General features: G+C 37.2%; 1 protein-coding gene across 7 annotated transcripts; it reads left to right on the forward strand.

The window, feature by feature from the left end:
* The first annotated feature begins 449 nt into the window (after positions 1-449).
* On the forward strand, positions 450-38,957 carry RBBP6 (RB binding protein 6, ubiquitin ligase). Of its 7 annotated transcripts, none has more exons than XM_069106317.1 (19): positions 450-1,728; positions 9,348-9,447; positions 10,965-11,003; positions 11,896-11,932; positions 16,261-16,305; positions 18,484-18,572; positions 18,743-18,839; positions 20,066-20,224; positions 21,844-21,983; positions 25,061-25,233; positions 27,758-27,861; positions 27,976-28,316; positions 30,279-30,375; positions 30,505-30,583; positions 30,673-30,727; positions 31,853-32,215; positions 32,499-32,600; positions 33,494-35,248; positions 36,954-38,957. In XM_069106317.1, the coding sequence occupies exons 1-19, from the start codon at positions 1,563-1,565 to the stop codon at positions 38,533-38,535; spliced, it is 5,523 nt and encodes a 1,840-aa protein (XP_068962418.1). In that variant the 5' UTR covers positions 450-1,562; the 3' UTR covers positions 38,536-38,957. The 7 variants fall into 7 exon arrangements, with proteins under 7 accessions (XP_068962418.1, XP_068962426.1, XP_068962434.1 ...); XM_069106325.1 differs by having other exon boundaries at positions 30,514-30,583; XM_069106333.1 differs by lacking the exon at positions 32,499-32,600.
* Positions 38,958-72,089: the final 33,132 nt, after the last annotated feature.

Genomic DNA, 72,089 nt, shown 5'->3' on the forward strand with positions numbered 1-72,089 from the left:
TCGGTTTGCCTTAATCTACTGCAGAAGTAAAAGGTAAACCACTCCCGCGATCTTGGCCAAGACCACCCCACGGATAGCATGACCCACGGACTCAAGGAGGCTGCCACCACTTCTATGCTTGTGCATTGACTGCGCAGCCGTAAACGCAGTCAGTCATTTCCTCCCCGGGGGGCCGCTAGAAGCCCCTCGGGTTTGGTTTCTGTTCACCAATGAGCTTCTCTTTCTCTTTCACTTCTCCCCACCACCCCCGGCCCCTCCAATAAGCCCCTCTCCTTTGCTTCTTTCCCACCCCACTCCGAGACAGATGGTCTCTTCCTTTTTCCAAACAGGTTCTGCCCTCGCTTGTCATAATGCGCCGGGTCACGTGGCAGGGGACAGCGAGCTTTGTGACGTGCCGAAAGCCCGCCCCCTTTCCCTGTCCCCGCCTTCCGCACGGAGCCCGTGCAGCCCCTGCTTAAGAGACCCCGCACTGGGGCGCTCTGGCTGAGTAGAGCAGCGGCCGCCATAGTGACTGGCCGGACTTGTCGCTGCTGAAGGGCTAACCGGCTGAAGAAGGAGACGTCGCCATCGTCGATTTCGGAGCCCGAGGTTTCTGGCGTTCCCGGCCCAGGGAAGCGGAAGAGGAAGAGGAGGAAGGTGGCCGCGGCGGCCGGGGGCCCGCACAGCGTCCCTGTGCTGGCTCGGGGCTGGGGTGAGGCGAGGCCCCGGGCCTAGTGCGGCCTAGTCCCAGCTTTGTCTGTGAGGAGGAGGAGGCGGCGGCGGTCTCCGCGGCCGAGGGGGAGAAGGAGCCGGAGGCGGCGGCGACCCCGTCGGGGAGGCCTCTCTGCCCCGCTTCCCCTAGGTTTGCGGGGTGCTCGTGTCTCCTCCCAGCGGGACTCCGTGTACGGGGAGGAGGAGGAGGAGGGGGGAAGGGGGCCGGGGCGGGGGCCCGGGCCCGGGAGCTGACGCCGATCGGAAAGAAAGCTGCAGTCGCCGGGAGCCGAGCTCGGCCAGGCGGCCGCCCCTGGAGGAGACAGACAGACAGGCAGGCAAACAGGCCTGTGGCCTTGGCGGACTCTGCCCCGTCCTCCCCTCCTCCCGGGGCCTGGGGTCGCCCTCGTTGCCGGAAAGAGACAGAGGGGAGGTGGCGGCGCGATGGACCCCTGATCCCTCTGGGGGGGAACTCGAACTGTTTCCCTGGACTGCTGCTGATTGCGCCGCCCGCTTGCCTGTCTCCTGCAATCCCTTAGCATGAGCGAGGGGGGCCCCGCTGGGTGACATTGTACGGCTTATACCCGTTGGATCCCTTTCCTCCTTTTCCTCCTCTCCCTCCTCCCCACCCAGCCCCTCCCTCCAAACTCCCTTCCTCCACACCCTCCCGCTCCCATCTCTCCATGAAGTGATTTGAGTATTGGGGGGGGTTCTTGGTTCAGAACCCCGCTCGTGGTGGGGGGGCAATAAGGCCTAAGGTTCCCTCAGTTTCTGAGTGTTTTTGTGTGTGTACATATCTCTTAAGTTTATAAATATACATATAATTCAGAGTGTCACGTCTCATCGCTGAGCCTTAGGGAACTTTTGGCACCATGTCCTGTGTGCATTATAAATTTTCCTCCAAACTCAACTATGATACCGTTACCTTTGATGGACTGCACATCTCCCTGTGTGATTTGAAGAAGCAAATCATGGGGAGAGAGAAGCTCAAGGCTGCTGACTGCGACCTACAGATCACCAACGCACAAACGAAAGAAGGTATGAGCCCTGCAGGCGCCGGATACATGCTTGTTTTCAGTCTGGGAGCTTTACTTGTAATTTTGCTTCGCAGAGGGTATATGTGTTGTGAGTTATTTTTTGTAAGCCTTAAACTCTTAAAGCAACTTAAAGTAAGAAAACCCCAGAAGATGTGAGGTGTTTAATCCAGCTCTAGATCTCTCATTTCCTCTTCCTTTGCAGATTAACTGAAATAGATGAACGATAGGTTAGTTTTTGTAGCTACACAACTTATGGCCTTTTGAATCTTCACTTTCAGGCTTTCTGCTGCCCCTTGGCCATTTGGCTCCTTATTAACCCTTGCAGGAAATAGAAAGGGAGGGGAAAAGACCTTAGTCTTGTGGAAGCTGCTTCCACGGCAAGTCATGTTAAGGATTTTTTTTTTTTGATTACCAATTGCTTGGGTTTCCCCCATGTATAATAAAATGATAGGTTTCCTCAGTATTTTTTCTTTTCACTGCCCTTTATCTCCTCTCCCATCCCCAAAATAAGTTATGTGCTATGCTAAGGTAATAAGGTTCTTATTAACTGACCTTTAGGAATTTCTTCCATCCATTCTTCGATGCTGGAATTGAAAATATTTGGGGTTTTGTGTTTTTAGAGTCCCTAATCAGTGGCGATCCTAAGAGGTGCTCAATTTTTTAAAATTCTCCTAGTTAGAATTTTGAGTGCTGATTTTGAAATTAATACTCAGGAAACTTTTAGTGATTTTTGAACCTGCTGCAAAGAAGCCAGAAGTTTCCATATTGGCACAGTATTAAGGAAAGCTTCCTTTTTGAAAGCTATTAGCTTGAATGGACAATTTGAAAATTTTAAAGTAATCATTAACTTAAAAGATAAAGAGTTGTGATAGAGTCAAAGGAATTCAAATAGTTGTCTTGTTTTAAAATCACAGTTTGTGAGGGTTAAGATTTTTTTTTTAAGGGAGTAATGTTTCCTTTTGTACTTAGAGCATTTTAGATTTTGAGTTCCTAAAAGTCTTACTATATCAAAGTAATCTTCTCTTTGGTGGGATTCTCTAGATAGAGATGCCAAGTAAATTTTTAATGTTCATTTTTAAATACTGTACTAAATGTTGCCAAATTCGTTCCTTTAAAATATCTTTTCAGTTGATCTTAATTGTAAAATGGTAGGTTCCATTTCTCCAATTTCTCCATTGCTATCCTAGAGTTTGTTAGAGCGCTATTGGCTAGAGATTTGGGGGTTTGTTTGGAGTTTTTTTTTTTAAACACCAGTGACTTTTGTTAAGAAACTCAACATATTAAGATCTGAAGGTTTTAAGTACAGAAGAATTTTGTTCCTTTGCAAAACATAGGTACTTTTTATTCTATATTTAGAAGAAATAGTTTTACTTTTTTGCTTGTTTTAACCAAAATGATTTTGCTTTAAGGTTAAAAATATTTTTTTCCATTGGTTTCAATTTATAATATCATTTACCATATTCAACAAGATTTGGAGTATTCAATAGGAAAAGGAAAGGAGTTATGTCTTCCATCACTGTACTGATGTGAACAGTTGTATGGGGATTTATTGTAAAATTTTTGTAAAAATATTTGTGATTCCTTTATAAAATTAGAAGTTGCCAATCATTTATTAAGCACCTCCTGTGTGGCAGGCACTGTGGATATAACTATAATCAAATTAATTTTATTTTGGGTACTAGATACAGATAATTAAAGCTCACAGATCCAAAATCCTTATTCCAGCCATCAGTTTTAACATTCATAAAGAAGCAAATGAGATTACGGTTTGAAAGTGGTTTGTAATCTTAAGACTTTACAAATAGCCCTTGAGAACTTTTAAGTTTCCTAACTTAGCCTTTAAGTTTCATAACTTCCTTTATGTTCCTTTAAACTTTATAACAAGACTCCTCTTAAGTATTTTTTTCATCGGGATAAATAATACATTTGGATGTAGCGTGCTTAAATCAATGTTCACTAGGCAGGAAGATACATAGAAGATATTTGACAATTTCTTACATTGTACATTGGTAAGTGATAGCCTGTACTAGTATATAGTTTGCAAATATTCAAAACCTTTAGGTATAGATTTAATCTATTAATGCCCCAAATGATTTTAACAGCATGTTAACTTGCTTACAAAAATCTTAAGAAATTGGCTATTTTTGTGACCCTAATGAATGAGAATTCTGTCACTCAGTTTAATTTTGAGACTACAGTTAGGTTCTAAACACTGACTTTGTATAAAACCCAATACATTGATAACATCTCACCTCAAGTTAAAGAACTTGAGATGCAGAATTCCATTTTTAACTGGAACAGCCAAAACTGGTTTTAAAGCTAAGATATATAACTTCCAATGTGGAGAATCCATTAGGATGGTCATTTGTTCAAAATTCACACCTACTTTGCTTCAGAGTTAACACTGCATTACAATATGACCCTCCTAGTTTGGCATATTTGCTATGCTTCTAAGGGTTGGTGTTTCGTTGTTGTTTAATTTCGAGTAATACGTTTAATATATTTCTAAGCAATAATTCACCTAGACTAGTGCTATTGCTAAATGTCCTTTGGGAACCCATTTAAATGAGTGGTGATACTTGGCTATTAATAAGGTTTTTCTACAGCACTTAATCTGATTAAGAAAAAGTTGTTCAAACCATTTCCCATGCATTCTTTTTCTTTTTTATCTTGCATGTGTGTGTGTAAATTTCAGGCCAAGTTATATTTCAGCCCCATAAATTTGGACTTGGGTAGGTAATGAGTAAAAGTTACAGTGTCAAGATAATATGAGAATTAACATTAGGCAATGACTGTCAGTCTTTAACTTGTTAGTCATATCTTCTAGACTGCATCCTACCTTTTTATGTTTTAAGTTTTCAGTACTATGGTAAGTACCATGGTCTGTCATTTAGTGAAACTATAGTGTGCCATACATAATATGTATGGAGCATTTTATGCAAAATATCCATCTCTGGTTTATATGGAGACCAAGGAGGATACTTCACAGTGGATTTATAAAAGGTTTTTTTTTTATATATTCAAACATTGAGTGCTTTTGAAAGAATAAGAATAGTTCATAAGGCATGAGTAGGCCAGATCATACTGATTAGTCCAATTAATTCAAAAGTTAATGTAGAAAATTAAATTGTAATCTTGCAGGTAAACTTTTTCTTACTTGGGTTGTTAAAATGAGGCTTCCTTATTTATTTAGCCACCCATCACATATTTGAATTTACTTTCAGTAGATTTTGTTAAAGGTATTTGTGTAAGCAACACCGTAAGATAGCATTGAAAATAGCACACAATTTGAAGCAACTACTCTTGTCCAACAGACTGGATGCCCCTTGTTGTTCAGTCACATCTAACTCTTTGTGATCCCCTTGGACCTTGCTGTCCATGGGATTTTCTTAGCAAAGGTGCTAGAGTGGATTGCCATTTCCTGCACCATAGATTGAGGCAGAATTAAGTGACTTTCCCAGGGTCACACCTGGGAAAGTGTCTGAGATCACATTTGAACTCAGGTCTTCATGACTCCGGGCCGAGCACTCTATCCCCTGAGCCACATAGCTGCCTAATTGGTTTTCAGAAGCATTTTTTTTTAATATTAGTTAGCTTTATAAATAGCTCCTCATAACTTGCATTTTATTAGCACTTTAGTCTACAAGGTGCTTTCCTCACAACAGTGATGTAAGTATTTTTATCCACATTTTACAGATAAACTGAGGGGCCTGTTAACCTTTTTTTGAATCATGGACTCCTTTTCAGAATAATGTTTTTAAATGCATGAAACACATTGTTACCCATTCATCTAAAATAATTTGAAAAAAAAAGTTCACAAACTCCTAACTGGTATGATTTATCAACTTGGTCATATAGTATAGCAAGTCTGAGATGGACTTTGTTCAGTTTGTTTTCTACTTCATCTAGGCTACTTTTCCCAACATAAGAGATGGACCAGAATCATGTGGTAAAGGATATCCTGTGAAACAACTTAGTTTCTATTTTAAACTCAAGGGATAGAGAGCCCCCCTCATCTTGGAGAGAGTTCTTCTTAAGCTTATCTGTCCAGGAAAATGGAAAAATTGTGGTTTGGTTCCTTTTTCACTCTGTTTGTCAATAAGTGGGTATAATAAAGGCTTCAAAAGAAAATTTTGAGCCAGCACAACAAATGTTTTTAAAATGTTCGCTATTATTATTTTTGTTTTTTTAATTATGTTGTGCCTAATATCAATCATGTGTTCAAGGCAGTCTTAGAATTGTGGAACCTATCGCCCATTGAATGACAGTGTACAGATTAAAATGTTGTTTGCCTCAGTTAATGAGAAAATAACTCTGGAAGGGGTATATACCTTTTTGTTTGGAGATAATTGTCTAAGGATGTTCACAACATTAGAAGCCACCACATTTCTATAACACAATTGGAAAAACAAAATATAAGTGACCTTTAAAAGTCACTTAGTCCAAACCCCTTATTTTGAAAATTAGAAAATGAAAATTGAGGCAAACGGAAGAGGGATTACTTACATGACCAAGGTAATCCATGCTTCCTGTGGAATAACCTAGAAACCAAACAAAACTATTTTGAGAATTGTGACCTGAGGGGAGGGGGAAGAGGGAAGAGATATAAACAACATATATATTTGGGCACATTTGAAAATTCAGTTTTCCATACTATATCTTCACCACCACTCCTTAGAAAAAAAAACTATATGTTCTAAACTCATGAAATTGTCAAAATTTTTGCTTGGTTAAAGGAAACCTAACTGCTTCAATTTCTGTTCTTTTCTAGCACTGAAACAAAACTCAATTTTAATTTTGAAGTATAGATTCTTAGTTTTTTTCAATTGATCCTCATTACTGAAATATCAAGTGTGAAACCAATCTCTTAGTTACAAGCACAAAATAGTCATATAATGTTTAAAGATATATATATATATATATATATATAATCAAATCTTTGAAGTACTAGTAATTCAGAAACACAACTAGATATTTAATTTTGTTGTATGCTTGTATAGTCTATTACATAATACTATGCCATTCAAATTTACACTTTGGCTTGGACTTCAGTTAGGAGAATAACTGAGCAATGCAGGAGGCGTGCAGGAAGTTCCTGCCAGATGTGTGGATACCAAGGTCTATTTTTAGGATTCCTCTCTCCTCCCCAACCCTCCCCCCCCCCAAAAAAAAAAAAACACCTTAAATTAGATTTCAAGTTTGGCTTTACAGTGGTTTCAAACTTGAAACAACAGTTTTAAATCATAATGGAATTTAGTAATAATATGAGACTGAAAAATTCATAGAATATTAGTGTTTAGAAGAGACCTTAGATGTTCGATTCAGTCCTCATTTTAAAAATTAGAAAACCAAGGTTCAGTGAAGTTCTTTGATCAAAATAGCATAGCTAAGTGACAGAGCTGGGACTTAAACCTATTTTCCTTAACGCTAAGTCTGGATTTCTTATAATAACCATACTGCTCTTCAAGGAAGAGTTTTTCCCAGGGGCAGCTGGGTGGCACGGTGAATAGAGCACAGGCCCTGGAGTCAAGGGGATCAGAGTACAAATCCCAGCCTCAGACACTTGACCCCTAACTAGCTTGTGACCTTGGGCAAGTCATTTAACTCCAATTGCCTTGCCTTCCCCCCTCCAAAAAAAAAGTTTTTCCACTCTAGCCAAAAACATCAGTTATTGTGACAGTGATTTTTATAAACACCTCTGTAGCCCTTGAACCCTAGGTCTGCCCTTAATAGAATTGGAGGGATGGAAAAGAGATAAGGGGAGTTAATTGTGGTGACCAAAGACTAAAGTTATTGATAAAATGCTGCGTGTTAAATTTCATTTCAGACATTATTAGCCTGAAGTCCCTTATTAAAAGTGCCAAGACTTTATCAGTTCTCTAACTGCCTCAGACTTCTCTCTGTCACAGACTTTAAGGCTTGTGAATAAATATCAAGTTCCAGGATCATAGAAGTAAAGACAGATAGTCATGATGTAGCTAGACTTAATTACATTACCTTCAAGACTGAGACTCAGTGATTTATTTCTATCTGAAATTTGTTGCAAAAATTTAGTCTTACTTCCCCTAAACATTCTTAAATTTCTGTTTATTTCCCCTGTGAGTAAAACATTATTGTTTAAATAGCACTAATACTTAATAATTATGGAAGTGTGGTATGCCTTCTCAGAACTATTTGTGGCAACTAATGTGGTAAAAACAAATTTAAGTGTCCTTTATTCACTGTCTAATACTAAATAGGACTACATAATGTAATTTTAAATGATTCTAAGTAAACCTTATAACATTTAAGTCAGCCTATTTTTTTTTATCAGTAGAGCATAATTATGTTCTTGACGAACTGTCATTTTTATCTTTGTGCCCCTTAACTCCTGGCACAGAGCTTTTTACATAAAGTAGGCATTCAAAAAATATTAGTTGAATTAGTTGATCATGGAGTTAAGAGGAAGGATGTAATCAATATCCTGAAATTTGGTTTTTAAAATTGCTTTATATGCCTTCTTCCTCATTAAATCTTTAAATATTATAGCTAGCAGTTTAAGTAGCCAAAATGAATATTTTGAGTCAATTTCCTTCATTTCCTTTGTTCATCTAGTAGGACAAATAAGATATAAGATAACCAGACAGGCATTGTTTAGATGTTTAGAGAACTAGTACCCAATTTTTAGATTTTAAAATCTGTACATCAGCATAATTGAATAGCATCTTAATTTTTTAAACTAGAAAAATAAAAATATTTCAAGGTTCAAGCATATTGGAGTTGTAGGGGACATATAGCAGTTTATAGTAGTTAGATGGGCATGGTTTTCTTTTGTAAGTTATGTATTTCAGAAACCCCAATTTGTACAATATTAATAATCTGAGATTAGAAATTGAGGGGACATATTACCTCACTCTGACAGATCCTCACTACCACACATGTGGAGCTGCTAGTCAAGAAACAAAAGCTAGCAATTTCCTTTGATGTAGGAGTCTCTATTTAGCATATAGAGCATGAATATAGACAGACATATACAAATGCATATTTACATGAAACACTTTAACAGACCTTGGCATATAAGGTAGTTAAAATTCAAAAGAACTTGGTTGTGACTCAGATAAGTAAATCATCAGTTTCCTAAATTCACATTTCATTGAAGTCAACAGACACAAACTAAAACAATTTAGTATTTTAATTTTGAAGATTTAAGAGGTAGGAAAAAAGTAGATCTCCTCACCAGGCTGGAATTAGAATGGCTACCAGCAGATCACAGCTTGATTTCTCCTTGCTGATCAGCATAAAAGCTTTGACAACTCAGGCAGCCTAATGGCTCACCCAATCCCACTTGTGTAGGTTTAATTTAGCATTACTGTACCCCAAAACTCATGAGCTCAAGTGATCCAGCAGTCTCAGCCATCCTAGTAGTAAGGACTAAAAGTGTATCACAATACCTAGCCTTGAGATATTTTAAGATTTTAAGACATTGTTTTAGAATAATTTTCATCCTTCATCTATAGTAGGTAAATCAAATTTTAAAATCTTTGAATAATGATTTCTTTTTTATTTTTTTTGGTTGAATGGGTCATGATATATCAAAATCAAAAAATGGGTTTTTTTTTAAAGTTCCTGTTTTATTTTCAGAATATACAGATGATAATGCCCTGATTCCCAAGAATTCATCAGTTATTGTAAGAAGAATTCCTATTGGAGGTGTTAAATCTACGAGCAAGACATATGTTATGTAAGTAGTTTTCAAATCTTGTATATTAACATATGGAATATTTTGGTGGTGGTATGGGGTTGAAAGAACACACCAAAAGTTAAATTCATGTTGTAGGTTGTTTTTCTTTCTGACTGTGCCATTACTAAACAGGCCATAAGTTAGTACCAGTTTCTTTTGGTTTTTCCCCACTTACTAAACAGATTGCCTTTTTTTGTCCTAATTAATAACTATAGGAAATGTTGTTCAAACCCTATAAGGGTTACTGGTTTATATTTTAGGTGGGATTTTTTTTTCCCCTGCTTTAATTAAAATTGTTTTTTCCTTGCCCACATCCATTTTGCTCTGTGTTCCGATGTTCCTACTAACTCCTTTTCCCCTCACTATTGATTCATAACTGTCTTTGGCATAAGAGACTCATTGAAATCATAAGCCCTATGTGTTATAATAGCTACAAGTTTTCTGCTTTCACAGTTAAAAAGTAGGATTTTCCTTGTAATATGGAAAAGTTCAAGAGATTTATGCTGGTAATTATTGTATCAGCATCAAGAGTATTTAAGCAGTATAATTTGCTAATAAAACAAGCATTTGTTTTATTCCTTACTCCCCATACCAGTAAGAGCTGTGGTTATTAGATGGAGTAAAAAATGGGAACCAAATAGTTGAGAATTTAGAAAATTCAGAGGAGAGAGCAGAATAGGCATCAGGTAATTTGGTGCTATTTGCATAACTGGAAGCAGAATGATGATGACCTAGAAAGGAGTCATAAGTGCATGAGTGCCAGATAGGGGTTTCTACTTCGAAAGGGGAAGAGGTTTTGTTTTGTTTTAAACTGTTGATCAAAATGTTTCAGTGAGAGAAACTCAGTCAAACTCGGTCATTTTGGAAATAAGACACTGACAATGAGCAAGAGTAAAGCAAAGCAAAGAGAATCGCTGTGGAGCTTTAGCATCTGGCCGGCAGCACTTCTTAGAAGCTGAGGTCCAGACCGTTTGCATTTGGAGATCATGGCAGTATAAAAGACGTGACACTCTTGTACTTATAGCACCCAAACAAGTCACAGTCCAAGAGTGTTTAGGGCCTAGTGCTGTATGTAGCCTGCTGCCTAAGAGTAAGGCAACACATAGCTCAAGTGCCTCATAGACATTACGTATTTTGATTCTTCTTGGTGGCAAAACTTGCATTTTTGAGAGATTGCAAGTAGAACTATTGTACTGTAATATGGTATAAATGACCTTCAGGATTTATTGTTTGATATTTTTTTCTCTTCTCCCAGAGTAGTGAACATTTTTTCTGAGTAAATAATGCAATCTACACCAACTCTCAGGGAAACTTTTAAAAGGAGGTGCATAGCAAATGAGCACATGCCTTTAACACTAAAACTTGCATGTCAATTCACTAAATGTAACATGCAAGACAATTTTTATGGAACATAAGATTTCATTTGTAGTAAAAATTCTAACATCTGTAAAAATGCTTCTGAATTTTTTTTTTTTGTTAAGCAAATATTGGAAAATGAAAACTTTCTTTTGTCACAGGACTTCCAAATCGCGCACAATCCTAGAAACTCCTTTCAGGTGATATTCTAACCCTACTTTATAGTCAACATAACTTAAATTTTTAAAAATAAGACTGAACATGTAAGGTTTATGTTTAGTATACCCCCTGGTGTATGGGCTTCTTTGAAGGAATTTCTGCTTGGGCTTATGCATACTCTTGATCTCTCTTCCAGTGTTCTATCCAGTTCTCAGTAAAGCACATTTTACTCATTCTTTTTAACTGAAATACTTTGTCCAACTGTGTATACTCTCATTTCTAGATTAGAATTTTAGTTTAATTTGTTTTAACCTTTCATTAATCCTTTGTCACTGTTTTGGGAAATTAAACGGGAAAGCACGTATGTGCCTGAATGCTTGTTGCCAATTTAAGAATTTGTGCAGCATAGCAGTTTCTCAGGGACCCAAAACCTAAATCTTTACTACAGTTGTGCCCTGCTTTAAAAAAAAAAAATTAATCAAGATTTATTTAGGAAAAATTAGGCAAAAACCTTGTATTGTATTCCTCAATGTATAAAAGTGTCAAACACAGGCTTCCCTATAGCAAATTATTAAGATAGCTTTTAAAATAGTACTAGAATTATAGTCTTCTAGGTATAATACTTTTTTTTAAAAAAGCAAGGTACAACTGTATTATAATTCCAGTGCAAGACTTTTTCCTTTACATTTAATTCATACCTTAATTTCACAAAGGTTGAAGGCATTTAATCAAATTAGATTATACATTTGTAACTACAAAGATTAATAGGTGGTTGTTACTCCTAGCATTAGAGAATTGTATTTTTGCATATGTTTAGGAACATTTTGCAATGTTTAGATACGTATTAAGACTTTAGCAGCACAGATGTTCATGAAATATTTAATGCTGAAAAAATCCATTGGATATTCTAACAGGGCTTGTTTTGTTTTTTAGAAGTCGAACTGAACCAGTGAGTGGAACCTCAAAAGCAGTATGTAAAAACACAATCTCACACTTTTTCTACACATTGCATTTAACTTTAAAACATTTAATGTAGCAATGAAATGTGAATCCGTTTTAGAACTTTTCATTTTTCCCACTGCAGTACATCTTGTAAATACAATGTATTTGCTTACAGTTTAGTTGAATATTATATTTATACCATAACTTGCACATTTCTATTGTAGAAACTGATAACTTGTGCCAAGAAAAGCACTGTATTTCATATTGAATATGATAGATTTACTTCCTGTATGACTCTGTGTTGTACAGATAATGTATGATCCTTTTTAGATCATGTAGGTTTAAGGTTTGCACTAATGAACATGATGCCATGTTCTACATTTGTCTGTCTATAGTTAGTATTTTGTATGTATGTATAGGCTGTTGTGTGCTTCTTGTTTTTTGCAATAAAAAATGTTTGGAGTGTATACCTTGCCATTTTCACGTTGTATCACTTAGTTTTTGTTAGATTTTTTTTTCTGCCTGCCAAGTGGCTTAAAAAATGCGATAAAAACTTCTGTGAAGTTTTATATTGTTAAAAGTTTGATGTTTCTTCCTAACCTAAAATTTAAATACTCATGCAAAGAGCTCTCCAGGAGAATTTGATGCAGTTAAATTATTCATCTTCTTCATTTGGAAATATGAGCTCTTTTTCTTTGTTTAAAACTGTGCTATGAAATAAACCTTGAAATTGTGCCCCTAGTACAGAGGTCTTAAAATGGTGAATGGTTTTGCTGGGTATGCAAAGTAGTTTTCTGAAGTTTTAATTATTTGAATCTCCTACTGAAGTAAGCAAATAGACTTAAATATTCAGATTTCAAAAATCATTTACTCTTTTTGATGGGGAATGGGGGAAAGGGGGGTTTGGAGGTATTAAGACATTAAGGGGCTACATAATTGTAGGTGGGATCCCCAGCTGTAGTAATTTTGTCAGCAGTGGTTTTTGTTAACCTGGTTAATGTTTTTTTAGGTCAACTGTATCACAGGTTTTAACTTTACTACTTAGTATACCACCAGTTTGACAACAGCTTGGGTAAAAAAGGCAGCAGTATTCTTTTAGTTGTAAAAAGTAACTTGATCTGATTCAAACAAAACACAAGGCTGTAGGAATTGGTTCTCTAGATGTTCTACTTCTCATACTCGTTGTACAGAATCCAGGTTCCTTGCTATTTTATTTATCCATTTTAAGGACTACTGATCTTCATCTAGAATGGTGTATGAGTCATTACACTAACCTTTATCATTGTATTCTCAAATATATTTTAACTTAAAGGTTTATGAGCTTTGGGCTTGTATTCTGTAAAGAATATAGCCTTTAGTTCTCATGGAACTAAACATACTTATTCTAAGCTCACAATTCCTACATTCAGGGTTCTTTACTTTTTTTTTTCATTATTCTTTTTTTTTTTTTGGTTTTTATTTTGAAGCATAAATCTGTAAAATTGTCCAGATTTCTGTTTTTGCTGGTGATTGGTTTAAAATTGATTTTTAATGCATCAGTGTGTATCCAAATGCTAGCACAAATTAGCCTAACTCTCCCGGTGACTGTAGTAGTTAATGTAATGCATTTGTATAAACCACATTTACAGTAAATGAACTAATTCAGATGAAACTTTTATTTCTTGAAAACAGAATTCTTCTCCTTTTTTTGTTTACTAGCATGTGTATAAACACAAAATCACATGTTCATAAATAAAGTTAACATTCTTTTAGCCTCGTGTGTTCCCTGGCATGTCTGTATTACACTTTTAAGTAGTAGTTTATTTTGAGCAATTTTTTAGGTTTTCATTTGTTTTATGAAAAGAAGCATTCTTTAAGGAAGTCATTTAAGAGTAGGTAAAAGTGACCTAAAATGAAGTCATTCATTAACTTTTTATCCCCAAAGTATATTTGAGGTAGACTTTCTGACATTAAAGCTTAACTAGTTTGGACCATAGGTAGGGAGAGTACATAAGTATGTATTCATTGGGCATAACTATTAAAAGTTACTGCCTAACTTTGAGACTAAGAATTACATAGAATTACTAAGAATTACAAAATTTAAGGCATAAGCACCATAGACTAGATTCATTTATCTGGTTGGTGAGAACAAATATATCATCTTTATATGCTTTAAACCAAATAAGAGATAATTTTCTAGATTGCCTTTATTTCGTTTAGTCATCCTTCCATGTTAATGATAGAAAAACTAGCTGTCTATATGCTGATATTAAACAGTGACAAATGAGTTTTATAGTACTTGAAAATTGAAAACAAACCTCTCAAGCCAGTAAAATGATGTGTATACTCTGATTTAAATTATTGTTCACAGAATCAAGACCACTGACTAGATGCAAAAAGGTTGGGTTCTTTTCATTTCAGCAGAAGTTTTTACATATAAAGCAAGAATGAGTCTATAACATGAACCATTGTCACTTTTGGGGGGACTTTAAGCAGTAGTATTCATTAACTCAAATACTTTGACAGTAGCTACTTGGTTGTTTTATTACCTAATACTTGTTAGTCCCTCTTTTTTTTTTTTTTAAACACTTTGCCATTTTCCACTCTTAAAGCCTTTTTGAAGTATGTGGAAAACTGAGAAACTAAGTTGGGTTTTTTAAAGTTCCAAGAACTTAATTTATGATAAATTTGGCTTTTGTGGATTACAGTCTACTTAGGTGTCACAATACCTCCATAAAAATAAATCACTGCTAAATAATTTGGGCTCTTTTCATATAAACCAGACCCTCTCTAATTCATTCAGAAGACAGTTTGATATGCATAGCATAGTAGTGTTCACTGGGAGGCTAAAATGGAAACTAGAATGAAGGTGAGATATGGTATAAAAGGGAGAGGATAGCCATGTCTTCAGATGTATTGTGGTAGGAATTACACCAAGGAATTAATTCTTACAATTAGTAGTCACTCATATTATTTACAATCTCTGGAGATAAGAAAGATATTATTCTTTACAACCCTCCTCCCTCCCAAGGAAATCAGGTTAGTATCCTGACAACATGAACCAATTTTTTAAAAGCTGTTCATTTTTTTTTTTACTTTTCCATTAGAAATGGAACATAGATGGTGGCTGACAATGTTCCATGCTTTAAATTTCCTCCAAAACTGATGTCGGATTCAAAAGTATTTAGATGTTGATCGTTTTAAATATTGAGGTGGAATAGGTCCAAACTTAATATTTTGAAAAAATATATAAGCAAGACATTTAATATAGAACTATTTTCTCCTATATCATCATTGGAATATTTGCTTTAGGCAGATAACTTACATAGTGGGGGGTGGGGGGGTTGATATCTTAATAATGTGTGGCTGAAATTCCATTAACTTATATAACATTTTACACATAAGCAGGTCATTATACACTCTTATAATATAGTAAGCTTATATCAAAGTTAACTTTAGCATGTATCATGGAGATGTTTCCTCCTGCCTGGTACTAAAAATCTCATTTTAGGTGGTTGAATATTGAAGGTTCTTTTTGAAAAATTGAAATACATTAGGGTAAAAGGACCCTTATTTCCTAGCAGTTGTCCACCTTAATTCCATTTGGCCAGTATGGTGGCTTTCTTAGAGACAGGGTGAAAATCTTACTGACTGCCTTTCCTCCAAGGGTGAAAATGAAAAGGTTCATGCCTCATAGTGACTGTTTTCCTCACCTCTACAAGATGCCTTATTTTTCCTCTCTCCCTCACCCTCCACATTTCATTTGGAATCTTTGCCTTAACATAGCTTTGCTTTTTTTTTTTTTTGCCTTATTTCTCTTTTTTCTTTTTAAAACAAGAAGCTATTGTTAGACTTTTCAGGAGAATAGGCACATGTATTCACAGTAACAGTGACATTTAGATGAGAGCAATCTTGAAATATTAAAAACAAGTCTCTGGTTTTTAGACTACCTTTTATTTTAAAACTGTCAGTTTTGGCAGTGTGAAAGTATGCACTTGCAGTGTGCAGTCAATCAGTCATGAACATCTTCAATTAAAGATAGTGGATTGAAAGGTGTGGAATTTTCCTAGTACTTTTTATTATAAGCTTTCTATTTGATATTCTTTCCTATCCCCATCTCTTTACTGTAACTGAAACCCTCTTATGTTACTTTGTGTATGATATATATCTTCAGAGATATATAGACACATTTATGAGAGGGATAAAATAGATTCAATTACACTTTAACTTCACATGGCATATAATAGAAAACCTGCTCTTTAGAAAACTTTAAGGAAGTGCCCAGTACTTGATTTTAAACAACATTAGGGGCTTAATTATCACTTCCATATGTTTTCAGCGTGGAACTTGAATGTGTGTTTAATTTTTTATGAACAGATTGATGACTCTTCTGCGTCTATTTCTCTGGCCCAGCTTACAAAGGTATATATAATATATATATTCTTGAACCACTTGTATTTTCTTATGAATAATTTTGTATTTGGTGCAGATTTTTCAAAGGGGGGAATTCTTAATTTTATTTGGAAAAAAAACTGTACGTTTATTTTTTACTATCCTGTAAAGAGTAGTTCCAATTTTGGGAAGATAGGGGAGTACCTTATCAGCCTCAACATAATGTTGGAGTATTGCTCATCTTCAAGACAGAAAGAAGAAGCACATGAAGCTACATTTAGCAGTTTTTTCCTCATGCATTTTTGCTTAATTTTACATTGGAAACTAACAAAGTTCTGGAGGAATTTCCTGTTTGGCTGTATATTATGTGGACTTATTTAAACAGCCAAAATAGAAGCTTTTCCTTAATACATGGACAATCACATGATTATTTCTTGGATTTCTGAATTGACCTGATGGCCAATATTTTGAATGTTTCAGTTGCTTGGTTTCTTTGTTTTTTTGGTTTTTTGTTTTTTTTTAATTATAGACTTGTAGTCTGTCTGCAGTAGACAAGTTAAACAACCTAATTTGTTTGAACACAGACTATGTAAATTGTGTAAGTGTATATAACTGTTTATAGGAATATACCAATGTATATGTTTGGCATATGGGCAAAATGTCACATCTTGAAACTGTTGTATATGCCATGTTTTGCTATAAGATTGCTTGCATATATATTCTGCTCAATAATGTGTACCTTTTGTTTGGGAAAGCACTAGTGACTTAACTACACTGGACAAATAGAGTTATCAACTTTTCAATAAGTAAAACTCATTTCAGAGTAGACAGATGTTCTTTGAGGGTAAAGTTAGGGGGTTTCCAGTTTATAGCTTCTCCCCTCCCTTCCCTTCCTTTCTTTCCCTTTATCCCCCCACACACACACCCCCACCATCACCAACTATCAAGAATTTTCACAATGTTATATGCTTTTGGCAAACCAAACTTAACATGAAAGTAAGCTGAAAAGATGAATTTTCCATTAGTGCTGTCCCTATCCTGTCCTTGGTTTTGTTTTAGCTTGTGTCCATTTTTTTTTCCAAAAAATGTGAAAACTGTCCTAATAGTGAACATCTTTTAAGTTACTGTTTTTGAACAATAAATATTCGGATAACCCATAACATAAAGCAGGTTAAAACTGTTACTTACTTTCACCTCTTAATGCAGTGTGGTTTAGCATAGAGGCAATGTCTTTAACAGTTTACTGTTTTATTCTTATGTATTATAAATGCCATATTTGAGTTTTGGTTTATTCCTACTAATGTTTTGCCAGGGGGAGGTTGGGGAGGATTTTTGTTTTTTTCATTTTTCTTTTTCTTTTTCTTTTTTTTGATTGTTTGTAAACTAATGTTTGGGTTCAAACAAATTAGTTGTTAAACATCTGTAATAAAATTTTCTGTAAATGTTATTGTCATTCTAAGCTATGTTAATGTTAAGAAAAGTATTGTATATGAAATCGACAATAAAACATTGAAACTGGTTGCTTGTTTTGTGAATGAATGTAATAAGGTAAAACCCAGTGAATGGCTGATCTGAATGCTAGTAAGATGATGGAAGATTCAAGTGATTAGGAGTCACTCCCTTAGACCCTGCTTGTATCTGGACTAGTGTATAATGAATTATTAACATAGTAAATCTTTTCTCAATTAACATCTTTAATATTTGAAAGGTAGCTTGACATAAGTTTTAGACTTACTTAAATTAAAATTATGAATAATCAACTATCATAACTTGTAGCCATGTAAAATCAAAATCTAAATATTAATTTTTAGTTCCTTTTACAACATACTCAGATTTCTATACTGAAGCTATAATCTAATTAATTATAGTCACAATATGGAGTTTGAGACTTCATCTGAGGATAAGAACATCCAAAAGAGTGGGGGTTTTTTCTTCCTGCAGCTAACATGAGTCAAAGTTTAGAGAAAATACACCAGTCTTTTTTTAAAGTACAAACAGGGCCTAAGGTTTTGAGTGCCCCAAGAAGTGTCTCTCAAGTGAACAGACCCCAAACATCATGTAATGGCTGAAGGGACTCCCCGGAGCATCTTCAGGAGTGTGTATAAGCAGGTTTTATGCAACTTTAGTTAGTGCTGCTCTTTATAGGATTGGCTGTGCGGACTTAAATGTGTTTCTAATGTGTGTGTCAAACGATTGCCTGTTAAACAGACTGCCAATCTGGCTGAAGCCAATGCTTCTGAAGAAGATAAAATTAAAGCAATGATGTCGCAGTCTGGCCACGAGTATGACCCAATCAAGTGAGTTCCTAAGGTGTTCCTTTGCAATCATAAAACCGGTGGGGATTTGCTTTGTATTTAAAGGGGTGGGAAACGTAGTCAACCTTATGTATTTGTGTGTGTGTATGTGTATGTGTGTGTGTGTCTGAACATACATCTGTGTGTCTATATATCTTATTCTTAACTTTCAGTTACATGAAGAAACCTCTGGGTCCTCCTCCACCATCCTATACCTGTTTCCGGTGTGGTAAACCTGGTCATTACATAAAGAATTGCCCAACAAATGGGGTAAGTTCTGTGAATCATACAAATATTTATTTTATAAGCAATCTTTTACAAACCCAAAAATGTGACTGTAGTATGAAAACTAATTACTATTTGACTAATAGAGTGAAATAGTTCCCAATGTGGGATAGTTAGCAGCTAATGAGAATTTCAGTCTTTTAAGTTCACCTTCAAATACTGTAAATTCAAGTGACTTTCTTAAAAATTTTTCAGTGGCTAATGTTAGAAGAAATCAGCTAAGGTAAATATGTTAAAAAAAAAAAAAAACAATGTAATTACTAACCCAAAAAAAGTCTATGAATATCTCTTATCTGGATTTAGAGATCTTAGACGTAAAGTTGGGGCAGACCTAAGTTCATCCAATCTAGTCTCTTCCATTTACAAATGAGAAAAAGCCCAGAGAAGAGAAATTACTCTCTCAAGATCACCTAGGTAGTAGTTAAGTGGCAGACCTGGAGTTCAAAACCACCCCCATTTAATGAACATTAATATTTTCATTGAGTAAACTTCCTTGGAATTGTATGTAACTAAATATGAGTGCAATAATGTTAGCATTTAATGCAATTCAAGTTGCATTTTTTCGTGTATTTTCCCTAATGGGGGAAAAATCGTTAAATGGTTAAAATTTTTAAATCCAAGGTATAGTTTTCATTAATTTTTTTCATAGCCCCCTAACTCATGCCATTTGTTTTGAGTCTTTATGTTCAAAGCCAGAAAACTTAAGACAATTTAAAGAATTTCAAAGTTGATGTTTTTTCTTTTTTATGATATTAACAGAATTATGAATGATATAACATTTTACTCTTACCAGATTCCCTAATTTTCTAGATGAGGAAAGTGTGAGGATCAATAAGATTGAGTGACTTGTCCAGGGTCACAGGCTAGCTAGACCGAGTCCAAGCTGAGCCTACAATCCAGGTCTTCAGTTTCCTGATATGGTATTCTTTCTATTGTACCAAGCTACCTCTTCACAGAGAACATTCCTTTGTATTTTAACTCTGATGAGACTTTTGCACATCCCACAAATCCAAATAATTGAAAATGCTAAACTTCCTTTGCTTCAGTCTTACTTACTTGGCATATGGCTAGCTGAAGGTGATCTATCAGTGTATAGTGAGAAAGCAGTAAGGTTGTTCAAGTCATTTTCAGTTTTGTGTCTGACTCTTTCTGACCCTGTTTGGGGTTTTCTTTGCAAAGATACTGGAGTGGTTTGCCATTTCCTTCTCCAGCTCATTTTACAGATGAGGAAACTGAGGCAAACAGAGTTAAGTGACTTACCCAGGGTCGCACAGGACGTGTCTAAGGCCAGATTTGAACTCAGGAAGATGAGTCTTCTTGACTATAGGCCCAGCACTCTATCCATTGCACCACCCAGCTGTCCTAGTAAGGTCAGTGATCTATGTTTATTAAAGTCACAAGTTAATTGCTTTCCATTAGGACACAGACATATATTTAAAAATGGAATGCAATCCTGTATTTTTCATCATTTCAAATTTTACCTTTTTAAAGAATAATTTTACATGTGAGTTATATTGAAATAAATAGAAGATTGCTTTTATCAGACATTTTTATCTTTCAGAGCTTTGCAAGGAATCAAGTTACACAAGAAAAAACATGGTGAAATTCAGTAATAGCCCCATGCCCATAAATTCTTAATTCTGTACTATTTTCATACTTTATCAGATAAAAATAACTGGCCTTTAGATTGCACTCTCATATTTTCAAAAGGCTTTATAGACATCATTTCACTTGGTCCTTTCAACAGCCTTGTAAAGAAGTTAACTACAGGTGTTATTTAACCTCATTTTACAGTTGGAAGCTACAGGCTCAAAAAGAGTTAACAGAATTGCCTGGTCACTGAGTATGAAAGGCAGGATCTGAACCCCACATCTTTTTAAGTCCTATACTCTCTTCACTATGTCATATTGCTCCTAATAAGTAACATCTGACTTCAATCCTTCCTACTGACCTGTGGATTTTTTCTTTAAAGTCTAATGTTTTCCTTACTATTTCCTAGTAATATGAGGACCTTTAAGTACAAATAATGGTAGGTAGTACTGACCTGCCTACATTCTATTGCTCATCCTTAATAAGCTTCTAGTAATTTATATTTGGTCTTTTCTATGTTATTTGAATTAACATTTCAGTAAAAAGAGAATAAAATTATAAGCAAAATCTATTTTTAATTCTATTTATCTAATATCTAACAATTTATCTAGTAATCTAAACTATTGAATTCTATTAATCCTAGTAATCTGACTGAAGTTTTATTGTCAAGGAGGCATTTAGTAATGACAAAAGCACTGGAATTGGCATCCAGGTGCTGTTGATATGTGTGTGACCTTGAGCAGGTCATTTAACCTTTCTGGGTCTCAGTTTCCTCATCTGTGAAATTAAGAACTTGGACAAGATTGTGTCTCTCCCATTCAGAAAAATCTTTCTTTCAGAGGCAAGGCAATGTGTGTACTCTGAAGTCAATTTATATTTGTGTGTATGTTTGTTTTCAAGTAAGATTATATGAAGACCAGTAAAGAAACCTTTTAACTTAAATGAATAAATCAAGAACTACATAAGATAATTGATCATAAAAGGATATTTTAGTCTGTTATAGATATTTTAGCACTATTTTATTTCTAACTTGGAGGGGCACCAGAATTATCACATTGAAACAACTTTTTGCTTAACCAAAGTACTATATATGGACCTTTAACATTTTAAAATTGAAAATATTTTTCTCTAGGTATAGGATCTTTTTTTATAGTCTAATTCTAAGAGTTGCATGAAACGACTCGAATTTGACTTGACTTTAACTAGCTGTGTGAGTGTGGGCAAATTATTTAATCTCATTAAGTATAGGTGATAATTTCTACTTCCTACTTTTAAAGTGTTGTGTAAACCATAAAGTATTTTATAAATGTTGAGTGATCATCATTAGTAAAAATAAAGTTTGACTGTTTAAGTATTTTGTATTGTTTTAACAGGTGAAAACATTTTTTTTTCTGACTAGGATAAAAACTTTGAATCAGTTCCCAGGATTAAAAAGAGTACTGGAATTCCTAGGAGTTTTATGATGGAGGTGAAAGATCCTAACATGAAAGGTGCCATGCTTACCAACACTGGAAAATATGCAATCCCAACTATAGATGCGTAAGTACTCAGGTTAGAGGTGGGGCAAAAATGTGACCTGTGGAGACTATAGGTCCCAGGGTGCAATGCTGTTGTTTTGTTGCTTGTGAGTTGGCTATTTAGACCCCTTAGGGAACATTGTATGCTAAGACCTCTGGTCTCCACAAGTTGCATTTCTATATTAAGGATGAGAGGCTGCAGTCTGCTCCATTTTAAGCAAATTTTAAGTGGGTTTTGGGATTTTGTAAAATTGTCCATGTGGGTGCCCCTTCCCTTGTAGTCTTCTAATTTTTCTTTTCCTGGCATTCCCTGCCTTCTTCCTCATTCACATACATACTTGCACATGTTCCCCTAGATTTATTTTTGTTATAGGCAGTTTATTTTGAGAGTGAGGGAATTTACAAATCATCATGAAATCTGAGATAATTATTTTAGTTCTAATGAATTTGAAACAAAGTTATGTATTAGGGGTTAGAAGATAAATGTGCTGAGTACTATATACAGAAAAAATGTGAAGATTTCATGTTAAAGGTTTAAGTATATTTATTGTAAGTTTGAAAATCTCAGCTTTAGGAATGTTAAGTATTAGGTGAAATTGGTTCTGTTAAAAGTTTATTCATGATTACTCTTATTTTAGTGACATGTAGTCTTAAGAAGATAAAGGGAAAAGTGTCGGGGGCCATAAAATTAGTTTTATCATCTGGTAAACTCAAATATTTTCTCCATTAGTTAATGAGTTATTACTGTCTATTCCATTTGGCATCTGAATTGTCACACATAAAAGATGAAGTAGATTTATTCTGCTTTACACTGAAAGGCAGACTGGGAGTGGGAGGCAAACTTGGGTGCCTAACACATAGAGCTTGGCCAAATGAACTTCTTTGAGAGTTAATCAAATTCCCTATCTTTGGAGATATTGAAGCAGAGGTTGGATGACCCCCTTGTCAAGGATTTTGAAGAGGGAATTTAAGAGTCAGGTTGAGATTAACCTTAATGCTCTAATAAGGTGTTTCTTGCAACTCTGAAAGGCTGTATGAAAAGATATACTATATGAGAAATATAGAATGTGGATAACCCTTGTTCTCCAGATCCTTTTTTTTTCTTATACAGTGTTAATATGCAGAAATGAAACACAATATTACATTCAGCCATTATTTATGAGAGTTAAGTGAGTGAGCCAGTAAGAGTTAAGTGAGTGAGCCAGTAAGAGATGTTGAAAATGATGTGCACATTTAGAATGGAATTAAAAAAGCCCAAAATAGTAAAGAAAATGTTGAAAATTCTATTGTTTTGTTTCAGTTAACAGATAAAAATTAGATTATGTAGTTTTAAATGGAAGTGGTTTTGTTTTTTTTTTCCCTCAAATTCACCCCCCCTTCCCACTTGTACCCTGCTCACTTACCCATACCATCCACTTTATATCAATCACTGTCCTGTGTTTTTGTGGTTTCATATCAAAGCAGCTTGAGCATATACTGTCTCTACTTCAAAGACATTATATAGAAATTTCCAGACAAATTTAAGCTGAAATTGCTATTTCAGCCCAGACACTATATATTTTAAGAGCAGACCTTATATTCAGTTATATTTTTCTTAAATGGGTTAAAAGAATATAAGTTGTGGTGGAAAAATTAACATTGCCTGTGAACCCCAACTAATAATTAACCTCTGCTTTTGAAACCCCTCTTGAATGCTGAAATACAAAACCCCTTTGTGCCAAACACACAACAGATATATTGGGGAGAGATGGGAGACCAAAATATTTTTAAATGAAACCTTCACCCTCTCCACTAACACCGCTGGTAAGCAACTCAGACTCTTCTGTTTCTTTCTTTTTTCTATCCTCTCCTCCTCTTCTCTTCTTTTTTTTTCTTTTTTTTTCTCTCTCTTGGGCAGTGGGAGACTCCTCTTTCACAAATTGGGAACAATGGGGCATAAGCAAATTGATACTTATTTCTGGAATCGTGGTGATGTCTATGGAGCAGCTGCAACACAAATAACACACCTAAGGTACCCTACTACCAATACGTACAGCTCAGATTCTTTCATTTTCCGCATTGAGAGCTACACACTGTTCCTTAAATGAAATGGAAAGGCATTTCTTTAAAAACTTAAGGCCTGACATTCCTGTTCTGCAGATTTGCTAGATTTGTACAAGGGAAAAGAAGGGTGGTTGCAGGGGAGGGAATAGCAATGTTTGGAATCTAATGGCTTTTTAGTAATCATTGAAAATTTACCAGAAGGGTTTCCATTTCTGTAGCACATTTAAATATGATACATTTCTACTAAACACATTGTACACCCAGATGAGACTGTCAAGGAATGTCTGGTGGAGTGTCATTTCATCTCTTTGTAGCACATGTTCAAAATCCCAATCATTTAGTCAATAATATTTAGGCAATAATATACCATGATGCTGACTATGAATAGATGAATCCATTCTTTCAACACTGATCATAATATAGACCTGTCTTGAAATCTGCTGCTGCTTACTATGAATAGATATGCATGGTGATGATATAAATATTTCCCTTAAAACTGTCTCTTCTTGTGTATTGTGATATAAATACTAATTGTAGCTTTTCATTTTATTTGTGTTAACAAAGACTGGTATTGGTAACATGGTAAAGAAAATTAATAAAAATTAGGAAGGCAGTATGATAGATTGGACTATATTTCCAGAGAGTTTTAATCTAAGACAGACTTTATGAACTTGAACATAGTTTAATGTCTCTGGACTTCAATTTCCTCATTTGTGAAAATTTCTAGAGGCTCTCTAAAGTTATTGTCGTCATTCCCCATTCCTCCCCCCCCCAAAAAAAAATTTATGATTTTGATTCACCTAACATTAATCACTGCCCCAGAATTCTTTTGCATAGTTTATAAAGAGCTACTTAAAGAAATTTCTTCCCTGATCATTTTGAACATATGGTATTTGTCTTAACTTCTCTTCTGTTGAATGACTGAAGTGTGGCTATAATTCATTGCTTGGTATTACATTTGCTCTCCATTATGTAATGGAATATGTGGCATGATTGAGGTAATGCTATACCTTATTGACAAAAGTCTTTTTAAAGGTCTAAATTCTTTTATTTCAGAGAGGCATATGCCATAGGGAAGAAAGAAAAACCACCTTTCCTACCAGAGGAACCATCCTCTTCATCAGAAGAGGATGACCCTATCCCAGATGAATTGTTATGTCTAATCTGCAAAGATATAATGACTGATGCAGTTGTCATACCTTGCTGTGGAAACAGTTATTGTGATGAATGTAAGTTCAGTTCAACCTAGAAGTGGTATATATTTCAAAATGTTAGGATGTGCCCATGCCATTTTATGTTTCCCACATGTTGCAACTGAATATGTTAATAAAAATGAGGAAATGGAAAATACTGTCTTTTATCACAGGTAAGAAATTAAGTGTTGATTGGATAAGCGTTCAACAAAGTAAAATCTATTTTCATGAGTATTAACTACATTTGTTTGGACTTCGATTTTCCCCAAAGTTTTCTTTGTATATCTTTACAGTGGTGATAGAACAAAATGAATGTAATATTTGTGTGACTTAATTTAACAAGAGGTGGGGATTCTGGTTTGTAAGAATAATTTGCCATACTCATAGATCAAGCCTATCGTTTGTCCCAGCTAATCCTACCCACTCTTGGAGTTGTAGGAAATTGTCATTCCTGGTGTCAACTTCAAAAAGTTAGGGAGAGGTGGTGAAAACTCATGCTGGTTTTCTTTTAATTAAATGGCAAGTCTCATCTATCAGTTCAACTAAGTCTTCAGAAATGGTAATTCTTTTACTTATGTTATTTAATATAGCACTTTCTTTTAAATCCAAAAATACTTATTTCCAGTAACAAGACATGTCTAATAGTTTCCTTTCTCCTTCCCCACACGATAAAATGAAAAAATACCCACTACCTATAGTTTACCACATGGATTGTCTGTTCAACCATTCATCTCTTCTCCAAGTCTCTTCCTGCAATTTCGTTATCCAAAGACCATTGTCCCAGCAATGAATGAACTAGTCCCAGCAGTGCTACCTGGGAGATGGTACGAATTAGTTTATCATAGGTCAGAAACACAACAATAAGTTTTCATAATAATCCTCAGAGGTACCTATTTTATTCTCTATACTTTCATTGTCTCAAGCATTTCTTTTTGCCCATAATAAAAATAATATCCCAAATCTTGGGATGACTCTGTTTTTTTTCTTAAAAGGCATTATGGAATCTTATTAAAAGTCTTTCAAATGGCCTAAATTGCATACAACTGTTTTCTTCTAATCAGAAAGCTAATTTGCTTCCTTGAAGCAGTCTTAACAGATTGAGATTTCCTTAATAAAGACATGATTTTTTGCTCCCCCTCCCCCATAGACTATTTGCCCAACACTATGCAGAAATTTTATCTTTTATTATCCTTTCTTTTGGCTTATCTAATATGGTAGAAAGACTCCCTGGTCTACTGTTATTCATCTTCTCTTCAGCATGAGAGTTTCAAAAATGAAACTGGCTATACTAAAAGGCTTCGAAAACAGATACCCCCACCACCACCTCCAATTCCACCTCCAAGGCCACTGATTCAGCGGAACCTACAACCCTTAATGAGGTTATATGGCAATCTGCATAGCACAGTAACCAGAGAAAAAGCCAACACCAGTTAACCTATCATTCCCATAATCACCCTTGAGTTGTTTTAAAAGTCTTGAGTCAGTATCACATAGTTCTACTCATTAACAGCTAGTTTCTAGATTAGATCTAGAATATATAGAAGAGAGTTTGCAGGTAGGCATCTTATTAACATCTTGCTTAGAAAAATTGAAAACAAGGTTATCTTTAATTCCTAGATTACTCTTGTGATGTAAGAAATCCCCCTAATTGTCTATCTGATTTCCTCCCTTTGGTAGATTTAACCTCTTACTGGCTTTTTGAAACTTTTTGTAAGATAATCTCCAGATTTCCTTTTTTGCCATAATTTCTAATTAGTAGCCGATAGTCATGCTGTGTACCACCATGGTTTCCTTGTTTGTTTCATTCTTTACTTTTAAAAATATATAGAATTAGGGTAGAGGAAGCCAGGTGTCTTGTTTTGGAGGGGTTTTTTTTTTCATGACAATCTTTTTTGTTTATCATGGAGCTGATAGGTAAGCTAATTTTCTAGGGTAACAGAATGTTGGGTTTGGTGTCAGAAGATTGTGAATTTGAATCCCAGTTCTGCCATTTATTATTGATATAAGTTTGGGCAAATCACTTAACCTCCTGAAGTTGGGACTACATGACCTCTTAAGATCCCTTCCAGTACTAAATCCTGTACTATTATCTAGCACCTTTGACCTGTTTTCTCTAATAATGAACATTTTAATAATGATATCAGGGATTAGCTTTTCAGAAGTTTTGTGATTTTATCACATCCACACATTAAATTATGATATCATAAGTAGATGTGACCTCCCCCAAAAATTATTACCATGGTCAGCCTTCTAGAGTGATAGGTAACTAATGAACATATTGTTTCTTTCCTAATTTTCATTTGTTTATTTGTACATCTTCAATAATAGTATCAGCTCTACTTCATCTGAAGTATTTGACATCCTAAAATCCTAGAATGAAGAGTTTGTAGTAGGAAATCTAAAAGGAGAAACTGATTTAGATTAGCACTCTGGTATAGAATTTTTAGATACAGAATTTATAAAAGGGCTTGTTTGATAAGTGTGTTTGTAAGGTCACTGGTATAATCATGAACCAAAGTTTAGTTATCCTTTCTATAACTCAAATTGTCTTGAAACACAGGTATAAGAACAGCATTGCTAGAATCAGATGAACATACATGTCCAACTTGTCATCAGAATGATGTATCTCCTGATGCTTTAATTGCCAACAAATTTTTACGCCAGGTAAATATATCCTGTCTTGTATATTCTCTTCAATATAAAAGGACATTTTTCCACTGACTACTAAGAAAGCGTATTAAATTTTGGTTTTTAACATGAACTGTTTGGTTTTTCTAGGCTGTTAATAACTTCAAAAATGAAACTGGCTATACTAAAAGGCTTCGAAAACAGATACCCCCACCACCACCTCCAATTCCACCTCCAAGGCCACTGATTCAGCGGAACCTACAACCCTTAATGAGACCTCCAATCTCAAGACAACAGGACCCTTTAATGATTCCAGTGACATCTGCATCTGCTCATGCTGCTACTTCTATATCATCGTCCTTGACTCCTAATCAGTCTTCCCTGTCATCTGCTGTACCTATAAATCAGTCTTCTACTCCAGCACCAGTTCCTGATATAACAGCCACAGTGTCTATATCTGTCCATTCAGAAAAACCAGATGGACCTTTTCGGTAAGTGTTTGTGTTTAATATACTAGAAAACAACTAAAAATGTTAATGTAATCATTTTTCTTTGCCTTGTTTTTGGTATGTGTAGGGCACTACTAAAGCCAATTGAAGTTAAAAGGAAATGTGAGACTTTGTCCAACCCCACAAGGAGCACAGCCTTGAAAAAGCAGGACATGAAAAGAACTTATAATACCATAGTTAATGTTAAGCACCAAGCTAGTTGTACAGATATAAATGCTGTGGGAATTCAGAGAGGTTCAAGTTACATATAGCTGAGGTACTCAAGGAAGTGTTTCATAGATTAAACTTGTCCCTGATGAAAGGTAGTGCAAAAAGTAGAATGGGGTAATGGAGAAGCACCAAAATGTCTTGGCTCCTAGTCTAGTGCTTTTCCCTATTTAAGACAAGGACAGGGGGGTTGTAATTACTCTTCGGTGTCTAAAAGTGGTTTCTTTTCTTTACCCTGTTAACTGTGGGGTATCTCCGTACCTGATTCTTGTGTTCTCTCTGTGTATTCTGTCCCTAAGAGATTTTATCTGTTCTGTATCTTTGACTCAGTGCAGCAAATTCTATCCATCTTTTCTGTCCTAACCTTGATTTCTTCCATCTCTTTCCATATGAAGTTGAAACACAGCCCCATCTCTCCTTTTCACCATCACATTTATTTGCATCCATGTTTAACTAGATTTCTAGTAAGATCTTAGAGGGCAAGGAATGAGTCTTTACTTCTTTGATTCCCTCCTTGGAAGTCTTCCCTGTCTAGATTTTCCACTATTGTTGAGGAATGACATCTATACCTTTACTTATTTACCACATAGGAATTTCTGAATCATTGTTTACTTTGTATTTCCAAGTCTGTTTCTTAAATATGCCTATTTTTCTCTTTCCGAGGTCAGATATTTTTGTTTACGTCTATAATTTTCAATGAACCAATCTAGGTACCTTAATCTCCCGCTATCACAGATGATTTCTAAGTTTTCCTCTAGCTTTTACAGTAAGCAGCTTTTATTTAGCATACTGTACTTAAATATATAGATTTTTTTTTTTCAAATAAAAAGGACCTTAGATCACCTAATCTAACCTCATTTTATAGTGAGTGAACAGAGACCAAGAGAAATTAACTTGTCTAAAGTCATGTAACTAGTGACAAAGACATGACTAGAATTCAAGTCTTCTGATTTCCAAACCATTGGTTTTTTCTTCCTCCATGTTGCTGGTCCTCTATAATAGCAATGTCCTCTCTTTCAAAGACCCCTAACTGCTACATACTGTTCTCCACAGTGTTACATGTTAATTTAACATTTATGACTATTATCTTTTACATTTTTTGACATCATAACTTTTGGGAGAATATTATTTGAAACATCCTTGCCTGAGGAAGTAATATTTACAAGGACATATAAAACCAATTACAATTTTATAATATAAGTCCATAGCAACATTGGTAATGTTACATCCAGCATGGTTCTTTCTTAAAGTTGATAGTAGTTCATCATAAGCTTTTTGAAGACAAAAATTATATTGTGGGGGTGGCTAGGTGGCACAGTAAATAGAACACCAGCCCTGGAGTCAGGAGGACCTGAGTTCAAATCCAGCCTCAGACACTTAACACTTAAGTAATAGCCATGTGACCTTGGACAAGTCACTTAACCCCAATTGCCCTTCATTCCCACCTCCAAAAAAAAGGGGGAAAAATTATATTGTGCATAGTATGTAGCTTATCAGTGAGGTATGTATATCATGAGTTACCTGAATTATTACCTATAATGTAGAATTAATGTTACTCCATTTAGTTAACTCAGAGTCTCAGTTAACGCTGAAACTTTCCCAGTGCACTTATAGGAACATAGATTGATATAGCAAAATAAAAGATTGCACATTTTGAAAGCTTAAAATATTAACTATGCTGTTACCTAAACCAGTACTATTGATCTTTATATTGTCACAAATTATCTTGTTTTCCAGTGATCCTGATAATAAAATTATACCTGCTGCAGCCTTGGTATCAGACCATCCTAAAGCTTCTTCATCAATAGCAATTAGTGCACTAATGGAAGAAAAGGTAACTTTATCTGAGTAATAGAGTTTTTAAGGCTATTAGGGTATTTTTTTTCCAATAATAATATTTGACAATTTTGGGGTTTTTTATTTTGTTTTTTGCTGTTCTGTCCCCTTCTTGATTTTCCATAAGGGCTATCAGGTACCTGTACTTGGAACACCTTCTTTGCTTGGACAGTCCCTTTTGCATGGACAGTTGATACCTACAACTGGTGAGTAATATAACATTAGTTTAAAACCATTTTTGAAAATCTATTTCTATCCTTATTTAATGCATGCTTTGTTATTTATCTGTTCAAAGGTCCAGTAAGAATAAATGCTGCTCGTTCTGCTGGTGGTAGGCCTGGTTGGGAACCGTAAGTATATTTGCAAGGAAATTGTCTTCAAATAAATACATTTAAGTTAGGTAATTGAACATATAAACTTAAGCAGTTACTTGTTGAATGTTTAATATAAATGTTTAGTTTGATCTAGTTTAATTTAGCTAGAATTTAATTTAATTAAACCTCACTGATTGAGAATATATTGCCTCCTCATCTAAGTTTAGTAAAATGTTATTGTGTATGCTAAACATACAGTTTTATTACTTATGAGGACATAGTTTTATTTTCAAAGGATGTATGAACAAAGAGATTTTGTCAAGAGCTACTTTAGTGAATAAGCATCTTCAGCAGGAAAGAGCATTGAGCCAGGAGCCAAAATACCTGGTCAAGTCCCAGCTCTGTTGCTAATGAGGTATAATGACCTTGATCAAGTCAATTTCCCTTTCTGGGCCTCATTTGCCTCATTTATAAAATGAGGGGGTTGGACTAGAAGATATGTATCTAAGGTCACTATCAGCACAAACTGTCATTCTTACCATTCCTGATCCATGAAACTCAATATCCCATCTCTGTTCCTTCTCATTTACTAGTGACTTCCTCCCTTTTCCCCCTCCATGCGTAGAATTCCTTTTTCATGTTCACATCTTAGAATTCTTAGTTTTCTTCAAGACTCACCTTAAATACTGCTTTCTTCACGATACCATTTTCTAACCTCCTAGCTGATAATGCGTTTTCCCCTCAAACTATCTTGTAACCTTAATATACCTTGTTTATTTTTGTGTTCCTTGAGAGCAGGGATTGCTTCATTATTGTCTCTGTATCCCCAGTGATGGTACATTAATAGGTGCTTAATAAACACTTGTTGATTGATTGAATATATATATGACAAAACTGCCTTCACACTTCGATAAGCATTTATTTTCCCAAGTAGGCTAAATATTTTCCCTCTCTTAATTGCACTAATAAAATTCAGGTTTGCTCAGTAAATTGGTAACATAAATCTGTTCAATTCTGATTTCAGTGAAATCCAAAGCATGTAGTAAAATCTAAAGAATGGGGTTTTTTTCATTCCTAAAAACACAAGGAATTTTACACTGTGCTGGCAAAGTGAATGTGAATTAATCATGAATTAAGGTGGTTTTTGGTTTTTCACTTTAGAAGCATAAATCGAGGACGACACCATGGTGAACGCTCACAGAGGACTCAAGGCCCGTCACTACCAGCAACACCTGTCTTTGTACCTGTACCACCACCTCCTTTGTATCCACCACCTCCCCACACACTTCCTCTCCCTCCAGGTGTTCCTCCACCACAGTTTCCTCCACAGTTTCCACCTGGGCAACCACCACCTGCCGGCTACAGCGTCCCTCCTCCAGGTTTCCCTCCAGCACCTGCAAATTTATCTACACCTTGGGTATCAACAGCAGTACAAACAGCTCATTCAAATACTATCCCAACAACACAAGCTCCACCCTTATCCAGGGAAGAGTTCTACAGAGAGCAAAGACGACTAAAAGAGGAGTGAGTATTTAATTTGCAGTTATATTTTTTATTTTAATGATGATAAGTATATATTAAAATGGGTGCTTGTGGAAACATTTTCCAGTGTGCTCTTTAGAAAAAAGGTAAACCACATAAAGATTTAAAATAAGGCATCCAAGAAACTTATAGGGATTCCTAGTTACTGTTTTAAAATGAAAAACTTGACTATTTCATTCATTTGCTTCATGATCTAATTATATTTGTCTTGTTAGTTCTTACACAGTTTTTTGTTAACATTTACTCTTTAACTTTATTTTACTAGGGAAAAGAAAAAGTCCAAACTAGATGAGTTTACAAATGATTTTGCTAAGGAATTGATGGAATACAAAAAGATTCAAAAGGAGCGTAGGCGCTCATTTTCAAGGTTAGTGTTTTGTAAGCCTTCATGATAGAATAAACAGTAATCTAGCAGGACACAAGATAGGAGATTTAAAAAAATAATGGGACTGGATATTCAAGGAAATATCTGAATACAAGATGGTACTTTTGTCTTTATATTTCAGTCTAAATTGATAGAAATGGAAAACTAACATTTCTTGTCATCTGTTGGCTCATTTAAATTTGTCGTTGTAAATCTTATTTTCCAGAATAAGAGATTACGGGAATTAAATTACTCTTCCATAGAGTTGTTCCCTGTAGAAGTTGAGCATATATGGTGAAGTAGTTGAATCTTTCAGCAGTATTTCAACATACAGTTATGGCTTTTTGTTGAAATGTTAACCTCAATAATTATGAAGCCACAGTATACTTCAGATTGTTTTATTAATAGCAAAACAGAGTTAGCATTCCCTTAAAAGTTTATTTAAAGGAATTTTTTCTTTAAAACTCTTAACTGTGACTTGATTGTTTTTAAAAGCTAGCACTAGCTATTTGATATTTTTGGTACTTTATTCTTTTTGCATTATTGGACAAAGTATTGTCACAAATATTCAACGTAACAAATGGAGAATAAAGCTAAATAAAGTTATTAGTCTTGTATGCTATTAAAAATTATGTCCTCAGGCATGTCACAGCTTGTTACTGCTTAGTGCACTATATTACACTTGGATGGAATTTGCCTTCATTGAACAGATTTTCTATGGACCACCCTGGTGTGCTTATCATCCACATACCAGTAGGGGTCTCTTATCTCTTCAGATAAACTAAAATATGACAGTTATAGAAAAAAGCAGAAAACTGAAAAGAGAGAGGTCTTAGAAGTTGAAAAAGCCACATTTGATTTGTATTCCTCAATCCTGGGTTTTGTTTTGTTTTCAGGTCTAAATCCCCATATAGCGGCTCCTCTTATTCAAGAAGTTCTTATACTTATTCTAAATCAAGATCTGGTTCCTCACGTTCACGTTCCTATTCTCGATCCTTTAGTCGTTCACACTCTCGTTCTTATTCACGATCACCTCCATATCCCAGAAGAGGTAGAGGGAAAAGTCGAAATTATCGTTCAAGATCCAGGTCTCATGGATATCATCGCTCCAGATCAAGGTCACCCCCATATCGGCGATACCACTCACGATCAAGATCTCCTCCAGTTTTTAGGGGACAGTCTCCTAATAAACGAAATATACCTCAAGGAGAAACAGAACGTGAATACTTTAATAGATACAGAGAAGTTCCACCACCTTATGATATAAAAGCTTACTATGGTAGGAATGTTGACTTTAGAGACCCATTTGAGAAAGAACGTTATAGAGAATGGGAAAGAAATTACAGAGAATGGTATGAAAAATATTACAAAGGTTATGCTGCTGGAGCACAGCCTAGACCTCCAGCAAATAGGGAGAACTTTTCTCCAGAGAGATTTGGACCATTGGGCAACAGAAGAGAGAATTCTCCCTTTGCTCGAGGTCGAAGGGAAGATTATTCTAGTGTACAAGGTCATCGAAGTCGCAACATCGGTGGCAATTACCCAGAAAAGCTTTCAGCAAGAGATGGTCACACCATGAAGGATAATACCAAGTCAAAAGAGAAGGAGAGTGAAAATCCACCAGGAAATGGAAAAGGAAACAAACATAAGAAACATCGAAAGAGAAGAAAGGGGGAAGAAAATGAAGGCTTTCCTAACACAGAGTTATTAGAGAGTTCTAGAAAACAAAGAGAACCTGTAAGTGGGGAAGATATTAAAACAGACTCCTTGTTCATTCTCCCCAGTAGAGATGATGCCACCCCTGTTAGAGATGAACCTATGGAGGCAGAGTCAATCACTTTTAAACCTGTATCAGAAAAGGAAAAGAAAGAAAAAGACAAACCAAAAGCAAAAGGTGACAAGACTAAACGTAAAAATGAAGGAACTGCTGGTTCCAAAAAAGAGAGCACTGCAAAACCTGTTAAGGCATCCCAGGAAAAAATAGATGTAGAACGTGAAAAGTCTCCAAGATCTGAACCACCATCCAAAAAAGCCAAAGAGGAGGTGCCAAAAACAGAGAGTACTAAATCCTCCTCCCAGAAAGATGAAAAGACCATTAGTACACCCAGAAAAGCTCATCCCAAAATGACAAAAGAACATCAAGAAACTAAATCCACCAAGGAGGAAAAAGTTAAAAAAGAATATTCAAAAGATGCCAAACAAGAAAAGCTAGCTAACAAGGAGGAAAAATCGAAAAAGACTAATGAGAAAAGTAAGCCAGCTGATGCCAAGCCAGAAAAAAGAAAAAGAAAAGCTGAAGAAAAGGGTATAGATAAAGAACATGAGATTTTGTCATTGAAAAACTCTAAACCAGAAGTTGCTGAAATGATGAAGCCATCACCAAAGCGCAAAATTGAGCCAGATGTTGAGAAAACAGATAGGACCCCAGAAAAAGACAAAGCTGTATTAACTACTCCAGCCAAAAAGATAAAGCTGAACAGAGAAACGGGGAAAAAAATTGGAAGTGGAGAAAATCTTCCCAATGCAAAAGAACTCACTGAAAAATTGGAGCCAACATCCAGTAAAATTAAGCAAGAAAAAGTTAAAGGAAAAGTAAGAAGAAAAGTGACAGCAACTGAAGGATCTAGCTCAACTCTTGTGGATTATACCAGGTAATTTTTTTTTCTTCACTGCAGTTCTGTAATACAATTCAGTTTCATTTATAAGAATTCTCCTAATATAGAATTTGTCGTAATTTGGGCCTGGTTCACTTTTGTACTATCTCTGTGGAAACAGATTTGCTAAGAAAATACATTTAAGGAAAAATGTAAGCTCTGAGGGGCATGTTCCCATAAAGTAACTCAAATTGTTGCCTATAAATAACACTTAGGGCAGTGGTTCTCAAACTTTTTGGTCTTTGGATCCATTTATAGTCTTAAAAATTATGAGACAATCACCTCCTTCCCCCTTCGAAAGAGGTTTTATGTGGGTTTAGCTATCAGTATTTACCATATATTTGAAATTATAACATCTTAGTATACTAATTATGAAAACACTTTTGACCTTATGAATTCTTTTTGCAAGGGTCTCAAGGACTCCCAGGGTTCCTCAGATCACAGTGATAACACTGAGTAAAAGAAACTATTTCAGTGAATAGAAAAGGATGATTTAACATGAATTTTCAAACTGACAAAGATGATAGATTTCTAAAAACAAATGCTTAGAAATGTTTTTGTTTCATTGGGAATGTGACCCAAACTACCTAACTCATAAATTCTTAACATCCCTGACTCTACTACTAAGTAGAATGAGCTATTTCAGGAAGTAGTAATTTCTCTAATATTGGAGGTGTTTAATCCAGAAATTAGATGACTATTAACTGAAACTAAAGTCCATAAAGTTCATGTATCCATTTGGAAATGCAAATGTTTTGCTGATGAATAACTTAATTTCTTGATTCTCTGTAGCATCTAAGTGATGATGCTTTGATAATAATTCATTATTGATTAGACTTTCTCCATTTAGTTTCAGTTAATGAAATCAAGTTAAACTAAATGAACAATAAGATACCTTAAAACAGTCATGCACACTACTCTGCTTAACGGTTCTCAGGTTGCTGGATATTGTCCATGCTTATCCCTCTACCCTACACGCAAGGTTTTTATAGAATCCAGATTTTCAGTTAAAAGAGAATAGAAGAATTGACTTACGTGATGCAGAGAGTGGAAGAAAGCCATAGAGAATTTAGGTGGTGTAGTGTGCTGTCAGTGTTATTGTGAAAATTTTATTGGTCAGGGCAAGATTTGGTATCCTCTACCATTACTGAGGCCTGTCTGCCCATAGTTGCCTTATATAAAAACCAAATGCTCAGGGTGGCCAGGTGGCACAGTGAGTAAGAGTGCTGGCTCTGGAGTCGGGAGACCCGGGATTGGTTTGGGCCTCAGATACCTAACATCCACACAAAATAACTGACCATGTAACCTTGGGCAAGTTACTTAACCCCAATTGCTTTTTTAAAAAAATGCTGTATTGATACACTTAATACTTTTACTTTACCAGTCATAAAAACCATGTGTATATAGCCTTATAAGAATAAGCAAGGAAACAGCAACTCTACTGAGAAAGAAAAAATTCTTTCAACTTCAAAAGTTGAACATTAAACCAGGATTATTTAATCTTTAATTAACATTTAATTTTTATATATCTTTTATCTGCATATTCCTTAAAAGGCCAATATTTGAAATGTTGTCAAAATAAGTCATTAAGTAAAAGTGTTTCATTGGTCATAAATTGGTCAGTGTTTCATTAAATGAAATATTACTGGTCTATTAAAGTGTTTAAATTTTAGGTACCAATTAATGTTTTAATTTTCTTTAGTACAAGCTCAACCGGAGGCAGCCCTGTAAGGAAGTCTGAAGAAAAAACAGATACAAAGCGAACTGTCATTAAGACCATGGAAGAATATAATAATGATAATACAGCTCCTGCTGAAGATGTTATTATTATGATTCAGGTTCCTCAGTCAAAGTGGGACAAAGATGACTTTGAATCTGAAGAGGAAGACATTAAATCTACACAAGCTTTGTCAAATGTAGGAAAGCCTGCTAGTGTTATAAAAAATGTTAGCACTAAGCCATCAAATCCTGTTAAGCATATTGAAAAAGAAAGTGAGCCATCAGAGAAAATTCAGAAGCCCACAAAAGAAGTAAGCCATGAAGGTGTACAGCATGAGGCCAAAAGTTCAAAAACTTGTTCATCCAGTGAAAAAGGAAAAACCAAAGATCGGGATCATTCTGTGTCAGATAAGGAAAACTCTGAAAAAAGGAAAAGCAGCATTCAGACAGAAAAAGATATTGGTGTAGATCGTATAAGTGAACAAGGAAACTTTAAAAGCCTTTCTCAGTCATCCAAAGACAGAACTTCAGATAAGCATGACTCTGGGCGTGGTTCCTCAAGCAAAGACTTTACCCCTAATAGAGACAAAAAAGTAGACTATGATAACAGGGATCACTCTGGCTCCAAACGAAGAGATGAAAGGAGTGACTTAACCAGAAGAAAAGATTCTCCTTCTCGAACTAAATTAGACTCTTCATTGGGTCAGAAAAATAAACTGAAGGATGAAAGGACAGATTTGCCTAAAAAGGGGGTAGGAGAATCAAAAAGAAGCAACACCAGTCCTTCAAAGGACAGGAGACCATATGATCACAAAGCTGCTCATGACTCCAAACGCTCAAATGATGACAATAAACCGGTAGACAAAAATCCAGTTAAAGAGCGAGAGAAGCACGTATCAGAAGCCAAGAACAATAAAGAGAAAGAATTAAGTGGAAATAAATTATTTTGTAGACATAGCCCACCAGATACACAGATTGAAAAAGAGCATGTTACTGGACAGAATGATAAGACTGTTGTCAAACCTAAGCCTCAGTTAAGCCACTCTTCTCGACTTTCTTCTGACTTAACAAGAGAAACTGATGAGGCTGCTTTTGTACCAGACTATAATGAAAGTGACAGTGAGAGTAATGTGTCTGCAAAAGAGGAAGAAACTCTGGGGAAAAATCCTAAGGCACTGAAAGATAAGGTGACAGAGAAGCCGAAAGAGAGCCTGGATGCAACAGTATTTGGCCAAATAGGCGTAAGAAGCCAGAGTCAGAGTAGTCCTAGTGTTAGCCGAAGTCGTAGTCATAGCCCTTCTGGAAGCCAAACACGAAGCCACAGCAGCAGTGCTAGCTCAGCAGAAAGTCAGGACAGCAAGAAGAAGAAAAAGAAAAAGGAAAAAAAGAAGCACAAGAAACATAAAAAACATAAGAAACATAAGAAACACACAGGCACTGAATTAGAATTGGAAAAGAGCCAAAAACATAAGCATAAGAAGAAAAAGTCCAAGAAAAGCAAAGATAAAGAAAAGGAGAAGGAAAAGGAAAAGGATGACCAAAAAGTTAAATCTGTCACAGTATAAAATGACAGATTAAAAAATTGACTTAATTACTAAGTCATCTGTATTAAATTTTGTTATAATGTAAACAGATTCAAGCTTTGTAAATAATGACATGGAAGACCCTGTGCTGCACTTAAAATATTGCTGCTTGATTATTTGATTTTTACATCAGAGCTTTATAACACGAACTTTTTGTACAGAATTGTGAGTTGTGACCATGTAACATGAGAGGTTTTGCCTGGGGCATCTTATTTTTAACCACCATTAATTAGTTTGGGTGGAGTTTACTGTACTGTGAAATTTTCACATTTGAATTTTTTTAATTGCCTGGCAGAAAAAGCTGGTATCCGTTCTAAAATATCAGCAGAATGATTTGCAGAATTCATTACAGCCCTGTTATGTCACTTTTTGATTACAATAAAAGTTTTCAGTAAACTTTTCAATTGTATTGTATTTTGCATAAAGCACACCAAAAAAATCCCCAGAAGTTACCCTTAAGTCTGATATAGATTCTTTTCATCAATTTCAAGGTTAACGTTACCCAAGAATATTATGTGTATGTATTGTCCTTTTAGTAGTAAAATGCAAATGGAAAAAAAAAAACTTATTACTTAGTCTTCATTCCATCTTTTAGGGGAACAATAAAGTTCTCAACCCAAAAATGTACAATGTTTGACTTGAGTTCAGAGCATATGCCATATTCAGCTATATAGCTTTTCAACTACTATTTTCACAACATAGCAAGGAAAATTTAACTGCTTTAGTCTATTATCTTAAAATTTTACAATAATAGATATATACTATACTATGTAATAATATATACAACAGTAATGTTTGGTCATCACTGCTTCATCATTGACATGGTCATATTCACAAGTTTTTCCTTTTAATAAGTCTGATGTGAAGAAAGCAGACCATTCTTTACCCAGATATTCATTAAAAATAAAATTGTTTTAATGAGGTTGAGGGGTAAAGGGTAAATAAACGTACCTTCTACTTAAATTTAATTTCATCTTCATATGAAATGAAACCCTAGAGATTTAACAGTCTAATATGGCAACACTATTTCAAGGTCTTTTGACTTTTTCCTTGCTTGCACACAATTTAAGTACTTAAAAAGGTCCATGTCTTTGGTGTTGGCACTCCTTTACCAACAGATTGCTGCTCTTCCATGCCCTAATGGAATTTTCATGAATTGCTGTGACCATTTTCCTGGCAATGAGCCTCTGTGCAATTAGCTAGTGTCATCCTCTATAATGCAATCATTACTTTACCTATAAACTTTCCAGTCTGCCAGAGTGCATGCCTCAGGCACGTCCTAGAAGAACCCAGAGTTAACTTCACATTGTGGTAGAACAGTGGGAAAAATACATAACAATATGTAAGAGCTGTATTAGCAATAAAGAAATTGAAAACAATGTGGACTGGAGCAAACAAAATTTAATAAGAGTTCAAACAGGATTCAAAAGGATAGAATTTGGAAGAAAAAAAAAATACGGTATGAAAGGAGAGCAAATTTGGAGTAAAAGGCTAATGCCAGGGAAAAGAGGTGAAATTAGGATGAGGAATTCAAGAATTTGAACTTGATCCTATGAGTCAATGAGGTAGGTAGTAGCAAAGTTGCCAATTGTTCTCTGAATCCTGGTAGACACAGACAGGTTACATGTAGTAGTGGCCAGCTTGAAAATGAGTTACTTAAGAGTCCTTGGTATTTTTTGAGTGGCTCTTAGGTATATTTGTGATGGAAGCATTTTTCAGAGAATTTGAAGAAATACTTTGTACTAGAAACAGGTTTTCAAAAATGTATCACCTAGTTACCAGTTCATTAATAGTGTGCCTTTTTATACTTGATTATATTGGTCCTCAAGTTGTACATTTACTCTGTATTAAGGACCTTACTTAAAGCTTAGTCTAGAGCCTGTTAGAACTGTACTCTGCAAGTTCAACCTTCGGGGCCTCAGTTATCTATATTGGAACATCAAAGTAGAAAATAACAATGAAAGTAAAGGACTATAAATCTTGAGATACTAAGGTGTTTATGTTACTGAAGCAGACATTCCAATAATTTTGGCTAATAAAAGAATTTTTTTTCTCCCGTTAAATTTCAATATAAGATTGTAGCTGTATTGCTATAGGAAAAATCCCCAGTAAACAAATTTGAAAATTTGTCAGACAAGTTGTTTAAAATGAGCGTGCTGGGGTGTTTTAAAACATCCGACCTCCCATTTTCCCTGTTACAACCTTCTCTCCCTTAAATCTACAATCTGTTCATTCTCACTTTGTAAAAAATTTCTGTTGTGGAGGGCTCTTTAATAAATTGATACTTCAATTTATTCTTCAACTTTTTCCTTTTTAATTTTACAGTATCTACCTTATAGTGTAGAGTTGAGCCTGAGTTCTCCAAGGCTATGCTTGCAGAACGCAAGCTCTGGCAGGTCCTACAAATACCTAAGTATGAACCCAATTATGAACTGTGGGCCTATTCTAGGAAGAGCCATCTTAGTTTTGATTCATCACTAAAAGACTAGCTATCCTATCATCTGAGAAATTACAGTTGGCCATGGCAACTTACTAAATTCATAGGTATAGAAACTTGACAGTCCATTACTAGAAGTGAGTACCCATGCCCCTGAAATAAAAAGATTTTTTGAAATCTTGAAAATATACATTGCAATGTAGAGGAGTAGGAACTACTCAACAAATTCTACCTGTAGGTACTGTAGTTTAAAGGTATGATTTTCAGCTTGTGTATAAATTTACATACGTGTATATATATACATGATTTTAGCCTTATGAACATATGCATATAAATTCATACACTTAAATTTACTTAACAATTAGGGATGCTACTCATGCCTTGACCAATACTTTTTAACATTCCCCCCCCCACCCCTCTATCATGAAACTTCATGTATACATAAGATCCATGGGAACTCTGTTGCCAGAGCCTTTCCAAAACTTAGGTGTATTTCATGGATTGCTTCTCTCACTACACTTCAGATTCATCACTTGTGGGACAAACTTGATAATAGATCTCTCCAAACTTAGGGTAATCCTTGGACAGTAGAGATGTTGCCATACTCAAAACTCATACCTTTTCAGATTTGGAAAGTAAGTCCAGACAGAATTTGCACTCTTGTCATAACCTTCCAAAACCTAAGGTCAACAGCACTCAATGATTGCCTACCAAATATTGAAAGCTGGATGTCCTATTCAGTGTATATACATATATATGTCTATGTGCATAAACATCTAGACATACATATGATTAAGACCTATCTCTCCCTCTTAAACCTGCTCCTCTTTTTGACCTAAATAGTAATACTAGTTTCTTACTCACCCATGATTGTAACTTCAGAATCCTCCGATATCTTTTATCTCACGAAGTTAATCACTTGCTAGGTCCTATTCTGTCTCAATCTTTTCCATTCATTACTACTCGAGCCAAAGCAGTCAGTCATGCCCCAGACTATTTCAGTAGCCTCTGAGTAGCCTAAAGTCTTCACAGAATCTTGGAGTTGGGAGACACCTCAAGATTTTATTCAAATTGTACCTGAATGAGAGAACCCCCTTTATTAAATATTCAGCAAAGAGCAGGCATAGCTCACAGTAGTATTCTCCACTCAACTTCCAAGTTGGCAGACCAATAATTACCACTCTTAGGACCATAAATTTAGACCTAAATAGTTCAAACTCCTAATTTTGCAGATCAGGAAATAGCAGCCCAAAGAGGTTACCTGAACTGTAATGAAATCAAAGTTATATGGGTAGTACTAATGACAGTACAGGGGTTTGAACTCAAATCCTCTGACTCCGAATACAAGATACTTTTCACTATACCATGCTGCCTTCCATAAATTTGTTTTGAATTCAGTCAGCGCTAAATCCTCTTAATGGTACTGTTTTCTAACCTTTATCTCATATCTTAACTGCAAAAATAGCATGAGAGACTTTTGTGTCAAAGGCTTTGTTAAAATCTAGGTATATGTATGTCTACTAAACATATAGCATTTCTCTCATCTTCAATCTAATAACCTTGTTAAAGAAAGTTAGCTTAGCACAAGGTGGGGAAACTGAGGCCATATGTGACCTTCTAGGTCCTTGGGTTCAGCCTTCTGAGACCTAGTTTTGCAGAACAAATCCTTTTATTAAGGGGATTTGTTCTGTGAAGTTTGGATTCAGTCAGAGGGCTGCACTTGAGAACCTAGAGGGCCACATGTGGGCTTGAGACTGGGGGTCCCCACCCCTGGCTTAGCATGACCTGTTCTTTTTCAGATGTTCATTAACCGATTTAGTAATATATTCCCTACAACTTTTCAAGGCAACAAAGTTGAGCTCATTAGTTTATAGTTTGGAAGCCTTGTTGAAAATCAGGACATTTGCCCCTTGTCAGTTCTATGGTAACTCTCTTTTTCTCCGTGATTCCTTCAAAAATTACTGATAGGCCCAGCCTTTATATCTGTCTGTTCTTTCAGTACCCTGGGATACAATCCATCTGGGCCTGGGGAGTTGAACTCATCAAAAACATCTTGGTGCTGCTCTTTTACATCTCTATACTTATCTTGGGTTTCAGTGCCCTTTGACTATTTTTTATTTGACCTTTCCAGTTCAAAGGTCATTCTCCTTGGCAGAAAAAAAAAAAAAAAACAAGCAAAGTAATACTTGAATAGTTTTTCCTCTCATTTTTTATCATTGTCTTATCTACCATATGGGGAATGAAATTGGGATTCACTAATTTCAAACCCACCCTTTGGATCTATACATTCCACAAGACTCACAGTATTACCTTGAATGAGGCAAAGTGAGGTACAAAGTTCCAAACAAACACCTGCTTAGGGTCCTGTGCCTTGTTACTCCTTGGACATCCCCATCTCCAGTCTCTATCATCAAAACTCCCATTGTTTCATTGCCACTGGAGTTACTTCCCTCTATCTGCCAAGTTCTTCAAGGAAGAGTAACAGCTGCCTTAAGAGTGAGGTAGAGATAGAAGGCATTTGGGCTATTAGCCACACCAAGCTTTCAGATAACCCCAGAGTTGTAAAACGTGCTCTTTCACTCAGGTCTCAAAGCCTTTCTCTACAAAAATAAAATCCTTCTCTGGCTTTTGAGGGGAACCTCTCAACTTGCCCTTTATCCACAAAAAAAAAAAAAAGTTGAGTGTTTTCTTTGCTGGCTAACATGACTGTTCTTTTAATTGTTCCTGGAAGTTTTAATAAGGGTGAAGAACAGATTTAAGAGGGGTGAAGTCAAGAATTGAGGCAGTGATATGCTGGTAGATTTTTAACGGGTATTCACAGTTTTACAGCCCTGTGGGCATAATTCAAAGTTGTTCTCCAGAATGGTTGGATCAGTTCAGAACGTTACCCACAGTTTATTATTATACCTATTTTCCCTCATACCCTCCAGCATGTCATTTCTGATAAGTGTGAAGTGGTACTTCATAGTTGTTTCATTTATGTTTTCTCTAATTGGCAATAATTTAGGGCATTTTTATATGACTATAATTAGCTTTGATTTCTTCTTCTGAAAACTGACTGTTCATATCCCTTGATCATTTATCAGTTGAGGAATGGGTCTTGTTTTTATCATTGACTTAGCTCACGATATATTGGAGTAATGAGGCCTTTATCAGAGAAACTTGTTGTTATAAATGTTTTACTTTGCTTCATTGTCTACAGTAACTTTCACCAAAATATGCTTCCCCTAATTATCTCATTTAGTTAGGTCTGTTTTTGCTTTTGCTTTGTCTGAGATCATGATTATTACCTTTGCCTTTTTTTACTTCAGCTGAATGAAGCATAACAGATGATGCTCCCACCCTTTATTTTACCCTTGAATGTCTTTCTGATTCAAGTGTGTTTCTTGTAAACAACATATTGTTGAATTCTGGTTTCTAGTCCATTTTGCTGTCTTCTTCTATTCTATGGGTTAACTCATCCCATTCACACTTTGTTTTTGTTCTTTGCGGGAGAGGAGATGGAACCAATAAGGGTTAAGTGACTTACCATGGGTCTCACAGCTATGTGTCTGAGGCCAGATTTGAATTCAGGTCCTCCTCCTTTACCTACTGTGCCACCTAGCTGCCCTACATTCAGTTATGATCACTGTGTATTTCCCTCCATCCTATTTTCTTCTGTTCATCTTTTTCTCTCTCTTTTTATCCTGTCCCTCCTCAAAAATCTGTTTTGCTTCTGACCACTGCCTTCCTTAAGGTAACCCTTTCTCCCCTTTATCATTTCCTCCACAAATCTCTCTTATCTCCTTCCCCTCCAGTTTCCCTATTGTGTAAGATAGCTTCTGGCACAAGAGAGAAGGAGAGAGAATATGTGGGTGTCCAATGACAGTTCGATTCTAGCGTTGCCAGCCATCACTGCTCCCCATTTTTGCCTCCATTATAAAAGCTCTTCTTGGATGTGATCAGATCTTCCCCATTCTATATCTCCCTCCCCTCTTCTGCCAATACAGCCTTCTTCTCACCCCTTCTTTTTTTAAAGATTATCCCAACATAATTGATTCACACTCATGCCCTCTGTCTATGTAGATTCATTCTGACTGCTAGGAGTTAACATGTATCAACTTCCTTATAGGAATGTAAACAGTTCAATTTTATTAAGTCCCTTATGATTGCTCTGTCATGTTTACCTTTTCTTGCTTCTCTTGAGTCTTCTGCTTAAATGTCATATTTTCTGTTTAATTCTGGTCTTTCCATCAGAAATGCTTGAAAATTCTCTATTTCATTAAATATCCATTTTTTCCCTGCAGGATTATACTCAATTTTATGGGTAGGTTATTTTTTATTGTAATCCTAGCTCCTTTGCCCCCTATAATACCATATTCCAACCCTCTACTTTTTTAATGAGGATACTGCCAAATCTTGTGTGATCCTGACTATGTCTCCATGATATTTGGATTGTTTCTTTCTGGCTGATTGTAATATTTTCCCCTTGGAAGTTCTGGAATTTGGCTGTAATATTCCTGGGAGTTTTCATTTTGGTAATCTCAGCAGGTGATCAGTGGATTCTTTCAGTTTCTGGTTTACTCTTTGGATCTAAGATATTGGGACAGTTTTCCTTTATAATTTATTGAAATGTAATGTCTAGGGCTCCTTTTTTTAATCTCTTTTGTTGTAGGAGGGAAAGGCAGGGCAATTAGGGTTAAGTGACATGCCCAAGGTCACACAGCTAGTAAGTGTGTCAGGTGTCTGAGGCCAGATTTGAACTCAGGTCCTCCTCCAAGGCCAGTACACTGACTCCGAGGCCAGTACACTATTCACTATGCCACCTAGCTACTCCCCACCCCTTTTTTTTTATCATGGCTTTCAGGTGGTCCAATAATTCTTTAATTATAATTCCCTTATCTATTTTCCAGGTTAGTTGTTTTTCCAATGAGATATTTCACATTTTCTTCTTTTCTTTTCATTTTTTTTTTGCTTTGTTTTATTGTTTCTTGAAGTCTCATGGAGTCATTAGCTTCCACTTGCCTAATTCTATTTTTTTTTTTTTTTTGCTTTTTGGAGAGCAATTGGGGTTAAGTGACTTGCCCAAAATCACACAGCTAGTAAGTGTGCCAAGTGTTTGAGGCAGGATTTGAACTCAGATCCTCCTGACTCCAGGGCTGGTGCTCTACTCACTGTACCACCTACCCACCCTTAATTCTAATTTTTAAGGAATTGTTTTCTTCAGTGAGCTTTTATACATCTTTTTCCATTTGACCAATTCTTTTTTTAAGGAGTTCTTTTCATTAGTGAATTTTCTACTTCCTTTCCTATTTGGCCTGTTCTGCTTTTGAATGAGTCTTTTCTTCAGTGAATTTTTATGCCTTCTTTATATTAAACTGGTTTTGTTTTTTAAATTCTGTTATTTTCTTCAGAATTTTTTATGCCTCTTTTACCAAGTTGTTAATTCTCTTTTCATAATTTTCTTACATCACTCATTACCTTTAACAATTTTCCTGTCATTCTTTTCTTTCCTTAACTCTTCCAGAAATTCTTGTCGTCCTTGGGTCCGATTAACATTTTTCTATGAAGCTTTTCTTATAGCTGTTTTCATTCTGAGTTTGTGTCTTGGTCTTCTCTGCCACTGAAGTAGATTTTTATGACCAGCTTCTTTTGTTGTTTGCTCATTTTTCCAGCCTATTTCTTGACTTTGAACTTTATGTTAAAGTTGGGCTCTGCTCAGCTGGGGGAGGGAAAGTATAGTCCCAAGCTTCCATCTTCCTCATGTTGCTGTTTTCAGAGCTAGTTCTTGGGGTCTATAAGTTTCCTATGCTTCCAAAGTGGTGTGATCACTGCTTTCCTGGTCTGCACTCTGACCTTTACCCAGAGAGGAGCCTTGCTCTCCTGCAGCCACAAGCACAAGTGCTTCTCACTGTCCTGGAACTACAACCAAAAACTGCATATGGGCAATAAAGTTAAACAGTGCCCGCTCTACCCAGTGCTAGGCAAGGGTCTCCTCTAATCTCTTTCTGACCAATTGTCTGACCTCCTTACCGTCTCTGGGCAGAGAGCTCCAGAAGTTGCTGCTACTGTTGTAGTTTCCTGTAAGGCCCCCTTGGTCACAGACCTCTACTGCTAACCTCCTAAATTGTCTTATTCTGCAAAAATATCTCACTCTGACCTTTTGTGGGTGCTGCCATTCTAAAATTTTATTTGAGGCATGATTTTAAAGTTGTTTGTAGGGGAATGCTGAGAGTTCATCTGAGTTGCTTCATATCTGTCACCATCATGGCTCCCAGGGTCCTGATCTTTAAACCAGATCTCAGAACTAGTCTTACTTCCCCAACCCACCCCAACCTTTTTCTTCCAGAAGATGCACAATTATGTTCCTTCTGTCTGGGGGGGAAGTGAAAACTTCTCAGAACTTTCCTGTCCCTTCCCCCACTCCTTCTTCTGCTGTTAATCAGCAGCAAGCCCTTTTAGGAGGCTTTCAGATTTCCTACCTCTTCAGGCCCTTCATCATAAACACTTATTAGCCTTATCTCCTGAACAGAAGGCAGTAATATCAGGTGACTGCATATATAGCACTTGTTCAGTGTTACAAAATTTTTAATTTGTGGATAGCCTAAATCTATAATTTTGCCTCTTCAGTCCTGGATGGATATGGAAAGGAACTAGTTACTAAGCTAAACTTGATTCATATCTGTGATTGTTAAATCATCTCTAAAAAGTCTTTTTTTTTTTTAAAGCAATCAGGGTTAAGTAACTTGCTCGAGGTTACATGGCCAGGTGTTTCTGGGTAGGTGCTAAGTGTCTGAGCCCAGATTCGATCCCCAGGTCATCCCGACACTGGAGCAGGTGCTCTTACTCGATGTGCTACCTGGCTGCCCCTAAAAGTCCTTCTTGGGACTAAAACTATTGGGACCTAAACTATTCTTGGGGTGACTAAGTGGCTCAGTGAATAGAGCACCAGCCCCGGAGTCAGGAGGACCTGAGTTCAAATCCAGCCTCAGACACTTAACACTAACTAGCTGTGTGACCTTGGGCAAGTCACTTTGTAGTACTGTACTTTGATTAATGAGAGAAAGACCCAACTAATAATTTTAGAATGGACCCTTTATTAAAAAGGCCATGTGGCTGATCAGGCCACGTGGCAGGCTGAGCCAGCACCACCCACCCATGTCTCAGGTACAGCAATAGCAGTAGCAGCCGGCAACAGCCCCTATCTGGGGCAGAACCTTAGCTTATAAAGGGGACCTTAGGTAAGCAGTGATTGGTCAGTACACACCTTGAAACTCCCCCAAAAGCCCTCCCACTTCTATGCAGGTGAGCTGACTGGGGAAAGGGAGGAGACCTAGTGGGGGAGGGTGGAGCTGACCTGGCAGTCTGCTCACTTCCTTGGGGGAGGGGGGATTGTGGGGAAAGCCAGGCACAACAACTTAACCCAATTGCCCTTCCTTCCCCCCTCCAAAAAGAAAAAAAACCCGTCCTCTCTATGTTTTTATTTGCATTTAGTTATTTTCACTTTCATTCATGTCAGTCAGTTGTTCAGTAATCCCTGAGAGATTTGGGTCTCCTAGGCACAGGACACTAGGCAAATTGGAACTTTCTAGCCCTTTAATCCTATGAACCAATATCTGGAGTTATGGGGTCCAGGCTTAACCCAATGTGCCCAGATAGCTCTGCTGGAATTGTGATTCACAGGGCTGGTGCCATGCTCATAGATGGCTTTGACCACAGGAATCATGGTTCTCAAAAGTTGGCAGCATCCTATCTTTAGACGTGGCAGAAACCCTAGAGATTAAGTCCAATCCTTTCTTTTAAAGATAAGAAAACTGAGGCTCCGACCAGGGTCTATCCTAGGTCACACAGGTAGTAAATGACAAAGCTGAGATTCAAACCTAGGTTCCATAACTCTACAACCCCCAAATCTTATACTTTTCTCACTACAAATCACACCCAATATTATTGTCTGTACTATATAGGTACTAAGTAGAGGTAAATAAGAGAGGAACAAAAAGGTTTTGTTTGTTGCTAGATGTATATAACAAAGAAAGGAATGGGGACCAAAGTTGTGTAAGTGGAGATGACCCTGCCATCTTAACCTAGCTTTTCTTCATAATCTATCTCCATTTGTATGCCAATCAAAAAGGACCTTAGGAGGACAATTAAGCTATAGAATAGAAAATTGGTTAAGAGGTTCACTTTGATGCTCCAACCTCCACACAACTACTGTGAGATCATTGTTTTTTCTGCAGAGTTCCCAAAATAAGCCTTGAGAATCCCGATCAGGTATGTAACGAGAGTTACAAGAAAGTTCTGAATGAAGTCAGATTGTTGTCTGGGACCACACACATTGAATCAGCATCAGAAATAGACAGTTATGGGGGGGCAGCTAGGTGGTGCAGTGAGTGAAGCATCGGACCCCGGAGTCAGGAGGACCTGAGTTCGGTTCCAGCCTCAGACACTTAACACCCACACAAAAAAACTAGCTGTGTAACCTAGAGCAAGTTACTTAACCCCAATTGCCCTCCAAAAGGCAAAAAAAAAAAAAAAGAAGAAGAAATAGTTGCAATTATAATTGATCTTAACCTTGGGCTTCTGCTAGGTTTTGTTGGCTGTAGCCCAACCACATGTGATATCTCATAGCCCTCAGTTATGATGTTTTTAAAAAACCCACTATAGCTCTTGCTTCCATGAGGAGCCTTTCTAGCCGTACATCCTGATGATAATAGAAGGCACAGCTAACACCAAGCAATGGGAGAGGCTTAGCTACTTAGGGCACCAAACCAGCAGAGATGACATGATGGAGAGCAGAGATGTGATGCCCAGCAAAGAGCTGATATACACAAGCAAGGTGACCTACCTGGCAGAGAGCAGGCCAACAATGGGAACAGAAGATGCTGGCAGCTCTGATGTGGAAGGCATGAATTACTGGAGCCACATGAGTATTTTAGTCACATGGATTCTTGGCATGTGCTCCTTCATGCATGTTCCCTGGCCATATATATTCAGTATTTTTACCCTCCATTTTCATTCTTTGGTTTTAAGTATGTGTGTTGGTCACATGCATTCTGTATGTGCATGTGTGTCTTCCTTCACTAATGGTGTGGTAACCTGTGGAAGATGTACTCCATGTTATGACTATTTGCTATGATAATTACTATAAACTCTATTTGCTATGTTATTTGAGTAAATGTCTTTTTAAAAAATAATGTGTCTTATGACCGGTTTGTAAGAGGAAACATATTGGTGGAGGATTATGAGCAATGGTTCGAAGGCAGGCTGATCCATTTAATGTCTCAAACATTGAGTAGCTTCTCTAAATCACTATTGATTAGAGAAATGCAAATTAAAACAATTCTGTGGTACCACCCCAGACCTATCAGATTGGTTAATATGACAAAACAGAAAAATGATGAATATTGGAGAAGATGTGGGAAAAATTGGAACACTAATACATTGTTATTGGAGTTGTGAACTGATCTAGCCATTCTGTAGAACAATTTGAAACTGTACCCAAAGAGCTATAAAACTGCAAACACTTTTGGTCTGTATCCCAAAGATATCATAAAAGAGGGGAAAGGACCCACACATACAAAGATATTTATAGCAGCTCTTTTTGTGGTGGTAAAGAATTAGAAATTGAGGGGATGTCCATCAATTTGGGAATGGCTAAACAAGTTGTGGTATATAAATGTAATGGAATACTTTTGTGCTATAAGAAATGATGATCAGACTGACTTCAGAAAAACCTAGAAAGACTTACATGAACCAATGCTTTGTGAAGTGAGCAGAGCCAGGAGCACATTGTACACAGTAACAGCCATATTGTGTGATGACCGATTTTGATAGACTTAGCTCTTCTCAGCAGTACAATGATCCAAGACAATTCCAAAAGATTCATGATAGGAAATACTATCCACATCCAGAGAAAGAATTATGGAGTCTGAAGGGAGATCAAAGCATACTATTTTCTCTCTCTTTTTTTCTTTCCTGTAATTTTTCCCTTTTGCTCTCTTTCTCCTTTCACAACATGACTAATGTGGAAATATGTTGAATATGATTGCATCCTATATAGCCTTTATCAGATCGCATACAGTCTTGAGGAGGGAGGAGGGAAGGGAGGGAAATAATTTTGGAACTCAAAATCTTATAAAAGTGAATGTTGAAAGCTAAAAATAAATTTAAAAAATCAAAATTGTCAGTAAAAAAAAAATTGGGTAGCTTCTCTGCAAGCCCACATATGAATTTTGAGAGCTTACATGTACATTGGAACACTTAAATTACCTTCTTTTACTCTTTTAACCTTCTTTTTATGGCCATTGACTTACTTTGATTAAACTTGTATATGATATTACTATAGTTCATATCTGTATCCTTTCTTCCTGAGAGAAAGCGTGCAGCTTGTACAATTGAGTCAAACCACTATCACTGACTTGACTATCACTGCCTCTGAGGTCTGAATGGAAACAGCCCAGATTCTGACTTGGGAATAGCAATGTACCCCAGATCAGCAATCCTGTCTCCGGCCCAGTCCTCATAACCATTACCCACAGCCATTATCCAGAGAAGCAATTCTTATGGAGAAGAGATCAGCCATTTCCACCATCTGCCAAGCAGCTTCCCACCACGGCAAGTCAGCCTAGCTGAAGCAACAAGTAACCCTAAATAAAGGACAAACACAAGGCAGCCTATGGCAGGTAAATCTGTCACTACCACTCTGACTATGGTGGCCTCTTCAACACTGAGGGACACAACCCAGGATCCTGATTTTAGAAAAGAGCAGATGACTGGGTCCTGATTCCAGCCCAAACTCTGCAGTCATCAATATGGAGAAAGGTTCCACCTTCCTTACCAACAATAACACTAATGACTGATAGACAGGTAAGCCCAAGAGCCTCAGGAATGGTCATACATCTAGGCAAGCCCTTACAGCCATCCTTCAGAGAAGCAATCCTTGTGGAGATGCAGACTGGAAAATGCTTTTGCAAATGTTGCAACCACAACTACTGAAGACCCAGAAAAGAAAGTTCTTGCCACTTAAGTCCTTGGCATTGTCAAATAGCTCTGCATCAGAAACTGATATTATGTCATCAATGGAAGTGACATTGAAGAAGAGGTATTACCATCTACTTTGCTGCTATACCCTAAGGACCTTGGGGCCTTTCCTTCAGACTAAAACCTATGTGTTGCCTCATCCATTAGAATGTAAACTCATTGAAAGGGACTATCTTACTTTTCTGTTTGTATCCCCAGCACTTAGCACAGAGCTTTGTATATAGCTCTTAATAATGGTTCTTCTTTCACTCGTTGACCATTTTTCAAAATCAGTTATTTATTTGAATAGATCAAGATTGAATTGTTTCATTCGCATGCCATATTTTTCTCATAATCTTGCTTTGTACTAATTTTGATCTTTGTTTTAACAAGTTAGTAGGCTTAAATGTACACAGACAGCTAATTCAGGAAGGACTGTCACGTTAGAAAAATGACAGAAATTAGTAATTTCCAAACAACTTTGAAAGATTTGAGAACTCCATCAATGCTATTATCAACCATGTTTCTAGGAGACAGCTGATGAAACATTGCTACCAATCTCTTGACAGACAGATGATGGATTCAAGATGGAGAATGAGATGTATATTTTTGATATGACCAATGTGGAAATTTGTTTTGCTTAATTGTACATATTTTTATGAGGGTTTTCTTTTCTTTTCTTTTTCAATGAGTGGAAGAGAAAAAAATGCTTGTTAATTTTTTTAATTAAGAAAAAGTAAGTCATTTCTTGTCAAAATATACAAAATTGATTTCATTTTCATGACACAATTCAGTGCTCAACATGTCCAGTGTCTACTGATTTTTTACTAAAATTCATAATAATATGTCTTTGATCTCACAAAGTATCAAAGTTTTTGTTTTTTAATTTAAATTGGAGAGAAGCATAAATCAAAACAATTCTAAAGTACCATATCACACCTATCAGACTGGCTAACATGACAAAAAAAAAATAAAATTATAAATGTTGGAGAAGATGTGAAAATTGGAACACTAATGCATTGTTGGTGGAGTTGTGAGCTGATCCAACCATTCTGGAGAACAATTTGGAAATATACCCAAAGGGCTATAAAGGTCTCCATATCTTTTGACCCAGCAATACCACTTCTAGGTCTGTATTCCTAAGAGATCATAAAAATGGGAAAAGGACCCACATGTACAAAGATGTTTATAGTAGCTCTTTTTGTGGTGGCAAAGAATTGGAAACCAAGAGGATGCCCATCAATTGGGGAATGGCTGAACAAGTTGTAGTATATGAATGTAATGGAATACTATTGTGCTATAAGAATGATGAGCAGGCAGATTTCAGAAAAACCTGGAAAGACTGACATGAACTGATGTTGAATGAAGTGAACAGAACCAGGAAAACAGTGTACACAGTAACAGCAACATTGTACAATGACTAATTTTGATAGACTTAGCTCTTCTCAGCAATTCAAGAATGTAAGACATCTCCTAAAGACTCATGATAGCAAATGCTATCCACATCCCGAGAAAGAATTATGGAGTCTGAATGCAGATTGAAGCATACTATTTGCTCTCTTTTTTTTGTTTGTTTGTTTCTTCTTTCTCATGTTTCCTTCCATTGGTTCTAATTCTTCTTTGCAACATGAATAATGTGAAAATATATTTAATATGAATGTATACATAGAGCCTATATCAGATTGCATGCTGTCTTGGGGAGGAGGAGAAAATTTAGAAATCAAAATCTTATGGAAATAAATGTTGAAAACAAAAAATTAATTAATAAAAAAATTTAACTTAAATTGGAAAGCTTTTTAAAGTTCTTCACAGACTTTCTCTACTTTTCATCCTCTGCATCCAATGTTGGCACATAATCTGAAATTGTTTTCATGGTGGTCTTTTGCAAATACTTATTATAAGCAATGCTTATTATAATTCAAGATGACCAAATATCTCATGTAATGAAATATCTTGTTTGGGGCAGATGAAAAAACTAACTTTACCAATTCCTTTCTTCTGTCAGAAGAGAGCCAGTGTCCCTCCTTCCATTTACTTGCAACTTCTTACTTCTAGTTTCATTTATATCAAAAATATTAAGATTGACCCCATTCAATTCTTCCAATAGTCTACTTATTGGTCATTGAACAATGGTCTTGCATTTAGAGCACCAATGACAGGTCAAAGTTTATATATAGATGGTCTCAGAATTGGGCGATTCTGAGAACCCTCTGCCCCTTTTCCCACCACTCTGCTATCATTCTTGCAGAAGTAAAAGGGAAAGTAGTGAGGGCCATTTTGCATTTTTCATTGTTTCATAGTTCACCACAGCCTACTTATTCCTTTCAAGTATGAATACCTTACCATGCTACATACAAACTCTGTTAAGAAGTAAATGTCAATGCCCTCCTATTTCTGCAAAACTACAGCATTTTTTAAAAACCCAAAAACTTATTATTGAAGAGATTGTTCCTGCCTTTTGTTTTTTCATAGAGTTAATTGGTTCAGTAATAAGTAGGCATATGATAGTAAAAAAAAAAAAAAAAGAAAAAAAAAGTTCCTCAAAAGTGTTCTTAGAACAACTGTACCATAAGGCTAAGTGAGCAGGCTGGTTTTCTCTCTTTTCAAGCTAGAAACAGTTATTTCTAAGCCAAAGGCAAGTCACAAGCAATAGGAAGACTTTAAGTCTGACAAACCATTCCCTATCAGAATGGCTAAAGGAAGAATTACTGAATTGTCCTGCTGTCTGGAAGTCAGCCAAGGCACCTTGGCAATGTGACAGCATCATCTAAGAAGCAGCTTTGCTAAGTACAAGGAAATTTTCTGATCATTTGGATGAGCAGGGAGCCTTTAGAGCATCTGATAGGCACATTATCACCTCACCAACACGTCCATCAGATGCCCCAAGAGCTCACTGTCCTCTAAGCTCATTCAGAGGAGTAGGGAACTACAGTGGTCAAGAACTTCACTTACAAAGGAAGACATTTAACATTTTAAATAGCTGCATTTATTCTATAGAATAATATAGTGCATACTATATTACATAATGCACACAAATGCATTTCTTTCATTCAGTTGCTATGTACATGTGAAAAGAGAGGAAATAGGGCTTTTGAAGAGCTTCCATTTCATGAGTTCGTGACATTTTTAAGTTGCAAATGCCCTAACTGGATGAAATGATAGTATAGTTATGTATTTTTAAATGGCATTCCTCAGATTTGGGCTTTTCCAATACTGAATCTAATCATTAGACATTTCAAACAATATTCTTCTTGGTAGATTTGAGGCATCTGTGGTCAAGTTCCAAGCATACTAGCAGTGTGGCTTTATGTTATGGAATACTATTGTGCTATAAGAAACGAGGAGCAGATGGTCTTCATATTTACCTGGAGAGGATTAAAAGAACTGATGCTGAGTGAGAAGAGTAGAACCAGGAGAAATTTGTACACAATTACAGACACAACATATGTGTGATGACCAACTTTGATAGACTGGACTCTTCTCAGCAATGCAGTGATATAAGTCAATCCCAAAAGACTCATGATGGAGAGAAATATGTGCATCCAGAGAAAGAACTAGAAAGAACTAAGTTTATATCCAGGTGGAAGCAAAATACCTGATCTTTTTCCTTCTCTTATTTGGTTTTATGTCCTCTTTACCATTTTTCATTCCAGCTGGTACCATCCGTCCTTATAACCTGACTAATGTATAATGTCAAAGTATTTACAGATCCTATACTTGACTATAAGCTGACATGGAGGGGGGTGGAGGGGAGGGAGGGGGACAAAATGTGAAACTGAAGAAATTGTGGAATTGAATCCTGTAAACTAAAAGGAAATAAACAAATTAAAAAAAAGCAGTGTGGCTTTGGACAAGTAATCACTTTTTTCAACTTCTGTTTCCTTAATTGTAAAATGAAGATAATAATACTTGTACTACCTACCTCACAAAGTTGTTGGGTTGATCAGCTAAGAATATATATCAAGTGCTTTATGACTAGGAAATGTTATTACATAAATATAAACTGTTACCACCACCATGATAGTGATGATCATATTTTTTACTTCTTAAGGAAAGCTTAAAGTGACATTTTGATCCAACTTCCAAGTTAAACACGTTTGATATTGCCTTGTTCAGAAATAAATTGATTGCATAAAGTTGTTTTGCAATCCTAAAGAACTATATAAGTATGAGTTATTATTCTAGTTTAAATACATCATTCCTAAGGCTAGCAGTTTTGGATAGCTATCTCAGGAGTGTAAGCAATTCTCCTGCAATTGTTTAGTTCCTTTTTATAATATTGCTTTAGTCCTTTTTTTTTAAGATGGAAAATAATACTCCAAAGTGGCCAAAGAAAGAGGAAAAGGATCTGTATGTACAAAAATATTTGTAGAAGCTCTTTTTCTGGTAGCAAAGAACTGAAAATAAAGGAAGTACACATCAATTGGCTGAGCTAATCATAGCATATGAATGTGATGGAATACTATTGTACCGTAAGAAATGATGGAAGGAGTGGTTTCAGAGGAACCTGGGAAAACTGGTATCAACTGATACAGAGTAAGGCAAGTAGTACCAGGAGAAAAAATTATACAATAATAACAACAATGTAAAAACAAATAAATACCTTTGAAAGACTTAAGAACTCTGATCAATGCAATTACCAACTATGGTTCTAGAGAGGATTGTAAAGCAAAGCATGAGCAGCTTTCCAGAGGACTGCTGCTGTGAACAGCTTCAAGATTCTGATTACACAGTATAGTGAACTCTCTATTTATTCAGTAACAAACTAAACAAAATATCCACAGAAATCAAAGTGTAGCATTCACAATGTTATAACTTAACAACTTATCACTAAAGTGGCCATATAATTTTCACCAAAGTAGTCACATAGTTTTAAGCAAAAGATAACATTCATTTAGTAAGAACTCAATCGTTTAGTAAGTCCTTAATTCAATCATCCTTAAATGATACAAAGTACAAAGGTCAAGTTCTCCACCCCTAGGTCACATTGTCTTAATTTCTTCAATCAAAAAGTCCTCTTTCTTCTTAATTGGAGAAGTCCTTAACTCAATCATCTAAATGCAAAGGTAAAGTTCTCCACCCCTAGGCCACAGTAACTCATGATCTTCTCAGTTTGCATTAAATATCCAAGGAGAGGTTTTTTTTTTCATCTTGACTTGAGGTAGGCTCTCAGCTTCCATGGTTCCTCTTCCATGGTCCCAGCTCCTGCCCGAATCCATCCAACTGCCACCTGGGTTCTAAGGCAGACAGCTTCCAGTTCTTTGTCCAGCTTCTTTTGCAGTTCCTATTCCATATTGAAGCTCACAGTGTCTGAGACAAAGTAACATCAAAACAGACAGACAAAGTACCAGCACCACAGTCATGCTTCCTCCCAGTTCTCCTGTCTTCTCATTTCTCAGTTTTCAATCCTCTTCTCAGTTCTTCTCAGTTCTCCATTAAGTTCTCAGGTCTCTTCTCAATTCTTAGCTCCTTAGCCTCCATGCTTCTTACACCCAGAAGTTCTGGCTCTCTCAGCTTGGGACTTTTTTTATATAAGGTATTAGCTCCTCCCTGTTCCAGCCCCTTCCTGTTACATCAGCAAGTCCATCCCACTGTGGGATTCAAAAGTTCTGGGTCTTAATACTTGACACAAGCATGAACTTGGAACAAGGTGCTAAGTACCTGTTTGATTGCAAATACAAGGGGCATGAAAGATCTTCAAATTCCATTACTATTACAAGGACCCATGATGATCTCTGCTACCCACCTCCACCCTGAGAGGGGATGGACTCAAGATGTAGGAGATATACATTTGGGGGGACCTGGTCAATGAGGGAATTTATTTTTGCTTTGTTGTAAGAGTTTTATCCCTCCCCCTTTTTGAATGAGGTGGGAGAAGGGGTAGAAATAGGTGAGAGGGAGAGAAAATAAATACTCATAAATGAAAAAAAGTTCTCAAAAAAAAAAGGAAATCAAGGAATGTGAGAAAGCTATTCTTTTGCCTAACCAAAAAATAAAAAAGATTCATTTATTCATTCATTTCCAAAACAAATTTTCCCCGGCATCTACCTCCAAGTAAATGATCTCATATACATCTACATGTTTCATAGAGGCTTCAAGACAGAATGTAGTATCTCTTCAAATTTTTTTCTTTTAAAAAAAGGAATGGTCAAGTGTCCCCTGCCACACCCCTACACACACACACACACACACACTTCCTCTAAGAAGCTGAAATCAAGACATCACAATATTTCTGAAATGTTTAATTCCCCATTCCAGTTCTGAATTCTTCCACATTTAATGTAATGGTTTATTTATTGTTGCCCATATTCAAATGATCCTTTTATCCCAACTCTCCCACCAACCTCCCCCCCCCCAACCCCCAGCACATTTGTAGTCTGATGTTGCTTGTGTCCCATGTGGTCTCTCAGAAACATTGCTTTGTGGAATGTCATTTTGCTATGGCCACACTTTTCCTTCCTAATCCAATCTCCTCCTCCTCCCTCCTCCCTTTATTTGTGGCCAACCAGACAGTAAACGGTGACATTTTAAATCACCTCAACTCTTGGCTTTCTTCCACCATGACAAGTTATTGCTGCCCTGTCTATGCTGTGTGTGTTTTGATGCAGGAGATCGTGACTCTCGGATGCTCCACTCCAATCTCCACTGTATGAACTGACAGGTAAGGCATGGAATATTCTTTGGGCTTTGGTAAGCATCTGTGCAACTGTCACAGAAAGGATTTTGTTTTATGCACATAAGCATTGTTAAGGGTGTTGCAATGCTGCAGGGAATTTGCATTGCTGGATATGAAGTAAAAGGAAAGGGAGAACAGAGAGGACTGAGTCTAAAGGGTGGGGGTGGGATGGCAGGCAGGCTAGCAAGATGTGCATGTGCCAGAAGCCCAGATGCTGTGTGACCTGGGGAGCCCTTGGCGATGGTCTTGGCCCCAAAGTGGTTAGAGTATGGCAGTCTTCCAAAACCATTGTAGCTTTTATTTAAATCCTGGTTAACAGCTACGGCATGTCTTGTTGAGCGCAAGTAGGTGGACAAACACAGGAAAAACCGAGGTACATTCACTAGCCATCCAATCAACCCAAAAGGCTAAGGAGGCAGAGCTTGGCAGCCCAGGAGATGCCCCCTGACAAGGTTTTGAGTTTTGTCAGGGGGTGGGTGCAGCGAGAAGTCAAATCAGACATTGCTTCATCCCAAGTTCCATTGTTTGCCTGCTGACGTCATGCTAGCACCAATGCAAAAAAAAAAAAAAATGGGGATGGCTCGGAATGAGCAGAGCAGGAGACCTGTTTCTCTGTTCCCCTAAGCATGGGGCAAAATACATTGCTCCTCTCAGACAATCTCCAAATGACTCTTCAAAATATTTGCCCAAGAACAAGTCCTGTTGGGAAAGTGGAAGGGGAGGAGAAGAAAGACGTAATATTGCATTCAATTTCATTCCCTGCTTTTCCCACTTTCATTCCTCTCTCCAAAATTTGAACCCCCAAATGAAAGCCTTTTACCCTTCACCCCAAATGTCTCCCCAAAATCTATTGTTCTTAATCGTGTGAGAGGTAAATAAAAGAGCTGTGGAAGCCTTAACACAGGACTCTTGTTGGCATCCCCCACCTTTACTACCAACCCAGGCATCCCCCATAAGAAACACAAAAGCAGTGGGTCCTCTGCCAAGCTTGGCCATCCTTGATGGCCTCTTGGTTCTCCTTATCCCTTAGCTTCTTTTGCTGTTTGCCCTGCCTCCTCTTCTTTTTCCTTTGTTGGTTAGTTATTTGCTATCACTTTGGTTTTTGAACCACATTTGTATCCTCTGTGTATGCACATGCACGCGCACACAAACACGTGTGTAAGTCTGCTTTTGTTGCCCTGTTGCAAGAGAGATGGTTGTTTGGTAGCAGGAGGACGGCTCCTTGCCAAGTCTGCCTAATTACAATTAAGCATATGCAGATTTGCCTTGTTTTCAGCTAATGACAGCTGCAAACAGTTATTTGTCATGCTCCCTGACTGTTGATTGGCGAAGGGGAAGACTAAGAGAGAATCATGGGTTTATTCCCTTTGTGTTTCTATGTTTCAGTCTGGATGGTCTTGTGGAGAGGCATCAACTCAAACATGTCTCAGCTCTCAAGGATGACACATTTTTGAACCAAGTTTTGGTCTCTGACTGCATGGGTAGGGGAATCTAATGTGAACTTTGACACTCAAAAGAAAAAAGACATTATGTGGGTGATCTTTCCTGAAGTAAAAATGATCGAAATGGGAGCTGTTGGCCTTTTTTGTGTGACATGGACCCCTTGGGTAGTCTGGTAAAACCCATGGACCCCTTCCCAGAGTAGTGTTTTTAAAATAAAATCTATAAAACAAAACACAAATAAACAAAATAAAATAAAATTGTAAAATCACAAAGGAAAACAATTATATTGAAATATCATTATCAAAATATATTTTTTAAGTTCATGGATCTCTTATTTAGAACCCCCCAGCAATAGGAATTAGGGAGAAATCCCATAAGAATGAGTGATTATAGGTATATTCTGAATATTTTTTTTATTTTCTCATAGAAGAATGAATGAGGAAAGATCAATTCCAAAAATCCATCCTAGTATCTTTGTCTTTGAGATGGCCACTTGCATCAGTTTTCTCTAAATTGTTAACCAACAAAGGTTCAGATCAAGAAATCATAGTCTCATAGACTCAGAGTTAGGAGGCTCATAGATGGTCATAGAACAAATAAAGCTAGAAAGGACCTCAGAGGCACGAGTCCATCAATCAGTCAATAAATATTTATTAAGTTTATTACTGTGAGTAGGCTAGCCCCTTCATTTTGCAACTGAAAAAACCACGATCCAAAGAAATGATCTGACTAGAGTTCACACTGTTGTGAGGCGTCTGGGTGGCTCAGTGGTTAGAGTACTGGGCCTGGAGTCAGGAAGACCTGAGTTCAAATCCAGCCTCAGACACTTAACTACGTGTGTGACCCTGGGCGAGTAACTTCACTTCTGTTTACCTCCGTTTCCTCAGCTGTAAAGTGGGGACAATAACATCACCAACCTCAGGGTTGTTGTGAGGATCCAATGAGAAAACATCTGTAAAGCACCAGGCATGTAATAGGTAAATGCTTATTCCATTCCCCACACAGGTAGTAAGTGTCAAAATCTACATGAAAACTAGCTAGACGTGTCATTTTTTCACTTAACTTCTCCAGGGCTCGGCTTCTCTATCTACCTAATGAGGAGGTTGGACTAAACAATCTCTAATGTCCCTTCCCAGCTCTATGATTCTGTGAATATTTTTGAATTGTTATTGGTGAATGGATTAGTCGTATCCAATTCCTCATGGCGCCATTTTGGGGAGGAAGGGGGCATTCCTTGGCAAAGATACTGAAGTGGGTGCATGTCCTTTTCCAGCTCATTTTACAGATGAGGAAATTGAGGCAAATGGGACCAAGTGACTTGCCCAGGGTTATACAGATCATAGCTGAATTTGAACTCTGGTCCTCCTGACTTCAGGGCAGACACTCTATTCAGTCCTTAGCTTATTGAATTTGTTGCTGAAAAATCTTTTGCAACACCTTTCCCTGCCCACCTTTTCTCAAATTCGTGGAGTCAATGCAATTGTCATAGAGCTCCAGTTATTGGAAAGAAAAGCCATGTTGGTGGCCCCAGGCTGGCAGCAAGGAAGGGGGCTGGTGCTGGCTCAGGAATGAATAAGAAAGGGAACAGAAGCTATGAGCCTGAAAGGTGCCTTTGGGTGCTCTTCAGGCATCTTTGACGCTCAGGGTAGTGGCAGTTACAGAAGGAGGTGCTCCTAATAATAACAACAGCAACAATAGCAATGAATAAAATAACACCTCATGGTTCTCAAAGCGCTTTACAAATGTTACCTCAGTAGATCCTCACAGCAACCCTGGGAAGCAGGGTTATTATGAAACCCATTTTGCAGCTGGAGAAACTGAGGGTGAGAGAGATTATACAACTTTAGTGACCAAGGCAGAATTTGAATTCAGGTCTTCCTGATTCCAAGTGCAGTGCTGTAATCCACTGCCTACATCATAGCAAATGCTCTGGCCACATGGTATCCAAGTTGCAGTAAAGTTGCCTCTGGTGGTATCTGGGAATTTCAACCAGGATGTTCTCTCTTCTCTCTCGAAGGTTTTATTTTACAAACGGATGCACATTTCAGTGCATGAGAAATGCTCAAAGAAACAGGAATTGGGGGCACAAATTTGCTTCAGAAAGTGTGTTGATGCTTCCATGTGAATTTCTTCCCCCTCCCCAACTTTTCTTTTTCCATTGAAGAAATATTTGTTCTATTCTGCAAGGAGGAGAGAAGAGTAATTCTCCTTCTTGGACTTGGAAGACCAGATCTTTACCATTTACTGTGCTACCATGTCACTATATGACCTTGGACAAATCACATTACGTAGTCACTGTTGTTGTTGTTCAGTCATCAGTCATATACAGCTCTTTGTGACCTCATTTGGGGTTTTCTTGGCAAAGCTATTAGAGTGGTTTTCCATTTCCTTGTCTGCTCATTTTACAGATGAGGAAACTGAGGCAAACAGGGCTAAGTGACTTGCTTAGGATCACACAGCTAGTAAACTAGTTAAGTATCTGAAGCCAGATTTGAACTCAGGAAGATGAGTCTTCCTGACTCCAGGACCCACACTCGATCCACTGCACCACCTCACCTGCTATAAACCCACTCATCACCTCTCTGGGCCTCTATTTCTTCATCTGTAAAAAGAGAAGCTTATAACTGACAATCTCTAAGGTTCCTTCTAGCTCTAAAAGTCTCTGCTTTGGTGACATCTTCACCAAGGGCCTGTAGTGGGCAGTAAATGTGGGGAGGAGGGGGCAGGGGGGAAATAATAGTTAGGTAGCACAATGGATAGAACACTGACCTTGGAGTCAGGAGGGCCTGAGTTCAAATTTTATTTCAGACACTTAGTTGTGTGACCCTGGGCAAGTCACCTAAGCCTGATTGTGTGGGGGGGATAGAGAGAGAGAGGAAGGGAAGGAGGAGGAGGGGGAAAGATAGAGAGGAGGAGGGAGGGGAGGGAAGGGAAGGGGGAAAGGAAGAGCGGGGAGGGGGGAGAGGGAGAGAGAGAGAGAGAGTGTGCGGAAGAGAATGAAAATGCCTATGAATTTTGTCAGGGTTATCATGAGGTATGAGTAGAGAGTTCTCTCTGGGATGTTTCTCCTTTACTCAGAGCTAGGGATTAAGATTTCAAGGACAAGGTCAAAATGGGGAAAGGGGGAGGTTTGCAGATCTTTGTCATGTAGCCAAGAATAACGTCCAGAGCAGCAGCACCACTACCCTCCGCTCCTCCACCCTAGTTGTTTGGCAGACAAATTAAAATTGTAAAGCCCAGGAGAGCCCTAAAGACTGCCCCCCTTCCTACCATTTGACTTGGCCCAGGAGTGGAGCTGGTATAACTCAATGCAGTTCTTTAATGAGGAGACACTTTGTTACCACCACAGACAGGAGTTTTCCCCAAAGCCAGCCTTGTCAGCAGGTAACAATGCACCCAGCTTAACAACTCTGTCCAGTGCAAATATTGCCAAAGTGTATGTTTTGTCTTTACTATCTGTTCAGCTTTCATACCCTGTACACTCCAAAGGAATGTGACTTGCGCCCCTATTCTGAAAAACAAGTCAGTTGTGCAAGGGGAAAGTGCATATGGCTACCAAGTAGATAAAGGCTCACCATCTGTGACTAGTTCACCAAGCAAGTCTGCCCCTTTCCTTTTATCTTTTTGTCCTTCCTTTTATTCCTCTCCTTTCTTTTCTTTTCTCCTCCTTCCCTGTTGTCTCCTATATTTTGTGTCCAATTCAATCCACATAAATGAGTCATTTTAGACAGTGTCAATCTCTGAAAATTAGGAAAGTTTATGTTCTTGAATTTAAAAAAAATATTATGTAGAGTATATATTTATCTCTGAACCAACCAACTCAGTCTATGAAAACAAAGTTCAGAAGTAGCCTCTTCTACACTAGGTTGTTGTGTATTGTTTTCATATTTGCACCCTTGCAGGTAGCTTCCAAAATGGAAGGGTAGTGGCACTGACTTCTTTTTTTGGAGATGGTGGCATAGGTAAAGTGTCTGGACTTGGTATAGGGCAAATATGCAGGACATCATCACACGAGCATTTCTGGATAACCAAGCCTGGTCCTTCTTCAGGAGACTCCTCTTTGAGTCATACCTGGTCTTACTGGTAGTTTAAATATAAAGCCACTGAAGAACAGGACAATTTTGCTTCTGTTTTTCATGAGAAGGCTCTTGACCCTGAAAATTTTGTGGGAAAATACAGGAGGTCACCAATATGCCTGTTGAGTTGGTTTTTTTTTATGTCTTTGTTATGATTGGCTGCCTAAAACCAGTATGCAGAATTTGATTTCACATCAAGAACTCATTCATGGCAAATGTTATTGGGATAGCAGGTGATAGAACTTATTTCCATGATCTGAGGCATTATATATGATGCCTTGTTGGGAAGAAGAGAAAATGTCTAATGGAAAGGGTCTCTTTGCTCAGGAATTCAGTACTAGTTCCAACCCAAAGAAGGGTGGCACCAAGGAAACTGGACATATATGAGGGCATAGACAGAGTTTGTTCAACTCCAAGATTGGTTTGCTGAAAGCAGAGATAATCTGTATCCCTATTTTAAGATTATAAATTTAAAGCTAGAAAGGATTTTTCAGAGGTCATCTAATAGTCTACTAACCACTTCATTTTTACAGATGAAGACACTGAGGCCCAGAAAGAACTTGTCCAAAGTTACACAGGTGGTGAGTGATAGAGCTGGGATTTGAACCCAGGTCCTCTGATTCTTTCCACTATACCACTTGAGGAAACAGATCCAACTTAATTTTGCTCCTTGAATGAAAGAAAGCACAGAATAGTGGATAGAACAGTGGATTTTAATTCCACCCTAGATACTTATTGGCTCTGTGATCACAGGTGAGTCATAGGAACATAGGATCATAGGTAGGTGGTACAGTAAATGATGTGTGGGTCTTGAAGTAAGTAGCAACTTGAGTTCAAATCCTGCCTTAGGCATTTACTAGTTGTGTGATCTTGGGCAAGTAACTTATCTTTTATCCACCTCAATTTCCTCATCTGTAAAATGTAGATAATAGCATTTACTTCCCAGGGTTGCTGTGAGGATAAAATTAGTTAATATTTTGTGAAGTGCTTTGCAAATCTTAAAGTGCTATATAAATGCTAGCTGTTGTTTTATTATTCTTATTTTCATTATCATTATTGTTATTAATATTCAGCCTTCCATTCTTAAGATCCTATAAGCCAGAAAGAAGGAAACAAGGGTCGTTGGACACAAAGCAATCAAACTTAGTCTGACTAGCCTCTGTCACCCTTTTCTGGAGTTGAGATTGTACAACAGGAGAGAGTAAAGGTGTATTTTGCAATATGGCTCCCATAGAGCTGCCTTCCCATAGAAAGAGACAGAGAGATGGAGACAGAGAGAACAGGGACAGAGACAAAGTCAGAGAGATGAAGTAAAGATGGAAAATGGTGAAAGTGAAATAACAAAGGACAGAACCAAGATGGAAGAGAAAAGGTGGAGATTTGCTTGAGCTCTGTCCAAAAGCCCTCCAAAAAACTTTAAATTATTCCTCAAAACAAATTCTGGAGTGGAAGAACCCACAAAAGGACAATGTAAAATGATTTTTCAGCCCAAAACACTTTAGAAGGTCAGCAGGAAAGGTCTCTTGTAGAAAAGTGAGAGAAGGTTGTACCCCAGGAAATCAGAAGTAGGTCTTAGCTGTGACTGAATCAGTGGCATCAGTGATGGGTTTCCAGACCTCTCAGCCCACAGATGACAAAGGAGTCAGACAAATGATCAAAAGGAGATTATAGGGGTCCCTTTGCTGGCACAGGGGTCAGGACTCTATTCATATTTGGATTTGGGTCACAATCTTGGGTCTCAATCCCAGAGCGAAGAGGAATACTAGCACACCAGAGCTTGCAGCCATAGGGGAACTAGGACTCTAGTCAGTGCCAGGACAAAAAAGACTACCTGTGGTCACTCACAGAACAGAGCACAGGCCAGGAGAGTGGTAAACATACCTCTCCCTAGATCATACAACCTTGGAAGACCTGAAAACTTATAGAATTATCTCTGAAACAGCTGCACAAAAACCTAAAGCTTGGGACAGTGCCCCCTCCACTCAAGGAGCAGAACCCCACTTTGACATAGATTTAAAAGTAAAGAAATAGGGTAAATGAACAAACCACATAAAAAGCTCCTACTATAGAAAGTTACTATGGTGACAGGGAAGATCAAAACACAAACTCAGAAGATGACAATGAAGTCCAAACTGCTGCTTCCAAAGCCTCAAAGAAAAATATGAATTGGTCCTAGGCCATGGAAGAGCTCAAAAAGGATTTTTAATATCAAATAAAAGAGCTAGAGGAAAAAGTGGCAAGAGAAATGAGAATGATACAAAAAAAATCATGAAAGAGTCAAGAGAAGGAACAAAAAAAATTTGAAGAAAATAACACCTTAAAAAACAGAATAGACTAAATGGTAAAAAGAGGCCCAAAGATCCAATAAAGAGAAGAATGCCTGGAAAAGAATTCACCAAATGGAAAAAGATATACAAAAGTTCACTGAAAAGAACTCCTTAAAAATTCAGAATTGGGCAAATGGAAAAGGAAGTACAAAAGCTCACTGATGAAAATAATTCCTTAAAATTTTGAATTGGGCAAGTAGAAGCTAATGACTTTACAGGAGGACATCAAGAAACAATAAAATTAAATCAAAAGAATGAAAAAAATAGAAAAAATGCAAAACATTTCATTAGAAAAACAACTGGCCTGGAAAATAGATCCAGAAGAGATAATTTAAGAATTATTGAACTTCCTGAAAGATGTGATCAAGAAAAGAACCTAGATATCATCTTTCAAGAATCCTTTTTTTTTGCCTTTTGGAGGGCAATTGGGGTTAAGTAATTTGCCCAAGGTGACATGGCTAGTTTTTTTGTGTTAAGTGTCTGAGGCCAGAACCGAACTCAGGTCCTTCTGACTCTAGGGCCGGTGCTTTACTTACTGCACCACCTAGCTGCCCCTTTTCAAGAAATTATAAAGGAAACTGCCCTGATATTCTAGAAATTGCTTCTACATGTAGTTGGGGGAAAACAAAATTTTAAATTAAAAAAAAAGAAAGTGTATTAACAATTAGAAAATGACAAAAGTAATTTTGTGAGGAGGTGGGTAGGGAGTAGTTAAGACCTAAAAGGATAGATTAATTAAGAATAGAAGGCTGAATTAGAGCTAGAAGAGTCTTCAGAGGCCATCTAGTATAGGGAGTTGGCCTGAGGTTGACTCCAAGTTGGACTGAACTTTAAATATATATACATATATATCTATATTGATAATTGCATTTCAATGTAATTGGTTTCCTTTGTAATCCTATGTATTTTATTTTATACACTTAAAAACAAGATTCTGAGAAGGGGTTCATGACCGTGAAAGGAGTCTATAATACAAAAAAAGCCTAAGAACCCCTGATTAGTCCAATCCTTTAACTTTACAAATGAAAAAACTATGGCCCAGAGAGGCTAAGGGACTTATCCAAGGTCACACAAGTAGTAAGGTTCAGAGGTAAGACATAAATTCAGATTCTCTGGACTGGAGATCCAAGGTTCTTTCCACTGCACAGTACCTAGTTCAACATATTTTTCATACTTAGTATTCTCCTAATTCTAATCCATGCCAGTGCTGTTCTTACTACTCCTGGAATGACTTTTCTGTCTGGGTTCTTCAGTTCAACCCAATTCACCAAAGTCTCTTTCCATTGATATCTTTCCCAGGTTCCCCTCCATAAAGATAAGGGGGTTGAGCTAGAAAACATCCAAAGTCCTTTCCAGCTCTAAGCCAGACTTCTATTCTTAATTAATTTAATCCAATCTTATTTTAACAGCTCCCTACCCACCTTTTCACAAAATTATTTCTGTCATTTCCTAATTGTTGTTTTATTTTCATCAATCACTTACTATCTTTATTTCATACTATTCTTTCCACAGCTCTCTAAGGACCAGATTATCTGCCTTGTCCTTTATCTTTCCTCCTCTCTCATGATTCTGTTCATCTCTGTCCCATTATAGGTTAATATTTATAAGTGTAACCTTTGTGTCAGAGCTTTCATCTTGACACAGAAGCCTCAGGTACACTTTGTTGTCTTTCAAAAGCTCTCTGGTTCACTTGCCCCTACCTAGGTGAAACCTGGGAACATTGGTCTAAGACATTCCCCCGAAGAAAAAAAGAAATTCATCTCACTGATCTGGAATACTTGCCAGATAATTAGGTGATACATGGGAACATCTATTTACAACTCAGTCTCTTACAATGAATCTGGTTTGCAATGCATCAGACATAGGGTTTTATCAGTCTCCTGGTAGTTCAATGTTGGAACAAAATTGGACACATAGGTCATCTAACATTTAACAAAATTTGGTCAAATAGTTAAAAAAAAAAAGATTTACTTAGCCATAGCAGGAAAAGAATATTTAATACGGATAAACATTACAACATGACTAATATGGAAATATATTTTGCATGATTGCACATGTATAACCTATATCAAATTGCTTGCCATACCAGGGAGAGGGAGGTAAGGGAGGCAGAGAGAAAAATTGGAACTCAACACCTTTTTTTAAATGAATGTTAAAAATTGTCTTTCTATGTAATTGAGAAAAAATAAAATGTTATTTAAAAATTAAATATATATGTATGTGTGTATGTATGTATACACACACGCACACACACTTTTGAAAGGATAGGCATTGAGGACACCTCAACTTGATTCAGCTATATAAAGTACCTTTGCCTAAATTACTCATCAAGTATCAGAGACAACACCCAGAGTTCTTCACGGCTGTGTTGTAGACAGACAACCCGGAAGTGATGTCAGCCGCCTGTGCCTTTAAAACTAGCCTAACTTGCTTGGGGGTTGGTGTTAGGATACTGCTCCTACCACAACTTTCCTCCTGACTTATAATACTGCCCTAACTGGATCCCAAAAAGCTGGGGGCTGGGCTTGCTCCGCTGCAGTTTTCATCCTCTCTAGTGCATTGTTTTCTCCGGGTCTTTGTTCTGTATCTTCCAGCTCCTTTCAGAATGCGGCTTCTCTTGGCTATAATTCTTTTTTGCTTGCTGCTCTCTCAACCCCTGATCAGCACAGCTAAAAATTCCCTGCTATTTGGGTTTTTGTTGCCTGTCCTTGAGCTTCTGTTCCCTGGAATTTCTACAGCATTCTTTCTGAGTTAGCTCTCCAACCTTCTGCCCCCATACAGAGAGAGCAAAAAAGAAAGAGACTGAGGCGGGGAGGGGCAGCTAGGTGGTGCAGTGAATAGAGCACTGGCCCTGGAATCAGGAGGACCTGAGTTCAGATCCAACCTCAGACACTTAAAACTTACTAGTCGTGTGACCTTGGGCAAGTCACTTAACCCCAATTGCCCTGCCTTCCTCCCTCCAAAAAAAAAAAAAAGAGAAAGAGACTGAATCTCTCAGTATATATACCCTAGACACAGGGTTGGGAAATCCAAAGCCTCAAGGCCACATGTGGCCCTCTAGGTCCTCAAGTGCAGCCCTTTGACTGAACCCAAACTTCACAGAAAAAATCCCCTTAATATAAGGATTTGTTTTGTAAAAGTTAGAGTCAGTCAAAAGGCCACACCCAAGGACCTAGAAGACTACATGTGGCCTCAAGACCACAGCTTCCACCACCTCTGCTACAGTCTCTGTGCATAATAGAGCAGGGAGTGAGGAAAGGGTAAAGCCAGCTCCTTGTAGTACATGTACCCACTATAAAAGAAGTTCCCTTGACATTCACCTCCCAGTCAAAAGTATTCACTCCCTAAAAATTATATCAGGCAGCATGTGCATAGAACAAGTACATATCATACTATATGCATGGATCACATATACAGTAGACCTTGCACATACTTTTAAAAAATCTGATATGTGCTCCTCCCCAAAGCAATACTCTACCCTGAACCAGCAGACCCCAGAGTTATATGGCTAACATCCTTACCCATCACCTCAGGGTATCATAACGGTCTAACACGTCTGCTCAGACTCACAGCTAATTAGGAACACTTGGTGTCTCCATCCACTAAGGGGTAACAACAATACTGGATCCAAGGATGGCCCAAGGCAAACAGATCTTCTCAACCTAAGGGATAGGCCCTGAAAGTGGCCTATCCCAAGTTTCCTTGGGATGGCCAAAATGGAGTAGCAGGCAAAGAGAGCACAGCATACAATTACAGCCATTCTCCCCAGCTCAGACCGGCTTCCAGCTCATATCGAGGTTTCCTTGGCAATCTCCCTCATTCTCTGTTAATACTCAAACTCAATCAGATTTTGACCCAGACTGTCTCTCTATGGATCATCTTCCAACACCACCTGTCCAGGTACAATTGGTAGAAAGTGCCTTTCTTCATAGGACGGGTTCTTCTATTCCTTTGATGCAGTCCTACTATGAGCAACAAACAGTTTCAATATAAGGTCATTGTTCAGGTAATTCTCTGGAGTCATCTTGTAGAATGGTTGAGACCTAAGTCTCTCAATTCTTTGGCAAGGGCCACCCTCAAGTGCAGCCTTTTAACTGAATCCAAACTTCACAGAGCAAATGCCCTTAATCAAAGGATTTGTTTTGTAAAAGTTTGACTCAGTCAAAAGGCCACACCCAAGGACCTAGAAGGCCACATGTGGCCTCAAAGCTGCAGGTTCCCCACCCCTGGCCCAGTAACATTTCTTTCAACTTGCTTCAATATTTTATGTTTTCTAGAGACACCATGATTTTTAGCAGGGTTCTCTTCCCTGATTAATTTGCTCTTCCTTTCTCGTCTGAAGCCCTGACTAGGCAGTAAGTCTCTCTTAAAATGGTCAAATCAAGTCAACAAATATTTATGAAGCACCTACAGTGGGCAAGGCACTGTGCCAAGCACTAGGGATACAAAGAATGGCAAAAAAAAACAACCCAGTTCCTGGCTTCGAGGAGCTCACAATCTAATGGATTCCACCTTCCCCCAAAATTCCAAAGCACCTATCACTAGACAGTTGTGATATGTAACAGTGTAAGGCCTATTGTACATGTTATCCACATGTTACGTGAAAAGTCAATTCCTGGGACAATTATTATAGAAATACACTTTTAAAATCACTTCTTGACTTCACAAGTCTTTCTGCTCAGGGCTCAGTGCCCTTCTGCGTGTTCAGTAGGTTGTGGGTCTCCTTTAGGATGGTACATCACATTTCTAGACTACTTAATCCTACCAGGTATAAGACCTCTTCAAACCACTTGCTCTTACACATCCTGCGTCTGATTGGGATGAATTCTGTCCTGGAAACCATAGATTAATATATTCCTCTGCATACTGGACGAAATAGTCTGCCATGCCTGCCACGATCAACTTTCTTCCACCTACCCCAAAGATTTGCTGCTGCTTGTGTTCTCCAGGTAAGCAGTTTGTGACATAGCACTGCCCTTGCTGGTCCATTGGTCATAGGTATACGTAGGTATATATCTTTTATACACCTGCTGCCAACCAGAGTTAGTAGAGCCTACCCCCACCAGACCTAAAGTTGTCCCTTGGCCCACGTGTCCAAGATCATCATGGACAGTATTCAGAGACATCTTTGAGCTTCAGGCAGCATCAATAACCTCCCACTGCAGGCAGGATCTTTCACAGTCTGATAGAGCATACAATGTCAGAATTCTAGCTTCTGTTATTCTGACAATGGAGGCAGCATGCCATAGTAGATAGAGTATTGGACTTGAATTTAGGAAGACATGGGCTCAAATCCTGCCACAGACTTTTATTCCCTGTGAAAACCTCGCAATTCACTTCCTGTCTATGGGCCTCAGTTTCCTTATCTGTAAAAGGAGAGAGATGGTTAAATTCAATGGCCTTAAGGGTCCCATCCAGTTCCAAATCAATGGTCCTTCAAAGAGCCTATATCTAATTCTTGAAGGATCACATCCCTCCCTTTCAGCCAACATCATTACTTGTCAAGCTTCGTCTTGAAGCTGGACTCCCCAACAATTGCCCTGTTTTCAAATTGGAGAAGTGAGATTAGCTTAAACGTG

The sequence above is a fragment of the Petaurus breviceps genome, unplaced genomic scaffold (genome assembly GCF_028583685.1).
Source record: "Petaurus breviceps papuanus isolate PSGF00001 unplaced genomic scaffold, PetGlider_PUasm1.0 138, whole genome shotgun sequence".
NCBI classification, from domain to species: Eukaryota; Metazoa; Chordata; class Mammalia; order Diprotodontia; family Petauridae; genus Petaurus; species Petaurus breviceps.

Coding starts and splice junctions, on each gene's coding strand:
- RBBP6 (XM_069106317.1), top strand. CDS start 1,563: ATGTCCTGTGTGCATTATAAATTTTCCTCCAAACTCAACTATGATACC. Junction 27,862..27,975: donor CCAACAAATTTTTACGCCAG/GTAAATATATCC, acceptor TGGTTTTTCTAG/GCTGTTAATAACTTCAAAAA. Junction 30,584..30,672: donor ACAGTTGATACCTACAACTG/GTGAGTAATATA, acceptor ATCTGTTCAAAG/GTCCAGTAAGAATAAATGCT.